Source organism: Arachis ipaensis, chromosome B4 (genome assembly GCF_059453495.1).
Source record: "Arachis ipaensis isolate K30076 ecotype BB chromosome B4, ASM5945349v1, whole genome shotgun sequence".
Lineage (NCBI taxonomy): Eukaryota > Viridiplantae > Streptophyta > Magnoliopsida > Fabales > Fabaceae > Arachis > Arachis ipaensis.
In genome coordinates, this window is record NC_142439.1 from 22,028,253 (window position 1) to 22,100,341 (window position 72,089).

The window sequence follows — 72,089 nt, forward strand, 5'->3', positions numbered from 1 at the left end:
TTTTAAAATGAACATCAACATGAGCATGAGCTTGTCATGGTGTCATCTTTTGTTATGAGTTGTTTATAGTTGTAGCTTTTTATTCCTTTGAAGTAATTAATAATAATTTTGAATAGTATAAATATTTATCACGAAAAATGAATTTTACTAATGATTTTTCCTTTTTGCATGGATTCAGATACCAGCTTATATAGAAAGAGAAAGGGAATATCGATTTTTGGCTGTGAGTAGCTCCTTTTTTTCTTCTTCTTACTTGATTCGGTGACAAAATCCAACTTGTCAACTGTTCAATTATAATTTGATATATTTTTCCTCTGTCTCAGGTTTTTCCTGAATCACTGGATGGGGAGCCTTTTACCAATCCAGCAGTATGTGACTCAAACCTTACATCTTTAGTAATCTTTTATTATCTTAAGTAACAGTGATAATGCAAACCATCTTTTTGAAAAAAAATCATACATATACATATTCATTTTAACTATTCAATCAAATTATTCTCTATAACTTATGCTTCATTCCCTCGCCATTATAGTAGTATGGTAAATTCAGATTAGCAGTATCTACTATATATCCCACTATCCTCAACAAACACCTCTCTTTTAACTACTATTCAAATTCTCCATGCTTTTTGCTTACTATGTGTCAAGTGTGAACAATAATTAACAATAAATTATACTGTACCACTAATTTTGGAATGTAGATCTTATTCTTTCATAATAAAAATTAATATATATCTATACATCATTTACCATCAGGATATTTTCTAGGTAAATTAATTGCACTGAAAACATATGGTTCCAGAGCTGAAAATATAACTGTTTTAGAATGTTTAAACTACAGTGATGTGCCTAATTGTTAGTGTCACACAATGATTGGCTATGCTATGCTTATAATTTAAGAGATGTATATTAACCACGGTAACCAACTCTGTGATGAACTATTTATTAGAGTTCTTTACATGAATTAATCAATACATCTGTGATGAAAATTCTGGCTTATTTATTTCTTCATCCTGTTGTTTGTATATGGAGATATCAAAGTGTCTACCATGCTTGTGGATTTAAACTTCTAGTTTAGTCTGATTGATAGTTTACAGCTGAGAAATTCCAAAAAGAGGACAATACTTATGCTAAATTTTGATTATTTAAGTTTTACAGCTAAGATATTTTTTCATATACAAACTTTTCAATCAAATGTCTCAGTTGGCAATGATTAGAGAAAGTGATCTAATTTTTCATGCCAGTTTTTGTGTATAGCTTTCACTTTTCAGTATCTGATTAGTGATTATAGCTGGTCTAGCTCAGATTTTATGCATTTCCGTATATTTAGTTCTGTAAATGCAATATTATTAGTATAACTTACAAGTTATATAGTTACAAAGTGATATCTCATTTGAGGCTCATGTCAACCAACCTATCCTCATTTGACACGTGGATGATAATTCCTGCTTACTTGGCATTCTGAGGTACGTTCTTGCATTGAATGGATTCTCAACTGTCAGCCTTATCTTTCATTGTGTATAGTCTCTGAAAATCAATGAAATTAAATCATTAACATGCACAATTAAATTCAATGCAGATCAAGACTTCCCTTCAGATATTGATATTACAACGTGAGACTGACAAGGTAACTATTAACTTGATCATAACTGTTAAAACAGACCACATACTACAGAATTGTGTAGTTACTTTAAAAACTAATTATAGTTCTATTCGAGTCACTGAGTTAGGGTTATGTCGCACTGTTTCTAAGGTTTTGAAATTAGTAGAATATTTAAATAGAAGTAAGCCTCTGCACTGCTGGTTGTAGGTCATGGCTCCTCGGGTCAAGGGTAAAGGTGTCAAGGGTCATAGAGGTTCTCGCACCACTGCCGCAGCCGCTATTTCAACCACCTCCACCTCTTCTGGGACTTCGGTTGTGCCAGATTTTCAGTCAGGACCACTTAGCCAGCAACCGTATTTGATGGTACCTAATCTAGGCTACACGGGTCTTCCTCCACCAAGTTGGCCTACTCCAGGATGTATGGGTCCCCCTCCTCCACCCCCTCCTCCAATTTCGATTCCTCCTCCGCTTCACAATTCCAGTCTATTAGTTGATTCAGAGACACCTGGAAGCTCTAGTACATCTCCTCCATCAGAGACTGCATCAGTTCCTAATAGTGTCACAAAAGAAAGATTGGTTCCTGATGAAAAAACAAGGTAAAATTTGGATCTCTCCATAACTAATTTAGTATATTATTTTTCTCTATAAATTTTATTATGCTATATGACATGCATATGCTTCATGTGTCTGCTTCTTCTTTAAGTCATTACCACCGTCTTCCTCCTCCTCCTCCTAACTAAATTAAATAAAGATGTCCCAAAAGACCGAAACAATTAGTTTCCTAACTTGTCAATTCTTTATGAAATTATCAGTTGGTTACCTTTTCCTCCTGGTTCTCAGAAGATTACAGAGATTATCAAGAAACGATATGATAAACCGTACAAAAAGTTTGGAGATGTCCCTCTTCCGACAAAGAAGCTTTGGTTTAAGGAGTGGAAGGTAAAAGTGTTGGATTATTTATAATGATTGAATAACTTGTTCTTTCTTTTTTAATCATAACTTGTCTTTAATCATAACTTGATTGAATATTGTCCATGTGATTTGAATCTTATAAGTAGCAACTTGATGAGTATGTGCAGAGCCACTTTCTTTATTGATGATGATGATGATGAGTTTTTCTGGAGGGCTTTCAAGTATAGGACAAGTAAGCGATTTAGCCAAATGATGTCTGATATCCGTGAGGGTGTGGATACAACCCACGAATGGCTAATTCCTGCTTACAAAAAGGTGTTGGAAAGGTACTGGGAAACAGATGAGAAATGGAAAAATATAAGGAAAAAAGCAAGGGAGAATCGAGCGTCACTCTTAGGTGGTTCTGTCTATTGCGGTGGTTCTATTCCATTAAGCTCAACTATAGAGAGGATGGTAATATAATTTAAGTGGATTTAGATCTTATTTAATAGACATCTATTTATGTAAAATTTTTCTTATTTTGTGTTTTATGTGGAACAGAAGAAGCAGTTGGGCCGTACACCAACCCACGAGGAGGTCTTCAAAGAAACCCACACACTTAAGAGTGACAAGTCTAAATGGGTGGACAAGCGCTCTCAAGACACTCATGTGAGATATAGCATAAATATCAAATTAATGACTCGCTGCCACTTGAATATTTATATGCCCTTTTGTTTTTCTGGTCATGTTTTCCACGGTTTATACTTCCCTCTCACAATTGCTTAATTTAATTAGGTCACAAAGGAGAAGCTAATTACCTGATTTATACTTACCTGGTCATGTTTTCCTTTCTTTTTATAGTGCCTTTATCTTCTTTCCTTTCTTGTTCCATTTTGCTCTTTCTGTTTATTTGATAATAAGTATGAATTATTAGTCATGTGTATATGGTAAGTACTAACAGTGTACTAGTTAATTAATTAGTAGTATATTGGGTAATAATCAAGAATATGACAGTGGTAGTGCATGGTTCAGTGAAACTGACAGGAAACTCACCAATCTCTTATGTTGGTTAGGCTTGATTTGTTGAATAATCAAGATTGTATTAAAGAAAAGGGTTAGTGCAGTTAGGACCTAATCTGTTATGTTGGTTAGGCTTGATTTGTTGACCAACTCACCAACTCTATTTTGATATCTCTCACACACACACAGATATATATATATATATATATATATATATATATATATATATATATATATATATATATATATATATATATATATTTGCTGCACTGTGATATGCATGGCTATTTGTCTTAATAATAATAATATAATTGATATAACCATTGTGCAACAGGAGAAGTTTATAAAAAAGTTAGCAGAAGTTCAGGCCCAACATGCCGAGGCTCAAGCACAAGGAATGGAGCTACAACCAATTGATGAAGATTTGATTTCGGAGGAAGTGTGTGGTGGGCAAAAGAAGAATCGAGTTTACGGAAAATGGCCATTCTTTTCTAACTCTATCAAGTCTGGAACCACTTCTGCCAATTCTGTATCTGGAAGAGCACCAAGAAATCAAAATTCTGTTCCTGATTTGCGAGAACAGATTCATAATCTCAATGAAGAGCTTTTTCAGCGTGTTACTCAACAAATAGATGAGTGTATTAGTAAGTTGTTAGATACACGCTTGGCTCCTTTGGAAAAGACTCAAAAGAAGTTAGAAAAGTTGGAACAGGCAATTGGAAAGGCCAAGAAGGAAAAGCTGAAACAAAAGAAATGGAATGAGGCTTATGTTAGCTATTATGAGAAGGTTAGAGCGTCAAATAGTTATAGTGCAGTTCCACTACCACTGCCACCACCGCCACCCTCAATGTCTTCGGATGAGGACTATGATGATGATGAGGATGAAGATGACACTGAAGACTATAGCTGATAGTTTTAGCATGGTTGAACAATATACTAGGAATTATAGTTGATGATCAATACATTTTGTTTATATTTTGAATTATATTGACTTGCTTGTTTATAGTACTTTTCTTTTAGTTTGATAATACGATGAATGCTTATTTTTTGAAATATTATAAATATTCGAATATAAATTAGATAAAAATTTGTATTAAATTTATATTTATTTTGTATGAAAATAAGTTTATTTTATAATTAGAAAAAGTAAAAAAAATTTTATTTTACCTTACAGACGGATTTACAGACGAATTTTCTGTCTGTAATCATGATTTTCCAAAGTTTAAATTACAGACGGAAAATCTGTCGAAAAATTCGTCTGTAATTACAGACGGAGAATCCATCTGAAAATCTGTCTGTAATTACAGACGGAAAATCCGTCTGAAAATCCGTTTGTAATTACAGACGAAAAATCCGTCTGTAAGTTTGTCGCCTTCAGGAAATAGAGGGAGAATTTACAGAGGGAATATCCGTCGGTAACTAGTAAAAATCCGTTGGTAATTTTCCGACGGAAAAAAATTCTTCGGTAAATAATTTCCGACGGGGCTTTTACAGAGGGACAAAATCCGTCAGTAATTTCGTCGGTAACCAAAAATCCGTCTGTAATAAAGACTAAATCTGTCTGTAAATCTGTCTGTATTTATCCATTTTCTAGTTGTGGGTTATTACCTTGTCTTTGTTGGGTGTCCACAAAATGCAAAGTATAATTAAGGCGGATTCTTCGATGTAGAATGAGAGACAATTTCACACCTGTAGAAATGCGCTGGAGAGATTGGATGTGCAACAAGTGTCCAAGGCGGGGACAACGTCTAACAGTCGAAAAAGGGACTTGTCTATAGTCTCTCATGTGATGGGGTATGTTAGTTTAGATTAGTTAGTTATTAATGTTTGGAAACTATAGCTAATTAGTGTGGGTTAATTAGTGGGCTTATACGTAGGCCTTATTCTAGTGCAGGTGAGGAGATTCTTTTTTTTGGAAGTAGTTAAGGAGTTTTTAAACAATCAGCTCAATTAATTTATTGTTTTGTTGGACGTTTGTATTCTTGATATATGATTGGGCACTAGGTCCAAGTGTTTTTGAAAATTATTTAATAGTGTCATGACCGTGTTTTTAAATAATGAAAAAAAGATTGGGCTAAAGCCTAATAACTTACCAAGAAAATATGACAACATAACTTTTATATAACTTTGTGAGAGCTTGATTAGATAAAATGAGTTGATTTTATCTGTAGAATTTGACATTTTTTTATTAAGTAGATACGTTGATTTATTTGTATTGTCAACAACTAATAATAATTTTAGAAAATAAAATGAAATAAAAATATAGAGATAAGACTTTGATTGATTTTTGTGCATATTGTTGAAACAATTATGTAAATTTTTGTATAAAATTGTGAATCTAACGTATAATGAATTTGTTCCGGTTTAAATGTATTTGAGGTGACTTTTGTCGATGATAAAATTCTGGTGTATTTTCTTTTGGGAGAAAATTATTGAATTGGATTATGAGATTTTATCCATTAAAAAAATACCGCTAATTTTTATGCACTTATATGTAGCTATGTTGAATATATTAATTTCGTAGTGTATAAATCATAATTAGTAGTCTAAGTTAAAAAATTAGCCGTTAAAAGAAAGGAAATGAAAGAAGTTGTAGTTGATAATGTATTTTTGAAGGTGATTAAGATGGAATTTTGAAAATTAGGATTTTGATATTAGGTTTCATATTTAGGGTTTAGAGTTTAAGATTTTGGACTATGGCAAAGGATTCCGGTTTAAGTGATTCAAAATGACGATGGATCATAAACTATATAGTATGATGCCCAAAAACAAAACCAACAGCCATAGACTAGTATGCATACCACTCGGTTATGAACTTAATTTAGAAAAGATATGTTTATAATTCTATATAAGAAGCAGTATTTAATGCATTACTAGACTTGTCAATTATTAATGTTTTCGTTCATTCTAATTATGTTAATTGTGAATCATTCCAAAGGTAAAACACTCGAATAAACCAAATACATGCCAAAATTAAGCGAATTATCCAAAGCCAAAAACGTTACGTTGATGGCCCGAAGCATGTACCTTGTTAATTCGAGTTAGACGAATTCGACTTTCACGTTAGTGGAGTAAATGGAATTGAGTTGAATCGATTTACATAGGAATGTTGTGTTAACCATAAATCGAATGGAGCGTAGGCGAATTAGGTAAACTCAGAATAAATCGTGTCAGACATATTCGATTTACACGAATCATAGTTGTAAAAATCGAACCGGACCGATGGGTTCGTCCAGAAAACCACCGAATCGGTTACTCGTTGGACAGTTTAAGGAAGAAAACCGGTGTGAACCGGTAAGAACCGGATCAAACTGGTCAAAACTGATGAGAACCGACGAAAATCGGTCTGCTTGAAAATTTTTTTAAAATGTCTCCACCAGGTCTTGAACCAAGAACCTTGGAGCAAAAACAACCTCCACTTGCCACTCAGCCATTGCACTTCCAAGTACAATATTTGACAAATACTAATTATATAGTATACATAAATATCTAATTTAATTTAATTTTTATTTTTTCTATTTTTCAAATTAATTATATTTGAATTATATACCATTATTAATATAAATATAAATTTTACTAAAAATTTATTAATTTACTTGATCTATTTTATTGCTAGTATTGTGATTAACGTTATTTGTTTTGATATTAATGTTAAAATCTACTGATATACTGATATTATAGTTAGATGATAGGCTTTGTGAATTAATTATTTTTTTATTGTGTCAAATTAAAATACTACTGTAGTATTACTGATAAATTTTATGGTTTTTTTTATATTAGTTATTTTTAGAAGTTGAGACTTGATTCTTCATAAAATGTTAGTGAAGATATGTATTTCAAATTTTAATTTTAAGTTTTAAACTATTTTATATTTTATATTTACGTGAGACCGGTTTTATCAGTGTAACGAGTGATTTATCGGTTGAACAAATAAATCAGTGAATTAGTAGTTTGATCGGTTCGATCACCGGTTTAATTCTGACAACTATGACACGAATGAACAATTAAATGAAATAAGCCAATTCGATTTATAAAGATGGTGGCTTTGGTAAATCGAATACAACATTGTCGACTTAATATGCACGTAGCCATAAATCTTGCAAAAAAAATGTATATTATAAGAAAATTATAATAACAAAATTATAACCCTTGTCGGAGAAGGTAAATAAGAAATTATAAGTAAAAATTTTATGTTACAACTCTTTCCATAATAACAAAATTGATAATAACTATATATATATATATATATATATATATTATCTTATGTGTTATTTATATTTTAATAAATATATATTAATTTTTATTATAAACAAGATATTTAAAAATTATCAAGTTTTATATATTTTTTTATAGATTAATAAATAGATATTAATTTTTATTATGAAAAGACTACCAACATATATAAATAGATTTATGTTTACTAAAAATTAAAATTAAAGTATTAAAAATGAAATATAATTATGTTATATTAGTAACTATTAAATATAGTTATGTTATATTAATAAATATAAATAATATATAATCATTATGTACTTAAGCAAGTAAATGAGTATATAGGAGTTATTTTGTAGTCTCAATGTTAATTTATATGTTTTGAATTTTCTTTTAATAATATGTATGCAGCAGGCATATTAGGTAGTCAAAGTGTTTAGAGGTGTGCAGTATCTCTCCATATTTCCAAGGTATTGGCATCATGAAGGCTTGCCTTTTTTCAAAAAGGCTTTTCTAGACTCGTTGGACTCCACACCGAGTTTTCACATCAACATTGAATACTTTTGTGTGAGATACTGAAGCTGGATTATATAGTCACTGGGGTGCCTAGATTTGCCGTTGAACAATCATCAAAGAATTCACATCACAGAGTGAGCAAGAATGGAAGGTGGCCGATATCAATACTACGCGGTGAGGAGGGGGCATGTTCCTGACATATATGGCACATGGTTAGAGTGCAAGCGTCAGGTAACCGGGTTTAAGAACAACGACTACAAGGGTTTCAAAGACTTGGATGAGGCTAAGGCGTGGCTTGGTGGCGTTGCAGAAGTAGCAGATTTTGGAGGGGAGCCTCAACAGATTGCTATCGAGGCAGGGGAGCAACATCAACAGGGAGACCTCGGGCAAGACCTTCCGAATCTGATTCAACTTCCGGTGTATGGAAGCCCGCCGTCCCATGAAACTGAAGACACCCGTGGGAGCTTGTCAAGTAGTCTGGACGTTCGCGGTGGCAGCTGCGACTCGTATGCCTTAGGAGGTCTGTGAATAATTGATTTAGAAAGCTTTTGTTAGCTTTTAGAGTATGATTGGTTTGAGGGATTAAGGAAATGAATTTGTTTTCTTATGCAGGTGGTGTCGAAGGCGTGTGATGAAGGAGGGACCTTTCTTGAACATGGAGGATATGGAGTTGTTGCTAATGCGTGCATGCTCATCCCTTAGCATCGGGGCTCCCATTTTCGTATGCCAAGAGCACAGGTCTAGTGAGGAGGCCGTTCGCTTTGCGTTCATCGTGGTTCTGCCTTATAACAGCAGGGGTCTGGAGCTCGTTGCACACGGACCCACTTCAGCAAATGTGCGAGTGGCTCGTCAGGAAGTATCATTTGCAATGTTGGAGAAAATGGTAGCAGCAATTGGATATAGCATATGCGACTACAACTACCGCACAGTTGCCCGCATGCAAGAACGCTGGAGAGAGATTCAGGATGCCAGTCTAGCTCCCATGGCACAACGGATTCGTCTTCTAGAAGAGGAAAATGCTGATCTTCAGCATCAGGTTGAGACGATAAATGAAATGCTGGAAGAGTAGTGGTACATTTTACAATTTAGGTTTGCGTCTGAGGTATGTGTACTTAGGATAGTGGCTATTGAAGGTTAAGGTTTTTACTCTAGTTGAATATGTTGTTACTTTAGGATAAATTAGGGTAAGTTCTGGTTGCTAACATTTCTAGCATTGGGGTGAGTATCTCTGGTGGAGTAGTATGCATTCATGTTGAAGTTGAATGTAACATGGATATGTATATTCTAGTTATGATGAATATGGTGGATGATTAAGAAAATGAAGGTTTGATTTCCATTTCTGAATCAGTATTTGAATATTGGTAGAAACACTAACAATGTGGTTTTGTTGTTAATTTTATGGTATTGGGGTCTTGATTTTTTGCTTCTTCCTGTTGACGTCCGGCAAGCGCCGAGTGGGTACGTTGTTATTTGGTAGGAACACAGGTGGAATAAGCTAAGTAGTTGTAAATAATGGTTAAATATTTAGTTGATAAGATTACTCAATATTTTGATTTAAAGTGAACCCAATTCTATTAATTAATGGTTAATTTGAAATCAAATTTGTGATTCTTTGACCATTTTAACAAAATAGGTGGTGATTAGTGTATTTTAGCTGTGAAGCCGTGGATAAAGGGGTCGGGGAAGAAGTTGCCAATGCCCTAAAAGAATATAAACTTGTAATTTGCTTTTGAAAAATAAATATTTAATATAAGTGTTCGCAGCCATCAACCATGTCGAATCAATCTATCAAGTAGCATGACAGATAGTAGTGGTAAGGATTAGGGTGAGTGGCTCGGTGACCACCTCGTGACTCGTAACAAATCTTGCAACAGAAGATTACCATCAAAAGAAGGGAGAAATTTTGTTGGTCCTCAATGGTTGGGCCTTCGGTTGCATTTCATTCCCTTTGTGCAAAGCAAGACATATCCTAGTGAAAGAAAGGAATTGACACCTGGGTTAATAAAGTCACTTGTCCCATTGTACTGGTAGTAGGAACACCCCAGTAATCGTCCTAAGTTCCATTTGGCGCGTAAAGTTGGATTCCTGAGGGATGAAAATGGGTGATCAAAAGAATGGCATTGGTGAAGCTCCAGGATCAACTGAAGTTCCTCCGAACTTTGCATCGGTGGAGGCATCCGTGTTAGATGAGATTGTGAGGTATGTCTTTGTTTTCCATGTCGACATATGCATAGCCATGTGAAGGGTTCATGTTTGAAGGTACTCAGTCATTTGTAGATGCCAAGTCCCTGAACATCTGCTCGTTCCCATTAGATGTAACATTCTTTTGTAGATGCCAAGCACATAGGCGATGGGTAGCACTAGGAAAAACTTCCGTAACTGTGGCAATAATGGCATCATCGCCGTCTGTGACTACAACAGATGGCAATTTATTACACATCACCTCAAGGAGATTTTCTAGCATCCACTTGTACGAAGAAATCGTCTCGTCCAACACTAACCCGAACCCGAAGATCGTCGTCTGTTTGTGGTTGTTTGCACCCGAGAATATTACAAGCGGTCTCCTGTACTTGTTCTTTTTGTACGTCGAATCGAATGCGAGGACATCACTAAAGTGTTGGTAATCAACTCTGCTCATTCCATCGGCCCAAAACAAGTTGGCCAACATACCCTCCTTAGTCAGGTTATACCTCGCCATTGCCATGGGGTCCACAGAAGCCTTTCCCTTCAAATAGACAATGGCAGAATTTGCGTCCCCATCTGCGATCTTAGCGCGCTTAGTCCGGTCAAGGTAGTTATAAGCATCCTTCTTTGTGAAACCCAATAGTGAATACCCCCGGCAATCCTTGCCATGTACCCAAGTATCTTTGACGTAGGTAGCCCATAACTTTACATACCATCTAGCTAATCCTTTGCCGCACCTGAAACCCGACGGAACTTTGGAATCAAGTGTACCATACACCTAGCTACTAACTCATGGTTGTGCTCGAGGATGACTTTCCGGACCTTCCAGTTTGAACTATCTTTGTCAAGATATATCGACAACTTAGCCTGGCAGTTCGTTCGTGTCTCAGGCTTATGACATCTTTTTCTATCTAATCTATTATAGTGCTTTTCATCCCTTAACCCAGCTCTGTTGCAAAAGAATCTCCTCCTAATTACATTTCCGTCATCATCCTTCCCATAGTCTCCCTTGCGTACTGCAAACCCATGGCACTTTCCAAACCTCATATAGAATTCATAAGCACGCTCCTCCGTTCTGAAAACCTTGTTCTCTATTTCAGCTGCGGTAAGACCAAATACATCTCCATAATCCGACACGTCATCCTGCCCACTTGGATCTAATTACTCAACATCAAATTCATCAGCATCTGAACTGACTACGTCACCAACACAATCGCTTTCATCCTCCATGTAGAATTTCTCGCTATGACCAGTGTATTCCATCTGATAAAAAAAATTAATCAGCAAATAACTCGTCATCTAATTTCCTCGTGCTCCCTAATGTATTACAAGTCCGATCCGTATGAAAAGAATATTGATACTACTTAATACTTCAATGACACACATTACAAATCCCTCTGGCGGTACTAGGCACATTCACACTGATAAGTATCACTCCACAAATACAACCACTCCTAACTTTGCATCCACCAGATACTTCATCGCAGATACCAAATTAAATAACAATTAGTCAAAATTCACATAACACTACCATGACTACATAAAACAAGTGGTGTAATAGATTTTTTAAGTTAAATTCCCAAAGCCTAATATCACCGATTTCAGTTTATCACAAGTCACAAATCATCTACTGAATACTTACATAAACTATCATGATGTTGTATTTCGTTTGGAACAAGTTGTTCTGATTTTCACTCTTATATATATTCTTTTCATTAAACGTCAACAACATTTCAATTTTGCTCTTATTTTTTACTTCATGATAACAAAGATAAGCTTATCATGTTAAATTACGTTGAACTAAATGAATTCCAACTATGAAATAAAAAATAATACAAACAAATAATTTTATACTATTTTATTCATTTTAATATTTCATAAAAAAAATATTTTTCAACTAAATTATAAAAACCATAAACAACATGTCTCACCAAAAATAAAAAAATGATAACTAGTTAACCCTTATCAATTTTCAACAATACTTTATATCTGTATTTCTTCACAAGCAGTCATATAGCTCTAAAATCAGAGGTATAAATAGCAACTAAGAATTCGTTCACACACTCATACCTTTAACACTGTCAATTTTACACCGATGGCACGCAGATCTCCCGTAAATCTAACGCGTTAACCAGCCAACCTCCCTAAACCCTATACCGACAACCATCAAAGAAAGGGCAACTCCACTGCACTTGATATAGTTACCTCTTCTCAAATAACTCTACTCCAAGGGGTCCGACACTCACAGTGGAAAAACCCTTATAGAAAAAAACCCCAATTGAATTTCTTTCTCCAATTCATCTTTTTCTTTACATATTTTTTGCCTTCTCCTATAAGATTTTATTCTAACTCCTGTAAATCACATAGCCCACCAAAACTTAGCCCTTCAATATTTTAAGAAACATTCAACATGTGCAAAAAAGGCCCATGTTCAACTAATACTAATTATCCTTACTTAGTCTAATTACACAATCTGATAATGTTTCCAGATCACGTGGAGGGAGTTGCATTTCCTGAATTGAGAGGACGCCTTTCTTGCAGCAGGTCACATCTGCTCCTTCACTCACACACTTGTCGCACGTTGCACCTGTCCACGCCATTTCTACACGTGTAGAAGCCACATCAATTTCTACACGAGAGATTTTGCCATTAATTAATTGTGTAATCTTCAATTTGAATTATTTCTATAGAATTACTTTCTTTCACAACGTGCACTATGTTATATAATTTTATAAATTTGCACATATTATTCATAGGATAAAATAAAGAAATTAATTATAAACATAACTATATCATTATTAAAAAAAATTCATAAGTTATTTTAAATTTTTTCTTCATATCTTTACTATTCCTAATAACTAACAGACAATTTTTTTTTAATGAACAAAATATTTATATTTTTTATCTAATAACAAAAGAAAATATACATAAAAATTTTTTCAATCACTTATGATTTATGTTTCACAAACATGACCATATATGATACCGACCTCAACCCAACTATCTGATGAAATTTGAATTGTGTTGGACTATTTTTAGCAAAAAAATGGTAACTTCTTATTCACAATGACATAAAAGTGGGAAAAAAATGAATATAAGTAGTGAGAAATTTTAAAAAAGATAGTGAGAAATTTTCATTGATGATGATCTGCTTAAGAATGCTTTGATTCCAAGCAAGCAGAGAAAAAATTAACAAAATGGGAAAAGGCTTTGACACCTATAATAAATATCCATCTCTTACGTCTCTTAATTTAAAAGCTTTAAACCAACGACTCCCCAACTCATCGTTTGGTACAAACTCATGCTCATGCATCCACAACTAGTGAGTGACTATGATGTTTCGCTCCCTCAAACCCACCATTTCTTATATACTCATTTTTCACCGTTCTCTCTTCCCAATCCTCCTCTCAAATTTTTTGGCTTTTAATTGCCATGGCTGGCTTCATTACTGGCTCCAATTCTCATCACTCCCCTCACTCTGATGAGGTATGTATCTTTTCATCTTGCATTGATCCCAATCACATGCTTTAATTCTTACTCTTCATTTCTTTTTTGAGTTTAATTTTGATATAAAGAGTTTTATACGATTATCCAATTATATTCATGTGTTTAGATGATTTTTTAGGTAGTGAATTTAAAAATGATTTACTTTTTATTATGGATTTAATTTTGATGCACTGTCAGTATAAAACGGTTTTACATATGTATCCAATCACATAACGTCATATTAGCAAAAATAATTACTTTTTATATTGACCGCGTAACTAGTCATCCAAGAGAATGGTTATGATTGCACAACTGTATAAAACTTTATTCTGTCACTACATCAAAATTAAACTCTTTTATTATTTGTTAATACATAATTGTAACCTTCAATGAAAATTAAATTTTCTCTTCAATCATATTTTATCTATATGGTTATCTACTTTTAACTTCACATAAAGTTAATTGCATGTGAGTCTTTGCCATAAAAAAAATATGCTGCATCATTCTGGCTCTGTAGTAATGTTAATATGATCTTGGTTGGTTTCTGAATTCTTGTGCATGTCTTTTTACGTATGATGTCTTGCAGCACAAGTCTCCAAGCAACGAGGCCGTACCGTCAAAAGCATGTCGAATTTGCGGCGATGAGATCGGACAGAAGGAAGATGGAGAGGTGTTCAGGGCATGCCAAGTTTGTGCATTCCCTGTATGCAAGCCCTGCTATGAATATGAGAGGAGTGAAGGGAACCAGTGCTGCCCTCAATGCAACACTCGCTATAAGCGCCAAAAAGGTTATTAGCCTTTAATTTGTGGTATCAATATCATCATCATAGATATAAAAACAAATAAAAGGACTTGGTTTTTGTTGATGAAAAAATATTAGGCTAAATGTTTTTTTTTTTTTTTTTTTGTTAATTCTGTGCAGGTTGTCCTAGAGTTATTGGAGATGAGGAGGAGAATTTTGATGCAGAGGATTTTGATGATGAGTTTCAGATTAAGAACCATTCTGATGATGCTGATGCAAAACTTGCTTCTAATCATGGAGTAAGACAACATCATCATCATTCATCACTGACAAATTAGCTTATGATTTGAGATTTTATTTATTTATTGTTCCCACAAATTAGTTTCTGAATTTTGGTTTGTTGGTTTTTCAAATTGATGAGTTTTTTAGTCTAAACCGATGACTCGACTTGAACCAAACCGAACCAATCCAATATTTGATCATATTAGTTTGGTTTAGATTTGTTGAGAAAAGATTTGTTTACTATGACACTATCAAAACTAACCTGATTACACCCCTATGATTTATTGAGTAATAAGTAATTGAAGTGAATATGAAACTGTTGTGAATGTTACAGGAAAATGGAGACTACAATCAACAGAAATTGAATCCAAATGGCCAAGCTTTCTTTTCAGCAGGAAGCGGTAAACAATTACAAAATTGTCCATGATTGATGATTTTTCTTAGTAGGATGTTCTCTTTTGTTTTATATATCTTTTCTGATTTGGTTTACTGTTTTATAGTTGCTGGCAAGGATATTGAAGGAGACAAAGAATTTTATAGCAATGAAGAATGGCAAGAAAGAGTAGAGAAATGGAAAGTAAGGCAAGAGAAGAAAGGTTTGCTAAACAAAGAGGAAGAAAAAGAACAAGCTGAAGATGATGATTACCTGTAAGTGATTTCTTAAGCTGCTTCTTCCTTTGAATTGGACAAAACAAGTCCCTGTAAGATTTGAATTCTACGTTCATTTGTGGCTAAAACATTTCTATCTTGTATCAAAACAGAACCAAAGTATTAATAGAATCTAGCATATGGTTAAGTCTTTGCAATGTAACAAATTTTGATACAAATGTTGCAGTTTGGCGGAAGCGAGGCAACCACTATGGCGCAAGGTTCCAATAGCTTCAAGCCTAATCAACCCATATCGCATAGTGATTGTGATGAGGCTGGTGATCCTAGCATTCTTTTTCAGATTTCGGATCTTAACTCCGGCCTATGATGCATATCCCTTGTGGCTTATCTCTGTGATATGTGAGATATGGTTTGCAATGTCATGGATCCTTGATCAGTTCCCAAAGTGGTTCCCCATCACGCGCGAGACTTACTTGGACCGGTTGTCCATAAGGTTCGAGCGTGAAGGGGAGCCAAACCAACTGTGCCCTGTTGATGTGTTTGTGAGTACTGTGGATCCTCTGAAGGAGCCACCAATCATAACAGCAAACACTGTTCTTTCAATCCTCTCTGTTGACTATCCTGTTGAGAAGGTGTGCTGCTATGTCTCGGACGATGGTGCTTCCATGCTCCTCTTTGATTCGTTGGCCGAAACTGCCGAGTTTGCAAGAAGATGGGTTCCATTCTGCAAAAAGTATAAGATCGAGCCAAGGGCTCCTGAGTTCTATTTCTCTGAGAAGATTGATTACTTGAAGGACAAGGTTCAGCCTACATTCGTTAAGGAGCGAAGAGCCATGAAGGTAACTCTTGAGTTTCATTACCTTGGATATGAAGAAAGGACACAAGATTTTGTATTTGATTTTTGCAGAGAGAATATGAAGAATTCAAAGTGAAAATCAATGCCTTGGTGGCAAAGGCTCAGAAGAAACCAGAAGATGGATGGGTGATGCAAGATGGAACTCCATGGCCGGGAAACAACACTCGCGATCATCCGGGAATGATTCAGGTATATATTTCTTCTTTTCTGTAGTTTTCATCATCTTATGATTAAGGAGCAAGCAAAAGATGAAAAGAAACACCTTCCATTTTGAGGAATGTGACATATCCATTGAGTTAGACCCTCTTGGTTCTTTGCAGGTATATTTGGGTACTGCTGGTGCACTAGACGTGGAAGGCAAGGAACTGCCGCGACTCGTGTATATTTCGCGTGAGAAACGGCCTGGCTATCCACACCACAAGAAAGCTGGTGCCATGAATGCTTTGGTATATGCATTGTTTATTAATACTTTCAATTCTTGCATGAAAACATATTTATAACCCTGCCATTGTTGGGTATCCTCTCAAGGTTCGAGTTTCTGCTGTTCTTACAAATGCACCTTTCATGCTGAATCTGGATTGTGATCACTACATCAATAACAGCAAGGCTTTAAGAGAGGCTATGTGCTTCTTGATGGACCCCCAGCTTGGGAAGAAGCTCTGTTATGTCCAATTTCCACAAAGATTCGACGGTATTGATCGCCATGATAGATATGCTAATCGAAACACTGTGTTCTTTGATGTAAGTCTCATTCTTTCTAACCATCATGCATACTATGTTTCAATAACTAACCTTTAATGTTGCTTTTCATCATAGATCAATATGAAAGGACTAGATGGGATTCAAGGTCCGGTTTATGTTGGTACTGGAACTGTGTTTAACAGGCAAGCATTGTACGGCTATGATCCACCGGTATCCGAGAAGAGGCCCAAGATGACTTGTGACTGTTGGCCATCATGGTGTTGCTTTTGCTGCGGCGGTTCCAGGAAATCCAAGTCAAAAAAGAAATCAGGAGCAGGAAGTGGTCTCTTAGGTGCATTATACACCAAGAAGAAGAAGAAAATGATGGGAAAAAATTATGTTAGAAAGGGTTCTGGCTCCATGTTTGATCTTGAAGAGATTGAAGAAGGTCTTGAAGGCTATGAGGAGCTAGAGAAGTCATCTCTCATGTCACAGAAAAACTTTGAGAAGCGATTCGGGCAATCGCCGGTTTTCATTGCTTCCACTTTGATGGAGAATGGAGGACTACCTGAAGGCACCAATTCTCAAGCATTGGTTAAGGAGGCCATTCATGTTATAAGCTGTGGCTATGAAGAGAAGACTGACTGGGGCAAAGAGGTAATGCCTTCAGTTACATTTATTTCCCATTCTGCTTTCTGCTTAATGAATTTCTCAAAAACATGAAAGATATCAAGAACCATTTGAACTTTTCTGTATAAAACAAAGAGTTTAATTTTGATGCTATAAAATATTTTTCACAATTATCCAATTACATATGTTCTTTTTTATGATTATTCATGAGGTCGATATAAAAAGTAGTCATTGTTGCTAATATGATATCATGTAATTTATCAAAATCAAAATAGAATTCTAAAAGAAAGAATACATAGATACTTTTTTTTTTATCTTCGTTTTCCAACAAATTTATTCTTCCAATATCTTTGTATTTCTGTTTTAAGACGGTTACCAAACTCAACCAAAGTTTTATGATTGCTAAATCTTTCAAGCCACGCCTTGACGAATTTGTTTTGTACTACAGATTGGATGGATTTATGGGTCAGTGACAGAAGATATTTTGACTGGATTCAAGATGCATTGTAGAGGATGGAAATCAGTGTATTGCATGCCAAAGAGGGCAGCTTTCAAGGGATCTGCACCAATAAATCTATCAGATAGGTTGCACCAAGTTCTGAGGTGGGCTCTTGGTTCGGTTGAGATTTGCCTAAGTCGCCATTGTCCATTATGGTATGGCTATGGAGGAAAGTTGAAGTACTTAGAGAGGTTGGCTTACACTAACACCATTGTTTATCCATTCACTTCCATTCCTTTGCTTGCATATTGCACAATACCAGCTGTTTGTCTCTTGACCGGGAAATTCATCATCCCCACTGTAAGTTGGTACTAATTAAGTGCTCAACATTTCAACGAGTCATCATTTGCTTTCGAAAAACAAACAAGATTGTTTTCACTTTTTACTGTTAACACAATCACGAAAGAATTTAATTTTAGTGCACTGTCAGTGTAAAGCAGTCGCATCCAATTGCTATCTTTTACATTGACTACATGAATGGTCATGAAAAAGAACAAATGTGATTGGATGATTATGTAAGATATTTTATACTGTTGATGCATCAATAGTGAAAATAGAAAACACTGGAATCAAAACAGAAGTTTGCTAATGCTGCTATGAGATTTGTGTCTCCTAAATGTTTTTTACTTAATGCAGCTGACCAACCTTGCTAGTGTATGGTTCATGGCCCTATTTATCTCCATCATCTTAACCGGTGTCCTCGAGCTCCGGTGGAGTGGCGTTACCATAGAAGACTGGTGGCGAAACGAGCAATTCTGGGTGATCGGAGGCGTATCGGCCCACCTTTTCGCCGTATTCCAAGGACTTCTGAAAGTCCTTGCCGGAGTAGACACCAACTTCACTGTCACAGCAAAAGCAGCAGACGATACAGAATTCGGAGAGCTGTATATGTTCAAATGGACAACACTTCTCATCCCACCAACCACTCTCATAATCTTGAACATTGTTGGAGTTGTAGCTGGTGTGTCTGATGCAATCAACAATGGATATGGATCATGGGGTCCCTTGTTTGGGAAGCTATTCTTTGCATTTTGGGTCATTGTTCACTTATATCCTTTCCTCAAAGGTCTCATGGGGAAACAAAACAGAACTCCTACTATTGTGGTTCTTTGGTCAATTCTTTTGGCTTCTATTTTCTCATTGATTTGGGTTAGGATTGATCCTTTCTTGCCAAAGCAAACAGGTCCAATACTCAAACAATGTGGTGTAGAATGCTAATAATAAGGCTGCATGTGTTTTCTTTTACTTGTGCTTCCAAAAGCCATTTGATGAGTAATGCATGGAACTTTTTGTAATAATAATGTTTCTATTTTGTTACTGATATTTTTTGTATTTGAAATTCTGGGAAGTGTTATCTGTGTATATACTACTGTATAGGGTTATGCATGGTTGGAATATGTACAATTGAATCTGTTGTTTCAGAGATTGTCACTGATATGGAAAAAACTGAAGATTTTTTGGGGTACTTAATAATTTCTATCTAATGGGACTTGATTTTATTTTTCACTAATACCAAATACGTATCTCTACAATAGTTAATTGATAGCTAATTTTTTTTTTTTTTATTTGTCTGGTATGGTTGATATTGATCAGGAGGTCGGATAACTATAGTCAATTGCTATCTACGATGGTTTGGCATTTTGTTAAGTGTTGATTTTATATGTATTCAATGAATTTTTTTTTTGGTGTCTACTATGTATTCAATGAATATTGTCAAATGAATAATAACAACAACAATAATAATATTGGTTTGACTAGAAGAAAATAATAACGCTTTTTAATTTACATATTGTACCGTAGCTGGTGTATGAGAAGGATATGGGGGTAGGAGGTGTGTAACCAAGTTGTGGTGTCAGGGGAAAGGGAGTCGGACCCTCCGAGTTCAAGCCACAAAACGCACGGTCCGACTCCAGTGCATGTGGCTCAGGTTGCTGAGGAACTCGGACCCTCCGAGTTGGATGAGCTTCACGTACCGTCCGATTTTCGGTGGACCAATCGCACGGTCCGAGTTGGTTCAACAATGGACACGCGTTGCTTCCCCGCTGTGTCCCTAAACGGTGCCCCTCATGAAGACAGAAAGAAAAATGACCTCTCTCACCATCCGAATCCACATTTCACTCCCACTAACCTTTCACCCTCACAGCCTTCTTCTTTCTTTCTCTGAGTTTTGCATGGTGGAAGAGCAACAACAATGCCAAAAAAATACAAAGTTAAAGATGTTGATCGATCTGAGTTTCATATTATTCATTATCTCAGTGATCCTGATTATGTAAGTATTTTTTTAATTTTTTAATTTTTTAAATTTTTTAATATTTATAATGATTAAAATATAAAATTTGAATATTATGATTGTTGTTAGACACAGTTGAAGAATATAAATAGAATGATTATGACTAATTTATGAATATTAGTTAGATTATTTTAAAATATTTTTAACAGATTAATAATTATATTTATCATGATAAAAAAAATTTTTATGATTATATTGTTGTTAGACATGCACTTGAAGAACATAAATGGAATGATTATGACTAATTTTGATTGTTTGTTAGATTTGTTTAAAATTATTTTACAGATTATTAGTTATATAAATCATGATTAGAAAATTTGTTATGATTATGTTGTTGTTAGACGTGTAGTTAAAGGATATAAATAGAATGGTTATGACTAATTTTTAAATATTTATTAGGTTTTATTTAAATTTTTTTACAGATTATTAATTATATATATATATATATCATGATAAGGAAATTTTTTATGATTATGTTGTTGTTGTTGTTTAGTTTTGTGTTTTTGGGTGTAGTAGTAAGTAGTAGATAATGTAAATTTTTAATAAATTTATTTATTTTTAGTATAATTATTATTTGTAAGCCAATGTTATTTAAATGTGTTTTTAATAAATTAAGTATAACTGTTATCAATTTTGGTTAAATGTTATTATTATTGTGATAAAGTGTTAATGCTGAGTTGATTAGAAAGGTTATTTTAATTAAGCCATGTTAGATATTTCTTTATGAGAATATTTAAATAATCTTAATTGTAGTAATTATTATTAGCAAGTTAATTGTTACCGTTGTTAGAATATGAATGATGGCATATAGAGATTATTAATATTTTGTATTGCAGGGGAAAAAATTTTTAACAAAAGAGTAATTAACGTTCGATATTATTGTGGATGTTGTAATATTGTTGAGATTTATGATTAGGAATATATGTATTTGTAATGAGTTTCATTAGCAGTTATGAATAATTTTGAGGATTAATTAAATAAATTTAGAAGTTACAAGAATTAGTTGTATAAGGATTCAGTCAAATGATTGATGATGGTAAGTTAGTAATTCTTAATAATTTGAGTAGTAATTTGTTATGTTTTTTTTGTAGAAATCAAGAATGTTGACATGTAACCATCCACTTCCTCCGGATCGGTATAACGAAAGGGTGGAGGATCATTTGCGAATTACCGGGTTCTATCATGCATCTCAAATTGGGATAGTGCAGTGTCAAAAAGTATTGGTAAATGCTCTAATTGAACGTTGGCACCCAGAGACACATACGTTTCACCTTCCCATTGGTGAATGTGCTGTGACACTTGAAGATGTAGCTCTGATTCTTGGTCTTCCCACAGATGGTCTTCCAGTCACAGGGATGACAATGAGCAGTTTTGAAGCGTTGGAGGCGGAGTGCTTGATTCAATTTGGAGTTGCACCACCTAAGTCGGATTGTAGAGGTAGTTGCATAAAACTTACCTGGCTGCGGAATCTAAAAGAAAATTTACAGTTGATTGATGATATCAGTATACAGAGGTATGTGAGGTGCCATATTATGTTGTTGATCGGGACGATCTTGTTTGGGGATAAGTCTGGGGCAGGAGTGCATTGGAAATATCTACCCTTGCTACGTGATTTTGTTAGTATTGGTCAGTATAGTTGGGGAGCGGCGTGCCTAGCACATCTCTACAGGGCATTATGCCGGGCATCCCGTTTTAACTGCAAGGAAATAGATGGTCCACTAATACTTCTACTCTGTTGGACTTGGATCAGGCTGCCATATCTATCGCCGCTACCTAGGGAACCTCGAAGTTTTCCGCTAACAAACAGGTAATAATTTGTTTCAATGTACCCGTATCTTGATATTTAAGATTCATTTAATGCTAGTTGAGTTAATTGAGTATATCATATTAGGTGGCGGAACTGGGAGCGTGGTGACCGGCGATATAGATATCTGAAGTTAGGTCACTTTAGGAAGGCATTTGACGAACTTCAGGAAGGGTAGGTATGTTTTAATTAAAGTAGTTTTAGTTTTCGGTTTAGGGTCTGAGACATAATTATACAGCATTGTTACTGTAATTGTCGTTATGGACTGTGATCATGAGGTTCCTTTATTTTTTCCAGTTTGTTTGGGTTGCTTATGCTGTGGATCGCGTGGATCCAAACATCATTCCTCCTGAAATCTACATGCAGTCGGTTGTTTGGAGCGCTACAGTTTCGTTGGTATCATTTGAATGTATCGAGTGGCATGCTACCGATAGGTTTAGGCGACAGTTTGATTTTGTTCAGGGACAACCTAGTCAGGAGCGGAATCTAGAGAAGGCGCATGGAGAAACCCTGAAGGGTCCCAAGAATCTTAATTGGGCCACGGAACTGAGTCATTCAAATTGGGTGATGCATTGGTCAAACAGGTATAACTACGTTCTATCTGAGCTTCCCATGCCTTCACATCATCTACTAGATAGTTACATGCATTGGTACCGATCAAAATATGGGGACCACTTGAACTTGTCAAATCTTGTGGGTCAAGATAATGATGAAGGTGATCAGGATATGGATGAAGGTGATCAGGATTTGGATGAGGATAATCAGGATACCGATGAGGGTAGTCAGGATATGGATCATGACAATGAAGGACAAGAGCCACATTCGCCGCATATATTACCTCCAAACCCGATTCCAGAAGAACAACCTCAGTCCTCAAGCCAGTATGTACCTCAGCCACATTTCCCCCCATCAGTTCCAATAACTCAACAATATTGGGGAACCTCACAGTTTGAAACATGAGAAGGAGGTTCTTTTAGCCAGTTGCTTGGGTTGATGTCTGTAGATCCTGGACTATCACAATATGGACATCAGCCTGAGTTCATGGCAGGTAGGTATTCATTGGATGCGAGGTATCCGGGCCATACCTCATCGGTTGCTTCTGGAGGGTTTGTGTCGGTTGACTCTAGTAGGAGTGACGGTGGACGCGGAGCTTTTTTTAGTTAGAACCCTAACCGTGTTTCGATGGGACTCATTGAGGAAAATGCTAACACACTCGGACAAGAGACAGGTGAGTATCTAGTAGATGACCCGGATGCCGAGGAGGAGCATGAGGATGATGAAATAGAGGAGTTCGAAGAGGATGAGGAATCTCGTAATGATGGTATTATGTTTTGTATTTTACTTTACATGTTCGATTGCTTATTTATTTTTTGTTCCTAACTGGCATCTCTGTTTGACTTTTAGTAAATGATATGTGGTATATGTCTTGCTTTGATTACCTTATGCACTACATTTAATTGTTTTTTATAAATTGTATACAGGTCAGGCACGCACTCCGGATGAAACCTCCAAAGGGTACAATCTGAGGATTGACCCACCACGTCGCAGCGCTAGTCGATACACTCCATCTGTGTTCAAGAAGGCGGCGAAGAAGTGCAAGAATTTTGTCAAGGATGTGAAGTGGGCCATGAGAAAGTAGTTGTGGTTTAAATTATTTATTTAAGTTGTAATCACCTGGACTGTGTTTATACTAATTTGTATCTATTGGACAATTTGAATTAATGAGAAGGACTTTGGTAACATTTATATTGTATGTTTATAGTATTTAATCACCACGGACCCTATTCAGGTATTATTGATCTTGACTACGTATTAAGCTACAGGTATTGTATATGTACTGAATGTCAAAATTGGTCCGGACTGGCAGGTTCTATTAGGAAACATTTGGATCGGACCGGCCGGTTCAACCAGGAGACTTGTGAAAAGGACCGGCCGGTTCAATCATGATAGATTTTAACCGAACCGGCCAGTTCAATTGAATAACCAGTGGATCCGGACCGGCCGGTTCAATTAGAAAACCTCTGACCCGGACCGGCTGCTTCAATTACAAGACCTGTGATGCGAAGAAGCCAGTTCAATCAAGAAAAATGTGACGCGGACCGGCAAGTGCAACCAGAATATCTTTGCACTGGACCGGCCGGTTCATTCAGAAAAAACTGAATGAACCGAACTGGCCGGTTCAACCAGAAAACCTAATAACCAGACCGGTTGGGTCAACCAGGAAAACTGTGACGCGAACCTGTCGGTTCAACAAGTACGCAGATTATAATATATTGTTGTGATACGTATCCGTTTTATGTTTTAACACATACATCTGGCATACATTAAAATAAGAACAACTGAAGAACGTTACAACATAAAAACCGTTTTGAAATAAAAACAAATTAAAAACGTTATACAATATTACACATGTCAGGTCAAGTTACCTCAAAAGGAGAACCCATGCCATACTAGTGACGTTCTACACCTACCACAATGTGAACCTACTGAGCATCTCCGTCGGCATTTGTACCAGCTGACCGACTGCATCTACTACGACTGTGTCCCTTGGCTCCACATAGCGTACATCGCCTAGGACGACGTAACATTCGCGTGTCCATCTCATTCAAGAAGCGCGTCATCCTCGGGCGCCCTTTCGAGACACGTCTCAGATACGGATTCGGTACGTAGCGAGGACCGTTGTATGCAGGCTATGTCGTCGGGTTACCTAGTGGCCTAAATCTTGCTCGGTACACCCGCCGAACTTGGTCCATCTTATACACATCATGCACATACAGTTTCCAATCCAGTCGCTGGTTGGCGCAACATGCGAACACATGTCTGCAGGGGATCCGGTCCACTGACAAACCCCAATTTGACGGTTTGTTTTGCCTTGGATTTAGAACATTTTGATAACCTTTTGTCACATTTAGCCTAAGAATTAGCATGGCTTTGTTATCTCTTCCATGATTGTGCTTAAGTGTAGAAACATGCTTTTTAAGCCTTATTTTGGTGAATTCTAATTTCTGTTTGATTCCATACAATGCCTTGATGTGTTTGCTAGTAATTTCAGGGTTGAAATAGGCTAGGCATGGATCAAAGGAAGCAAGGAAGGAAGCATACAAGTGGAGAGAAGCATAAAAAGTCAAAGAAGCAAAGTCAGCCATGCACGCGCACGCGCACAAGGCGCTCGCGCGCACATTGCAGAACCGACCAGGGACGCGCACGCGTACCATGCGCGCACGCGCCGATGCTGGCACATGACCTCATTAATGTAACACGTGCCTGGCGATTTGAGAGGGTTTCTGAACCCATTTTTGGCGCTAAATTGCCAAGGGAAAGGAATAAAAGGATGAAGGATTAAGGAGGAGGCATATATAAATCATTCATGACTTAGGATCATAGAGCAACTTAGGTGTTAGTAACCCATTAGTTTAGTTTAGCTTTGTAGTTAGTTTCTAGAGAGAGAAGCTCTCTCTTCTCTCTAGGATTAGGATTAAGTTAATCTCTCTTCTTAGATCTAGGTTTAACTCTTGCTTTGATTCACTTTTCATTTACCAATTCTTAATCTTCTCCTCTTCCTCTTTCTAGATGTGTGCTTTAATAATTGTAATTCTTCATTTTGTTTTGGATATATTGTTGTTCCTTGGTTTTCTTTCAATAATGCAATTTGAGGTAATTCATGATAATTGTGATTTCCTTGATTGTTGTTGATTCTTTACATTCAATTGTAGTTAGAATTCATTCTTGTTGTGATTGACTATACTTTTCTTTTGTGCCTTCCAAGTGTTTGATGAAATGCTTGGTTGGATTTTAGTGTAGATTTTGTTCCTCTTGGCCTAGGTAGAGTAATTAGTGACACTTGAGTTATCTAATTCCTTTGTTGATTGATAATTGGAGAGATTGCTAATTGGTTTGGAGTGCACTAAGGCTAGTCTTTCCTTGGGAGTTGGCTAGGACTTGTGGCTCAAGTCAATTCATCCACTTGACTTTCCTTTCTTTAGTAAGGGTTAACTAAGTGGTAGCAATGAACAATTCTCATCACAATTGAGAAGGATAACTAGGATAGGACTTCTAGTTCTCATATCTTGCCAAGAGCCTTCTATAGTTGTTAGTTTATTTTCATTGCCATTTACTTTTCATGCTTCTTATCCAAAACCCCAAAATAACCCATAACCGATAACAAGACACTTCATTGTACGTCCTAGGGAGAACGACCCGAGGTTTAAATACTTCGGTTTATAGATTTTAGGGGTTTGTACTTGTGACAAACAACTTTTTGTATGAAAGGATTAGTGATTGGTTTAGAAACTATACTTTACAACGAGATTTCATTAGTGAAATTCTAAACCGTCCAAAAAATCCGTTCATCAAAATGGCGCCGTTGCCGGGGACTTGCAATGGTGTTATGTTATTGGTTATTGTACATATGTGAAAAGTGTAAATAGTTTGTCTTTTGCTTGTTTACTAGATTTTGTTAGTTTTATTTTGTTTTTCCATAATGAATTCTCACCACTTTGGCTATGAGTTTGGCTCTAATTGTGTTGTAGGGAATGTGAACTTCAATGCTAACATGTACCAAGGATGGAACACCCCAAGATGGGAAGAGCCTCAAGGAATTGATCACTCCTATTGGCAACAACCTCCGGATACTTATAGGTATAATTTCCATCCTAATGCATGTCAATCCAATGGCTATGGTGACTCACCTTGTGATTTTCAACAACCACCATCATATGCCTATGAATCTCACCCTCAACATGAACCTCAACCATTCTCACAAGCCTTTCATCACCAAGCACCACCTTATGATCCATATCCATCATATAACCAATCATCCATACCATATTTTTATGGCCATTATGAGCAAGAACCTTTAGAACCACCACAACCATATCAAGATTACTCCCAAGAACCACCTCAATGCACACCGTTTCCACAATTTTACCAAGAGAAACCACCTTCTTACCATAAAAACTCTCTCCAAAATAATGAACCCTCCTTTTCACCCCAAGCCCCAATAGACGATCCTCTCACTTTGTTACTCCAAGGACAAGAAGCCATGAAGCGGGATACACTTGAGTTTGTCACCAATTTGACCAAGGTGGTGCACACTTTAGCCCACCAATGCTTGAATACTCAAGGTACTTCCGTGACCGCATGTGAAAAGTCAAAAGAAGAGCAAAGCGTGAAGGAGAAATTGGAAATTTCGGTGGAGAAAGAGAAGTCAAATTTTGTGTTGGAACGATTGGAGGAGCCTATGATCATTGAAGAAAAGGAAGAGGTGGTCGAAGATTTAGGAGATGTTGAAAGTCCAAGGGAATGTAGCATCATGGAGCACTCTTCCAAGAAGCTTGATATTGATGTTGAAGAGGGTGCGCAACCTCCAAGGCATATCATCGTTGGAGACTTGGAAGAGGCTTATCAAGAGATGGATTCAATCATGGATGAATTTCTCTCTACAATGGAATCCTCTCCCATTGGACATGGAGTTGAAAGTATAAAAGAGTGTGCACAATCTCCCATACCCTTGGTGAGCAATGAGAAAGAGAGCTACCAAGAGGAGAACGTTGGCATGGTGTATATTGAAATTGAAGAATATGAAGAGGTTGATCAAGAGATGACCTCGTTCATCAATGAATTTCTATCCAAAATTGAATCGCCTCTCATTAAACAAGATGAAGTTCTTGAAGATAACACCAAGCCACGTAACAAAGAGGATGCGGCTGAAAGTGAGAAGAATTGTGAAGAGATGGAAATACACAAAGAAGAGCAGAAGGAAGTAGACCTTGCATTGTCTAAGTGTGGGGAAGCCTCTCTCCCCAAATTACCATCCAACACAACCTTCAAGTGGGTAAAATTCTTATCCATACGCTTCACTTTCTCGCTTGAATATGGCTTGATTGAAACGGATGGACAACTTAGAGCTCTTTGTGGAATTAAAAGCAAGAATGAGTTGTGTAGTGGTTGCAAGTTAGGAATTAGGCTCATTGAGGTCAAAGCTTCAAGGTATAGGGCTGATGTTGGGACAAGAATCACTTTATATGGACCTAGGAGAAAGCATTGGTGGAGTAAAGAGAATTCTATGAGTCAATCCCCTCTATGTCAACCGCTCATCCGACAAAACCATGAAACTCAACTAACGGATGGGTGTGAAGACAAGATATGGGATCCCGGTTCGCTAATTGAAGACCAACTATGGGGACTCATATCTTGGGTAGAACTTTGCCCAAGCTTGATGCATATGGTTGGAAATTCTGTCAACCAATTGAGAAGCAAGGATCCTTGGAGATTCAAGGACGAGTACAAACATAAGCCACCATGACAATGAGCCCCTCAAAATGTCCAACTTAAGGACTTAAACTAAAAGTGCTAGGTGGGAGACACCCCACCATGGTAAACTCTTTCCATTCCCTTTTTAAATTTGCCTAATAAGTGATCTGAGTTACCATTGTAGGTAGATGTTTCACATAATTTGTTTGTACAATTTAATTGTTAGCTTAGTCACATGCATGTTGTGTTTAGTAGTAGATGAATAATATCAAAAATTGCATTTTTGTGAATTGTATGATGGTTGAGTGAATAAGAGTTGTGAACACTAAGGGGAGCAACCAGCAAGTTGTTCTTTCAAAAAAAAAAAAAAGAGAGATAGAGATGAAGAAATGGGCATGGACGCGCGCGCGCAACGTGCGCGTACGCGTCCTGCCGCGCATGCACCACGAGCCACATTCCAGAGAGTTGGGCCTCTCCTGGGCCAGCCTTGTGCCTCGAGCCCAATTCATTCCACGCTGACGCGCACCATACGCGTGCGCGCCTATGAAACTATAGGGAACGCACCACACGCGTACGCGCATCTGCCGCGTACGCGTCGATTCGCTGCTAGACTTTCTGGGCCACTTTCCAGAGAGTTGTGCTGGATCTGGGCCTCTTCTAAGCCCCCAGCTCAAAACCACTCACGCGTACGCACCCCGTGCGCGTGCGCGGCAATGCGTATTAACATCACCAGGGGCCACGGACCAGAGAGTTGGGCGTGCCGCAAGCCCATTCTAAGCCTAAGGCCCAATCTCATGTACGCGTGCGCGCACTGTACGCTCACGCGCAGTTCTCCATTCCCCTCAATGCACGCGGACGCGTACTTGCCGCGTGCGCGCAGGTCTAGTAACGCGACTCCCAGGCCAGTCTCCAGAGAGTTAGGCCTGGGTTGGGCCAACTCTAAGCCCCTAGCCCAACTCCATGCACGCGTGCGCGCACGGTACGCGCACGCGCCCTTCCCTATTTCGCTCCCCCTCGCCCAAGCGCGTTGTACGCGCACGCGTAAGACCCCATTTTTCCTCCATGGGCGCGGACGCGCAAGGTGCGCGCGCGCGCCAATTCAAAATTCGGGATAACCCTAGCTCGCGAGGCACACTGCGCAGTCGCGCACCCCAGCCTCCACCCCCATCTTCTTCTTCTCCTCGCCCCATCTATCATCGCAGCAGCAACACCAGCCGCCGCCGCGCCTCCCTCACCGCCGGCGACTTGCCCTCCCTCATCATCGCCTTCTCATCCCCCTCTCACCGCCACCCATTCTCTCTCTCACTCTTCTCTCCCTCCGCCCTTCAGTTTCCCGAACCCCCACCGCGCCACCACCGCGCCACCGCGCCGCCATCACTGCCTTCCTCTCTCTCTCCCTTCCCTTTTCTCATCCCCCTTTCACCACCGCCGACCCTCCGCCCTTCAGTTCCCGAACCCCCACCGCGCCACCGTTCACGGCGGTGACACTCTGTTTCTGCTGCCTTATCCCCCCCATTTCCATTTTCAGTTTTCCCGGCTCCCAGGTTCCTGCTCCATTTCTGCTATCTCTGTTTTTCTTTTCCCTTTTTCATTTTTTCTGTTAATTCCTAGAATTGCATGATTAGTAGCATTAGACTGTTGTATGTTAGGATTAGTTAGAAATACTTGCGGTTAGGTAGCTAGGACTGGATAGAGGATTCTAGGCCTGATAAGTGCTCCGTATGTGCTTACTTGCTGTTTATCTGTTTGAATGCTGTATGCTGGTTTTGGCTTGCTTTTTATGCACTTCTTGCTGCCTGATTGCTATACCACTGTTGCTGTGCTTACTCGATGCTGCTTTCTTACTGTTTGTGCTATTCTGTTATCCGGGAACGTCCAATTTTAAGCCGGAATGCTGCCCGATTTTCAAGGAAATTAGTTTTTTTTTAATCTTTATTTCAGTTTTGGGCATCTTTCCGTTTCCTTTTTGACTTCCCGGATTTGCACAATCATTGTGAACATGCACCACAATTTCTCGTTCAATTGAGCCTATATATCATCATATCCCTAATCCACTTTTCTAACCCACTAATTTCTTTCACCATTTTACTTACACTCACTTTTAACCCTCTTTAACAATTCTTTCATGACTATGATGATATTAGTGCCTTTTGCATATGAGGTGTTACCCTATGGTTTTGGCTCGGTCACTTATGCTTACTTGTTCACTTTTACATATTCAGTGCAACATCATGATTGCTCTTTGATAATGACATCCTGAACATGTCTTCTTTGTTACATGCTAAATGTTTCATATATTCTATCATATTCTTTTCAGGATGTCGGATAAAGGCAAAGCCGTAGCCACCACCTCCAAAAAGAGAAAACACTCTACCCCCTCCATTCCTTCCATCTACAAGAATTATGCTCGGAATCCATTGCAGGACGAGGATAAAGAGAATCAGCAGTTGCCTTCCACCAATCCGGGCAAATTCCCCAATCTCTACTGTGAGCTTCGGTTTTCCAGATATCGAACCACGAAGCTAAATATTGAGAAGAAGTTGCTCCTACCTAATGATGTGAGACGGCGCATTAACGGTCGGATCCTTGAGTTAGGTATTGATTTTGTGGACCGGGATTTGGGTGACATCAACATATCTTGGGTGAAGGAATTCTACTGCAATTTTTTCCGTCCGACCTTGGATTCGGTTCAGGTGCGGGGTAGAGAGATTCTGCTCACCGAGGCCGCCATTGGGGAGGCATTACATTGCCGTCACATTCCGCTTGACCAGTGTGCCCACCATCAGGCTGAGATAGCCATCCATACCATGACATTTGATTATGAGGCGCTTCGGCACGTGATTGGGATACCGGAGGCTTCATGGGTTATGGATGCGGGCAATACCAAGCCGAAGGGGATGTTATTCACTCATTTGACCAGGGAGGCCAAGACTTGGCAGATGATCTTCGCCCACTACGTCCTGCCTACCACCCACTTTTCTGAGGTCCCCATGGAGATGCTTTTGCTGATAGGGTGTGTTATGGAGGGGAAGGATGTCTCCTTCCCTAGGCTTATCCGGCAGTGCATGTGGCGGGCGCATATTCGTGGCCTGCTTCCATTTCCTACATTGGTCACGAGTATGGCGGCCTTAGCTGATGTCCCATGGTCAGATGATGATGTGCGACCACCACCCGCTGATGCAGATGACAGGGAGGTTACTATCCCCTGGGGTGTTTGGGTGCACGAGAAGCCACCTGCTAGCCGCCGCTCTCGGGCTAGGGCTGCCATAGGGACACCTTCACCACCAGCCCCTGCAGCTGGCCCTTCCTCCTCTACAGCCGCAGCTCCTCCACCATCTACAGACCCTCCAGCAGCACCTGAGCCTACCTATCTCCTGGTCCAGCGTCTCTTCTGGTTCTTAGAGCGTGAGCGACACCATGTCAGACGCCGCTTGGATCGGATGGACCAGGCACTTATCTCCCTCGGCGCTGAGCTACCTCCGCTTCCCGATTCTCCGGCCTCCGACGAGCAGGATCATCAGGAGGAGGACGCGGAGGCACCAGCTCAGCAGGATGCCCCTGCCGCTACAGAGCCAGCACACATGGAGGCTCCACCTCAGACACAGGAGACTCCACCGGTCCCACAGCCACCGACAGAGCCAGAGCCTATCGTTGTACCTCCCACTGATCCTCCGGTTTAGCATCGAGGACGATGCTTGATTTTAAGTGTGGGGAGGGCACCGGTAGCATTATTTGGGAACCGGTGAACTTTTCAGCCTAGTTATCTTATTTTGCACATTTTTGTATATATTTTGATGCATTTCTAGTTTGCTTTGGATACTTTTATTGCTTATTTTGGATTTTAGATATTTTGATGCTTTTGGATACTTTTAGATATTTTGGATGATAGATTCCATATTTTAGTTTGATTTTTCTTTATACATTTTCGCATATCTCTTTTTGTATATTCTCCTTTTAGTTTGTGGTTGTGATTAGAAATCATGTTTTGAGCGAAACTTAGTCACCCCCTTTTTGCATAAGAATTTGGTTTTGAGTGAAAAAAAAGGAAAGGGTGAACTAAGAAAATTTTTTGAATTTTTCAATCACAACAATGCTTAGTCAAACATTGAGGTTTTTCAAGAAAGTTTAAATATAGGGCATTAACCCAATTGATTGAAAGAAAATTTTTGAAACTTGCTTGAATTTCATACCTTGTGAAGCATGTATTGAGTTGAGAACACAAGCTTGTGAGACTTGAGCCTATTGATGTGGTTACATTTTATAACCAATTATTTTCCATTCTTGTGTGAAATTGTTCTCTTTCCATGATTGTGATCCTTAATTTGCTTGATTCTATATGTCCACTTATTTCTTGTGTTTGTGCATTTATATGATTGAGGCCATTATCTCATTTGCCACTTACCCAAATAGCCAACCTTTTACTCTCCATTGTTAGCCAATTTTGAGCCTATGCTTAACCAACTCATTCTTATTTTAGCTCATTACAAGCCCAAGGCGGAAAACCAATGAGAAGTCCTTGTTTGGATCTTTGAATAGCCTAGGCTAGTGAGAGTGTATATTCTTCAAGTTGGTGAGGCTTGGGAACATTGGATAGGGTAAAGGGGACAATACACTTTTCTGTTTAGGAATTGGGCACATATTCATGTATTAAATCAAATGTAGAGACCTTATGCATTGATGTTCTTGTATTTAGTTTGAAAGAAGAAAAAGAGAAAATATATATATATATATATATATATATATATATATAAAGAAAAAAGAAAAAAAAATGAAATGAAATGATGAAAAGAAAAATAAAATGAAAGAAAAAGGAAAAAATAAAATGAAAGAAAAAAAAAGAGGAAAAAAATAAAAAGGGACAAAATGCCCCAAAGTGAAGTCAATAAAAAGGAATCAATGCATAGGTGTTGTGAATCAAATACGAATGCATGAGTATGTAAGAAAAAGTGAAGAATGGGTAGTTAGAATAGCTTGCATTTGTATAGGTCATTAAATAGGTTAGGTGGGAAAGTCTATGCTAATCAAAGATTCAAATCCTAGTCCACTTGACCATAAATGACCCTACCTTGGCCCTAACCCCATTACAACCTAAATGAAAGACCTCATGATGAATGTATGCACGCATTGAATAAATGTTGATTGTTAGAAGAAAATCAAATCTTGGAAAACATGATTATAAGAGAATTGAGTGGATTAACCCTTAAACACTTGAGTGAATAGAGCGGATACACATCCGGTGAGGGTTCAAAAGTTCAATTACATGCATTTCACCTATATTATCTATATTCTTGCAAGTTTGAACTCCTTTTAACAATTCAATACAATTGTGGTTTGGACTTGGTCCTTATTACTTAGCTCTTGTACTTACACATGCTCTCTTGGGAATTGATTTGTTTGAACTAAGCATTTCCAATTGCTTTAGATAGTTGCATTTAGATAGGACTCATATAGTTTAGTTGCATTCAATAAATGCCACACCCCTTAGTTCCTTCTTATTTTAGCATGAGGACATGCTAAGGCTTAAGTGTGGGGAGGTTGACAAACCCCAATTTGACGGTTTGTTTTGCCTTGGATTTAGAACATTTTGATAACCTTTTGTCACATTTAGCCTAAGAATTAGCATGGCTTTGTTATCTCTTCCATGATTGTGCTTAAGTGTAGAAACATGCTTTTTAAGCCTTATTTTGGTGAATTCTAATTTCTGTTTGATTCCATACGATGCCTTGATGTGTTTGCTAGTAATTTCAGGGTTGAAATAGGCTAGGCATGGATCAAAGGAAGCAAGGAAGGAAGCATACAAGTGGAGAGAAGCATAAAAAGTCAAAGAAGCAAAGTCAGCCATGCACGCGCACGCGCACAAGGCGCTCGCGCGCACATTGCAGAACCGACCAGGGACGCGCACGCGTACCATGCGCGCACGCGCCGATGCTGGCACATGACCTCATTAATGCAACACGTGCCTGGCGATTTGAGAGGGTTTCTGAACTCATTTTTGGCGCTAAATTGCCAAGGGAAAGGAATAAAAGGATGAAGGATTAAGGAGGAGGCATATATAAATCATTCATGACTTAGGATCATAGAGCAACTTAGGTGTTAGTAACCCATTAGTTTAGTTTAGCTTTGTAGTTAGTTTCTAGAGAGAGAAGCTCTCTCTTCTCTCTAGGATTAGGATTAGGTTAATCTCTCTTCTTAGATCTAGGTTTAACTCATGCTTTGATTCACTTTTCATTTACCAATTCTTAATCTTCTCATCTTCCTCTTTCTAGATGTGTGCTTTAATAATTGTAATTCTTCATTTTGTTTTGGATATATTGTTGTTCCTTGGTTTTCTTTCAATAATTCAATTTGAGGTAATTCATGATAATTGTGATTTCCTTGATTGTTGTTGATTCTTTACATTCAATTGTAGTTAGAATTCATTCTTGTTGTGATTGACTATACTTTTCTTTTGTGCCTTCCAAGTGTTTGATGAAATGCTTGGTTGGATTTTAGTGTAGATTTTGTTCCTCTTGGCCTAGGTAGAGTAATTAGTGACACTTGAGTTATCTAATTCCTTTGTTGATTGATAATTGGAGAGATTGCTAATTGGTTTGGAGTGCACTAAGGCTAGTCTTTCCTTGGGAGTTGGCTAGGACTTGTGGCTCAAGTCAATTCATCCACTTGTCTTTCCTTTCTTTAGTAAGGGTTAACTAAGTGGTAGCAATGAACAATTCTCATCACAATTGAGAAGGATAACTAGGATAGGACTTCTAGTTCTCATATCTTGCCAAGAGCCTTCTATAGTTGTTAGTTTATTTTCATTGCCATTTACTTTTCATGCTTCTTATCCAAAACCCCAAAATAACCCATAACCGATAACAAGACACTTCATTGTACGTCCTAGGGAGAACGACCCGAGGTTTAAATACTTCGGTTTATAGATTTTAGGGGTTTGTACTTGTGACAAACAACTTTTTGTATGAAAGGATTAGTGATTGGTTTAGAAACTATACTTTACAACGAGATTTCATTAGTGAAATTCTAAACCGTCCAAAAAATCCGTTCATCATCCACCTGGAACTCTCCACAGTCACATCGAAGGCCACGTAGATCAACTGCAAACTCCAGTCCGCTTGGCATCTCACGCACCTCGAAGACCTCATTCTGCCGGTCAAAGCAACTGACCTGAATGTTTCCTGATGCAAGTTGGTTTGCATGCAACTTCGAGGTCACGACTTCGGAGAACACATGGCCAGCATTAATCCGCGCTTCTGCCTCCGTTCTTTTTCTGGTGAAAAGCTCGTTCAGCCTGTAGAATGTTGCCTTGACAAGAGCAGTAATGGGAAGATTGTGTGCACCCTTCAACACTGAATTGATGCATTCCACTAGATTCGTTGTCATGTGACCCCATCGGTATCCACCATCAAACGCCAATGCGTACTGTTCGCGAGGAATTCGGTTTAACCAATTAGTGTACGCTTTCCCCCGTTCCCGTAATCGCTGGTAACGCACTTCGTACTCCCGCACCGTCCTCGAATATCCTAGAGGATAGCAACAAAAAAAAAGATGAATTATAGATGTCAAAAACAAATATTAATGTTTATTTCTGTTATTAAGTTACTTAAATTTAGTAAATGGTTACCTATGTTGACGACCAATTTTTGGAGGTACGGTGCCTTGAATTTTCGTAGAAAATTCGACTCTATATGCCTGATGCAGAACATATGAAAAGCTCTAGGAGGTGACCAGGCTCCGTTACTCCGTTCCACAGCTGCATTGATGGATTCGTGTCGGTCGGATATTAGTCCCACACCATTCCGAGTGACAATATGTTGACGCAAGTTACTAAGGAAAAAGTGTCATGCATCAGAAGTCTCTCCCTCGACAATAGCAAACGCAATTGGGACGATATTGTTGTTGCCATCCTGTGAAACTGCGACTAGTAGATAATCCTTATACTTTCCGTACAAGTGAGTCCCGTCCACCTGGACAAGTGGCTTACAATGTCTGAATGCCCTGATGCAGGGGTAATAACTCCAGAATACTCTATGCAGTACCCGAATATGACCGACCAAGTCATCGCCTTGATATGCAGGCATAGTCTCAAAATGGACAACAGCTGATGGCTCCTTATGACACATGGCCTCAAACCATATAGGCAACGCTTCGTACGATGCCTCCCAACCTCCAAATATTTTTTCTACTGCCCTTTGCTTAGCCAACCAAGCTTTCCGATAACTAACGGTATAGTTAAACTTCGACTGCACTTCTGCTATAACCGATTTTACCTTTAAGGAGGGGTCAGCCTCAACCAATGGCTTTATTGCTTCTGCAATTGTGATGGAGTCCAGCTTCAAATGATCCTGTGAAATGGTGGCTCTGGTACAAGTGTGACTACCATTATACCTCCTTATAACCCAACAATACTTCCTACTGATCAGACTAACCCTGATAAGCCAATCACACCCTGACCCATACTGTGTACACTTGGCATAAAATGTCAACGGCTCAGACTCATACACCCGGTAGTCTACGCTTCGTCGTATAGAATACTCTTTTATTGCCTTAATAACAGCTTCCCGGGAACTAAACTCCATCCCAACAGCAAATTCACCATCTGCGACAATAGGAACTTCTGCCAGGACAACCAGCATGGGAAAAATTTCAATAAATACAAATATATTTCAAAACCCTAATAAATCAATATTCACTGCATCAAGTATGATATAAATCCAACCCTAACATCATGTTACTGTGTAACTTTTTCCACGAATACGGACATGAACGTCAGATGTAAAAAACCGGCCCACACCGACCGGTTCGACCGTCAACCCCGATGAACCAAATACTAACCGGTCCGGTTCTCTAAGTCATATCTACAAACACACGTTAACTTTCATTTTCATAATGTAGAGAATTTTATTATTATTTTTTACCCAATACCTATAGTATATAACATAAATAATAATAAAATAGTAACTTCTATGTTCTATATTAGTTTAAAATAACGTTATATGTTTTCCAATGTTAGTAAACACATATTTTGACTTCTATTTTTTTAACTTCTTACTATTTTTTAATTTTTTTTACATAAGATCGGGTAAACCGGTTCAATGTCTAACACATACATGACATCAACGCATGCTAAAATAATGGTTAATAAATACTAATTCATTCATAAATAATTCAATAACTAAATAAAAAAAACTATTATTTTTTATAATGTACCTGCAGTCATATATTCCGGATACTCCGGAACATGCATGGCTTCCAAGTCCAGAACTTGCATGAATGAAGGCTCCGCAAACGGCATATCGTTTGCGAGTGCATCTGCCACCTCTGTCACATCTGGATCCATAGTTCCGTCACCATGATCTTCAACTCCATCTGCACCAACACATTCGTAGTTGCTTTCGAACTCTTCTTCACTGTCACTATTATAATCTTCCCGTAGAATGTTTCGGTCAGTCTCAGATTGTTCAAACTCAACATACAACTCGATAAACGAGATCTGAGCCCGGTTTTCAATATCCATTGAAAACATCTCCTGCATGCTCGCTTCGTCCGTCACATATCTTGTTTGAAATTGGACGAACCCACCAAATATCGGTAACGGATATCTATATAGAACACATGATATTTTTTTTGCCCTCTCAGAATCAATCTTCTCACAGATCAAACCTTTAAGTTCTTCAAACGAAATAATAAAAGGAATAACAACATCTAGTGGATTATCACAAATAAATTTTACTCCTTCAGACGTTTGTAATAAAATCTGACCAAAATAATACACCTTTAGTAGTACTCTGTCACTCATTTTTCCTACTCACAAAAAAAAAAACCATAACATTAACTATTAACTTCTATGATTTAGAACAACTATGGAAGAGACCGAGAAAGACGAAACAGAGGAAGCGGCGCTGAAGAAGGTGAAGAAGACGGGTAACCTAACACTAACTCGTTGCACACTTTTATATAGACCCTTTACTCAACTCGGACCATTCGACTAGGTTAACTTCATTCAAAAATATATTAAACAACCAAATCGGACCATGCGTTTTCATAAACCGGTTCTGACATCCCTACCCAAACCGGACGGTCCGACTCCATTCATCTTCAGCTACATGCAACTCGGACCGTCCGAGTTGCTCTTCCAACTCAACCTTATCGGAGGGTCCGATTTGTCCGCACCAAAAGTTTTTTCCTCCCCACCCCAAATCGGACCATGCGTTTTCGGGTTTAGGAAATTCACAAACGAAGAACTCGGACGGTCCGAGTTCTTCTCCCAAAAGCTGCCAAAATTCTGCCCCACATACATGTCTAGCCCCCCTTGATCCCATATCGATGAAAAGCTCACATTCAGGCTCCATTTCCATAAAATTGAGCCAAATAATATTATATTATTAAAAAATATTAACAAATAATCTCTAATTATTTAGATAAATTTAATAGATAAAAATAAAAAAAGATACTAGATTCAAAATATTGTATAAAAAAAAATCAAGAATTATTTAAACGATATATAATATTCATATAAATATAAGAAAGAACTAATGTATTTTTCACGCTTTGTGGGTTGTCCCATAATCTTGCTTTTTTTTAGTTTGATACTCAATGTAATATACACATAAAAATTTATATATAAATAATAAATTTTATTTGTTTTTTAAGAGTTATTTTTAAATAACGTATATTTTACATATTATTTTTTTATTAGATTTTATTAAGTTATTAATTGTTATTTTTTTATATTTATGTAAAATTATTATATACAAAAAATTGTATATAAAAAATAGATTGATTAATATTTATTTATGAATTAAAATCTTTAATCTTTAACATAAAATCACTCATTTTCAAAGTTGAAGTTTTTAAAATTACCTAATCTTATCCTGTTAAATCAAATTTATTTTTTACATTTCAAAATATATTATATTTTTAAAAATTTTATCTAATATCATAAATTACAATTATGATAAATTTTCAAGATTTTAATTATAATCAATAAATTTAACGTAGGAACGAATCCATATATTAAATATTTTGGGTGTTATGTTGAACATAAACAATTATTAGTGTTGGTTGTTTTATCTATTTAATATTATAAGATTTAGTTTATTTTATCGGAAAAGTTTTACATCTATGTAAAAATTACATGGTTGATATTCAAGTACCTTTCACTCCACGCCCCCACACACTCGTTTGTTTTACACGCGCCTTATATAACGTACATAACGTAATTCTTATTTTGCATGATCAACCTTTCTCAACGTAAACCTTTCCATATAATGTAAACCTTTTTCGCGTTCTTCTTCTTCTTGTTCTTCTTCCTGTTCTCCTTCTAATTAAATTCGTTGTTCTCCCCTATTCGCATTTTTCTTCTTTGCATTATGGATCTGGATTGACTTCAACGCAATTAGCTTCGTCATTCATCATCTTCTTCATTTTCTTCTTCGATCTGCACTTTTGAATTGAAACAATGAATGAATCAACCTCAAATCAGTTGAATGAGTGCGATTTGGATAATTCTTCCAAAATGCATCAATTTGATGAGGTTTGATTATTGAATTTTGAATCGAATTCAATGGAATGAAATTGCTAATTTTATTTGAAGTGAATTGAATAGACTGAGGTGATCTATATCTGAATTGAATTGAATTGAATTGATAATATGTAACTGTGAGTAACTGTGAGTGTGACTAACTGTGAGTAACTGTGAGTAACTTTTCGGTTTGGTAAGTACTAAAGAGTTGATTCACCATGTGCATGTGTTCGGTTCGGTATGCAGAAATGAGTCTAAAAAAAATTAGACGAATATATTATGTTTTGTTCCCCAAGCACTATATAATTGTTTCACCATAATTAAGATTTCAGTTCACCATAATTAAGTTTTCGGTTCACCGTGCAAACCAGCTGTGTTGTGGATGAAAAATTTGTCCCAAAGGTGGGAATGATTTTCAAGACACTAGAAGAAACTGGAAAGTTCTACAAACATTATTCCAAACTTGCCAGTTTTTCTACCAAAATAAGAAACACGACTTGGAACGGAGACAAGATTAAGAATCAACTAATTGTATGCTCCAAAGATTGGGAGGTGGAAATCAAAGATATCTCCAACTTTGAAGATAAACCCTTCAGCTGGGTTAAATTGTCGGCCAGAATTTATGTACACGTAATGAAGGATGTTGGTCTTTGGACAATTTTCAAAGTTGTTTTGATTCATTCACATCTTTGTTGTCCAGACCAGGCTGAGATGCTCAAACAACACAGGGAACTTAGCATGTTCATGCGTCACATCTTTGAAACCCACAAGGAAGCTGAAATCAGACCAAGCAAAACTTACTAATCATTTGTGGCAGCAGCTGGCAGCCACCGTGAACTAGGTTTTATAGAAAAAGACGTCAGGAATTACACACAAGGGAAGTACGGAATATTTTCGAAGAAGACGATGCCAAAGAATTTGGGATGTACCTAGTAAGAATGAAAGAGAAGAACTAAAATTTCTTCTTTAAGCTCAACCTTGAAGGCGATCACTGCATTAAACATGCATTCTGGACTGATGCAAGAAGCAGGGCTGCATTTGATTATTTTGGAGATGTGGTTTCATTTGACACCACCTATAACACAAACAGGTATTCGGTTCTTTCAAACATATTTTTGATGTTCAGTGAGTGTATATATTTCGGTTTACCACCTTGTGCTTGTTATTTATGCAGGTACAATTTGATTTTAGGTTCTTTTGTTGGCGTGAATCACCACGGCCAGTCGACAATTCTTAGATGCGCGCTGATAAAAAATGAGGACATCCAATCATTCAAATGGCTATTTGAGTATTGGCTACGTTGCATGGGAGGGAAAGCACCAAAAGGTATTCTTACCGATCAATGCGCATCGATTCAAAGGGCAATTGAGTTGTGCATGCCAACAACAATTTACCGCTGGTGCATCTGGCACATTATGAAGAAGATTCCAAGCAAATTAAATGGCTACAAGGGACACAACAAAATTGAACAAAATATGAGCCATGTTTTTTGGAACTCATACACAAAAGAAGCATTTAACAGAAAATGGATCAATTTCTTTAGAAAGTACAGCCTCGGAGGCAACAAGTGGCTTTCAGGTAATTGAGATTTCAATTTGAATTATTTTTATGCTCATATCTTTTTTTCCTAAAGCATGCACTGTTTTCGGTTCACCAGACCTTATGGCTTTGGTTTGGTTTGCAGAGCTATACGAGAATCGCCATATATGGATTCCAGTTTACTTGGATCACCACTTTTGGGCCGGGATGAGAAGCACACAAAGGAGCGAAAGCATGCATTCATTTTTCAACAAGTTCATCACACGGAATAGCTCCTTGAGACAATTCGTGAAGCAATACGACAATTGCCTAGCAAACAGAGAGCAAGCAGAGAGAGAATTCGATGCTGCAGATTTTCACACCGTGATACCATGTGCAACAAAATCAGCAATAGAGATACAGTTTCAGCATGTATATACCCATGAGAAGTTCAGGGAAGTTCAAGCTCAATTCAGAGGTAAAGTGAACTGTATCACAAGATCAATACATTCCACCCTAGGTTTCACAACATATAAAGTAATAGAGCAGGTTTCTAACTCCACATTCAATAAGTTTGTCGTCACCTACGACGCAGTATCACGAGATGTAAAGTGCCATTTCTTGCTGTTTGAGTCTAGGGGCATATTGTGCCGCCATTCCCTAAGTGTCCTAAGTTTTGAGCGAGTGGATAACGTGGCACCGAAATATATATTGGAACGTTGGAGCAAGAACATAAAGAGGAGGCATACACACATCAAGAGCAGCCAAGATGAACCTCTACTAGAGCCAAGAAGTAAGAGATTTGACGAATTGGTGTTTTGGTCACACAATATATGTGAATTTGCATCCGAGTCTGAAGAGTTGACCGAAATTTTGCACCAAGCATTTGACAATGTCATGGCGGAGATGGAAGAATATTAAGGGAGAAGCAAAGGAAAAAGTTTGTTAACCCACGAAGAAGCAACATTAAGTAATGTGAATGACCTTCAAAGCCCACCACATGTCAAAACAAGAGGTCAGTCCAAGAACAGACTTAGATCAAACCTGGAAAAAAAGATCTCAAATGCCATGAAGAAAAAGAAAAAGACAGCTTCAAGCGAGATAAAATTGACTTGCTTTTGATTAGTTAAAAATTCAATTGTCATTTTGCTAATATACAATTATGTCTTTTGTAGTTGAACCTTTTAGACTCCAGATCATCGATTCAGTCAAGCTCCACTCTTTACAATGCACCAGATATGAATTATCCAAGAGAGGATTGTACAAGTTTTAGTTTTTATTAATGCAAATTTTTGTTCACCCATGAGCAAATTTCGGTTCACCATAGTTATAGCAGGTTTAATTTCTGAATGTTGATAGTCTTTAATGAATAGTCACTTTTTTGTGAAATTCTATATTGATATATGCAGTTTTTTTATTCGTCTAGTGTATTAATTTCTAAGTTGAATAATTAGAATTTGTTTTTTGGTTTAGGATTCAGAGTTCAGAGTTCAGGGTTTAGGGTTTAGGATTTAGGGTTTAGGGTTTAGGGTATAGAGTTTAGGGGTTTAGGGTTTAGGATTTAGGGTTTAGGGTTTAGGGTTATGGTTTTATAGTTTTAGGGATTTAGTGTTTATGGGTTCAGGGTTCAGTGTGTTTCAAACTTTTGGTTCGCCCAGTGTATTAATTTCGGTTCACTGTGTTCAGGGTTGAGGGTTTAAGGTTAGGGGTTTAGGGTTTAGGATTTAGGGTTCAGGTTTTAGGGTTTTAGGAGTCTAGGGTTTAGGGTTTAGGGTTCAGGATTCAGGGTTTAGGGTTCAGAGTTTAGGGGTTCAGTGTGTTTCCAACTTTTGGTTCTCCCAGTGTATTAATTTCGGTTCACTGTGTTCTTTTGGAGTTCGTAATGTATTGGTAAATACAGTAATTGCAATCACTGAGAACCTGAAATAAAATAGCAGCCAGACAGTTCCAACGGATATATAAATTAACATCTCAGATGAGTACTCCATCTTGAATCAAATATAAATATTAACATTTGATACATACATTGATATTAAGAATAGATATATACATTAACATTGACATATATACATTTGAAAGAAGCATTGTTTGCTTTTTTAACAAGTTAAACAAAATATATACAACTAGTATATGCATTGTTTGATACATACATTGACAAATATACATTTGAAGTAAGCATTTTTTGCTTTTTAAACAAGTTAAACAAAATATTGTTAATTACAACTAGTATATGCTATTTGCTATCTAAATCCCCATATGTGAATTTACAATAAGGGCTGGAGAGGACAGCAGGTGGCTTGGAGAGTCTTATTGCTTCAGATTCCCAAATCACTTGGTCTCTGATTTTGTTCATTTCATGCAACAGAAGATTTGGACCATATTGGTATCTGAAGTCATCAATCTCTTTCTACGTTTCAATTGAAATGAATTAGTTACATAAGAAATGAACCCAAATGAAATAAGAACAATATCATTCAAATCCCTAATCATACTGTAAAAATGTAATCACAATAACCCTAAACCCTGAACACATTAAATATCAAGTAAATCAAAATCACATTAAATAACAACAAATTTCATTCAAAGCCCTAGTTATTCTGTAAAAATGCAATCACAGTAACTCTAAACCCTGAACAAATTAAAAGGAGGCCACTGAACCGAAAAACATTCACTTGGTGAATCAAAATTATAAGAGCCACCGAACCAAAAATTGTTTATGTGGTGAATAAATGGTGATCAAATTTCAATCAATAAGAATAGTATTTCTACACGGAAAAGAACTATTGAACAGAGTAACAACTAACTTCAAAGCCCTAGTTACACTATCAACTGAACTGAATGAAATATGAAAAGAAAGAAATTTATTAATTTAGAAAGTACTTACTTGTGTCCAAGCTTTATATTTATATGTCTTCCCGCTTTTGATTTTTCGTGGATCTATTGTTTCGAGCCATTTCACCGAGTATATTCCACAATCATAACTAAGCAAGAATTGAGTATAATACGATCAATAGTATACAAAATAAAACACATTAAAAATAGCACTATAGAAGAGAAAGATTCTTACTTTGTACGTTGACCATTCAATTGGATACACTCTGCTTCCTCTCCCAGTCCATCCTCCATTAAGGGTTCCGCCCCAGCGTACACCCTCATCTGGAAAATTATTAAATCCTGAAAGACAAAAAAAAGTAAATAAAGAGAACCAACAACAGTGAACCAAACTCCTCTCATGTACAGAATAATTTGAATAATTTACAATAAAATAACTTACAACAAATTTGTTCAGTTTCTTCCTCGAATTAGGTATATGTTCTGGCAGCTTATTGATAAGGTCAATGACATAGAATTTCTTTTTGTTGACATCAGCAATCCATAACCACCAATGCCCTCCATTGTAAATTAGGACAAATAGCTGAAGTTTCGGAAAATTATAGAATATTTCAGTCGACACAATAGCAAACAAGAGAATTATCAAAGAATTTTCAGAAATTACGACTTACAAATGGATGCGATGCAAGTTTCCTTTTGTTAAGAAACTGGCGGTGGTGGGATACTGCTCAATATCAAACCTGTAAGCCTTGTTTGTCCTCTTATCAATGTAATCCATGCCATGTGTTCCCAACATAAAATTTTGCAAAATGAACATCAGTTAAATCACATTTTCACCAAACCGAACACAATTCATATGCTGAATAAAATGTGAAAAACATAACATTCAATCATCAACATAAAAGTTTTCTTCACGCAAAAGAACTCAATAGAACACATAAAAATCTGGTGAACTAATATTAACATTCTGACTGAACCGAACAGGAATCAGCACTGAATAAGAAATTTAGCTTACCACAATATCCAGCGGCACAATGTATATTTGTTCTTGATACCACCGAACTTTGATTTAGTTGAGAATCATGCTATGTATACTGACAACATACATGAAGAAAAGTTATGAGATATACTGTATAAGAGTGTTTAGAAAAATGATTATTGTTAACGCAATTGGGAAAGAATTTACCGAGGCATGCACTTGTTCTTTGGGCATTAGAGACATGAAATATTCTCTTAACCCCTCATAAAGCGCCTCATATTTCAAGACAAATATTGCTTCATATTCATTGCTACTGTCATTTGTCTTTTTCACATGTGTCATCCAATGATAACACTTTTCGATCAACTCCTTCGAGATTTTTATCTTTTTTTTTTTCCGGAGTTTTGAAAACTTCAGCAGCTGGTAAGGTTGGCTCGGAAGATGTTGCTTCAGCAAATTTTAATACTACTGTCACTCCAGCATCTACCACCGCCTCTGCCAGGATTTCAAGCTGTGAAACACTCTCTTGAGAGGGCTGAGTTGGTTGAGATGCTGGTGGACTTATCCCAAGGCTAAAGGAAGGCCTTTCATCTTCCCTTTGCCTAGGTTGAGCAGCACTGCAAGATGATAGATATTTAACAATGATATTAAACTAAAATGTTATTAATCATTATAGTGAACCGAAATCCAAACAAATAGTGAACCTAAATCCAAACTTACAATGAACCGAAATAATATTAAACAAAAATGATATTAAAGAAAAGCAAGCAACATACCTATCAAATGATGACAAGATTAGAGTTTCTTGTTCTGATTGGTGCCACTGGAGGTTCTTGGGATTGTTCTTCATCAGAAACTTCATAGACATTGCCATCTTTGAAAAACTCTTCAATAACAGAACTTGTAAGAGACACTGTAACACCCTGCTTTTTCGGTTTTGGAGGGCAACTATAAGAAACAGAAGAGAGTCCAAAGACAACAAAACATTGAATTCATTTCTGGTTTCAACTGAACCATAATTAAACCATGTATAAGAAGTAAACATTATCGGTATTTATATAAGCAGTAAAAATTACACATCAACAAGTGCTTCTTGTTCGGATTGCCTCGCTGTTGGTTCTTCACAAGGCTGTTGTTGCTGTTCCAGAGGTCTGCTGCATTAAACATTAAACATTTCTATAATTATCCTAAACTATTATCATATGTAACAATGATATTTAACAGAAATGACATTAATCATTATAGTGAACCGAAATTCAAACTAATAGTGAACCTAAATCCAAACTTATAGTGAACCAAAATTTTAACAAAAGTGATATTAAAGAATTTTATGCTTACACATTAACAGGTGCTTCTTGTTCTGATTGCTGTGCCACCGGAGTTTCTTTGGATTGTTGCTCTTGTTTTTTGGCAGGACTGTTGCATTAAGCAGAAAATAGTTCAATAACAACCCAGAATTATTATCCTATACCATTAAAATTAATAAAAAAAATTTATGTGAAACTTACTCTTCATCAGAAACTTGATAGACATAGTCATCTTTTATTAAGTCTTCAATTACAGAACTCGTAAGAGACACTGTAACACCCTGCTTTTTGGGTTCTTGAGGGCAGCTGTAATAAACAAAAGAGAGTCCAAAGACAAGAACACATTGAATTTGTTTATGGTTTCAACTGAACCATAATTAAACCATGTATAAGCAGTAAACATTGAACAAGATTCATGTGGTGAATAAATATTTATTAACTTACTCATTATTAGAAATTTGTTGTGTTTTATTTTGTGGAGGGACATAGATGAAGTCATCTCTGATCAACTCTTCCTGAACAGAACTTGGAAGAGACAATGCAAGAGGAGGTCTAAGGAATGTAAACAAGGATAAAGTTAATGTTGAATAATTAGAATTTGTTTTGAAAAATAGGAATTTGCACATTGAAAAACTCACACTTCCAAAGGTTGAGAATGAGTTTCTTGTCGGAACTCAATGATTTGTAGCTCAGAATCAGCTGTAGCTCTAGTGACATTTAAACACATTTTCTTTGTGATTAATTAAACAAGACTTATTATCTAAATCTAAAAGAGTAACATAAATACTTTTAACTTACACTGGTGGAGTTTTAGAAGTCTTTCTTGGGAAAATTTTCTTTTTTCTAAAATATTTTACCAGGCTTTCAGGCGTATTTTTCGTAAAAAAAAAGATAACAAATTAAAATTAGAAACCAAGATTCAAAGTAGAGGTCTAGAAACACATTAAATTCATTTTTGGGCAACCACTGAACCGAAAGTACAATATGCAGCAAATCAATTTACCTGGTATTGCTCGCGGCATTTACAGAAGGTGTAGAGCTTCCTTGAGTCTGTAACAGTTGCTCGCTATGCAGATTTATAGTCGGCACTCTAAGCAAGATAAATAAATATTAGTAATTCAATCTAGAGGAATTAGAAAAGGTTGTAGCAAAAGTAAGCAAAGAAAGAAAAAGAACTCGGGAATAATAAACTGAATCTTACATCTGAGAGAATTCATTTTGTGCCTCTGCTAAGTCAAAGTGATCTAGAGCAATGTTTGTTGACTGAGCTCCGTCATTTCTTTTCTTTGATCTTTTTTCCCTTATCATCTCCAATTCTCGTTTTCTTCTTTCGGCAGCATTGTCTTTTGCTTGTTCAGTTCTAAAAGTTCATAAAATAAGTATCAAGGAACCTAAAATGTAAGTATCAATAAAAGAAAATATGATTTGAGAAACTTACTCCTTGTCAGATTGGGCTTGTGTTTTTGACACCCTTTGCGGTTGTTTTCTTTTTATTACGGGTGTTTTCTCGATTTCATTTCTCTGGAATACAAATAAACACATCGAATTTATACCGGAGACAAGACACTAACAATGAAGTTAACCAAATTGATAGACACCACTGAACTGAACTAAATTAAAGTGCTAAAACGAAAATTAGAAGCTCACCGAATCGAAATTAATTCATTTGCTGAACAAAAATTGATACAAATGCAATCAAAAAAACGTCTCACAGAAATTACGCAATACTTACTGGCTTTCAGATTCGCTTGTGTTCTCTGAATCTATTGGCACAGGCTTTGTTTTTTTGGTTTATTTTTTAACCACCTTCGGTGGTTGTTTTCTTTTCTTTGTTTCAATTTTTTTTTATTTCTTCTTCTCTGCAATACATATGAACAGGCGCATAAGAACAAATTTAAGCAAATACAAGTTAAATGAAATCAATATCAAAATTAAACTTATTGGCTTTCGGATTCAGATTCAGAGAATCTTTCCTCTTCCGAAGAAGAATCTATCTCGACATTTTTTTTATTTTCTTTCCTTTTTCTTTCTTGTCCAAGTTACTTGTTTTTGTTTTTTCTTTCTTTTTTTTCTTTTTGTACAGAAGTCCTTACAACAAAAACAAGGACTAAATTATTTAATCATAAAGAAAACACATTAATAATCCGGTGAACCAAATGAAGCAATCCCACCGAAACGAAAAACATTCATATGGTGAATAGTACATGACAACTATTTAATCATCAAGAAAAATATTTCTTAATACAGAAATATTCAAATCAACAAACTAAGAATTGCAAGTAGGACAAATAAATTAACAATAACCTAAAACAGAAGTTTATTTAGTTAGTAGAGTATTTTAAAAGCATTTGAAAGCAAATTTTTTAGGGAATTTTAGTAGAGTATTTACTAATGGTTTTGTTGCTTCGGATGAAATCCGTTCAATCATCATTTCCCTTGTCCAATGGGCCACCCATGGTGCAGGAGGAGCATCAGGTGCAAATGGGCGGAGGAACTTCGTTTCGTGGAAGTATATCAATATTAATATAAAAACACAGCCATCAACAGACTATTTCTTTCCCTTTCTCTTGTTTTCAACTCCTTTCATCAAGAAGTTGAGGACATGCTTTGCCCAATCCCATTCCCGAATGTTGTCCACATGAAAGATCGGTGGCTTATGGATTGGGGAGGCCACACTTACCGTTGTGGAGAGCAAGAAGCACTTTTGTATGAAGACAACAAAAGTCCTCTCTAATTTTTTTCGGTTCTCTTCCCCTTCTACACTCATGTCCAGCACATTCCTTGTCTGCTAGATTCAGGTTGTTGTGATCAACCTTTTCAGAAAAATGATTCTCTATAATATTTTAATAGCAAAAATCAGTAAAAATGGTCAGTTTAATTTTCTGGACACCAATGAACTGAAAATAACTAGTAAGTGGAAAATGTATTACCTCCGTTGGTTATGCCGAGGGTAGCTGCTACTTTTCGAGGAGTTATGTATATTTTTTCCTGGAGAGTTTTCAGGCACCCTTTCTCTTTATCAAACTGATCAAGCAATTCTTTCAACAGTGTATTAGAGACATTCATTTCTGGGACATTTGCCAGGGCACCAAATCCCATTTCTTCCACAATATCTTTCTTTTCTTGACTCATTTCCCTGTACACTGTTGCTATTGCCTTTGTTTGGCATCCGCAATAGTGAGTTTTCTGTAAGTTTTGAAACAGAATGTGAGGATATATTTATAATACAAAATAGATATTATTCGAATGAAAGCAGATAAATATATTTAATCTGCTTACATTATAATGTGCCTTTTCCTTTATTGTTGCCATTTTCTTGTTGTGTTTTGCTGTAATGAAAAATTTTGGTCAATACTTCATTGAATACATCAACAAGCACAAGCATGTATATCTTAATCAAGTCAATTAAAATGCAACAACCCACCGAATCAAAACTTGTTCATGCACAGAACCAAAATCACAAAGGGTACCGAACCAAAAAACGTTCATGTGCTTAATAAATGATTATCAACTTTCAATCAACAAGAATACTATTCCTCCATGCAAAACAAGTACTAAAGATAGTAACAATCATTTTCAAAGCTCTAGTTAAACTATCCATACAAATAAGAACAAGCACATATATCTTAATCAAATCAACATCTTCCAAAAAAAAAGTTTTTCAAATTTCATGAATTAAGTGTTCTTTCAAAATGACATTTGCAAATTTGCTTCTTTAAAAACTCTTACTGAAACTTGATATCTTTCTTTAAGTATCAAGGTCAACTACCATTCGTGCTGAAATCTATCCAATATAATGAGACAATTTTACAATAGTATGGCTTATCAAAGTGAAAGAGTTGTCTCTAATGTCGATTGTCCTAAACAAAACTCATTCAATACATCAAAAAGTACAAGCATGTATATCTTAATCAAGTTAATTAAAATGCCACAACCCACTGAACTGAAAATCGTTCATGCACAGAACCAAAATCATAAAGGCCACCGAACCGAAAAATGTTCATGTGGTTAATAAATGATGATCAACTTTTAATCAACAAGAATAGTATTCTTCCATGGAAAAGAAATACTGAAGATAGTAACAAAGCTCTAGTTAAACTATCCATACCAATAAGAACAAGCACGTATATCTTAAAGCCCTAGTTACACTATCCACTGAATTGAACAAAAATAACAACAAATTTCATTCCAAAAGTCATCAATACACATCAATGACTAAGGAAAATTGTAATATATAAACTATAATTACGAATTTGGTAGATTTAATAATATTAGTTAAGTAAAAGTTTCTGCTATGATTAATTGAATTTTGATTAATCACTTTTTTATTAGAAATAAAAAAATTTATAATCAAAAGCACAAAAAAGGGGGTAAAGTTACAATTAAATAATTTTGTATTTATTTGAAGCAAACACTTGTCTTTATGATGTGTCTTAAATATTTACAGGTGTTAGTTGAAGAAGATCCACCCACCTTTTTATTAAAATCCACAAACTCTTTATAAGAAGCATTCCTTCATAATTAATTATCCTACCTACTACATCCATCCAGAGAAAAAAAAAGTATAGAAAGATGAATATAAAATATTCCTTCAAATTAAGCCTCCGCCTGTTTGGTTTATCCAACTACTAACTATTTCTTTCGAGTAAAATGCTGTTGGCTCAAAAGATGTTCAAAGAGTTCGAATTTGGGCATCGAAAGAGATAAACTAATGAAGTTGTGTAAATAATGTTTTGCGTAAAGACAATATTACTATCCTCTAGGCATTTGTATAGTTTATTCAAAGCATTAATCCCCTTTCTTTTAATTTCCTGAAGAAGTAGATGCATCGGAGCTTCTATTTTAATATGGGTTAGTTTTTCAGAAGTAGCTCAGGCTTGTATTATTTTGTTGTTATTAATTTATAATTTTATTTAATTTGTGCTTAATTTTTATTTTCTATTTTAGCTGATTATCTGTTGATTGTACTTTGTATTTGTTATATATATCTATTTTTTGAGAACTGATGATAATTTTGTATTTTGGTTTAATTTATGGTAAATTTAATTTGAAACGAATACCATTATTTGATCTATGCATGCAACTATAAAACGGATTCCCTTTAAATATTTATAGAGGAAGAAACAATTTATCTTTATGATAGTATGATGCTCAACATTAAATTGTGAGTATAAATAGATTGTACATGGATAACGTGAATATTTAGATAGTATGAATAACTTCAGGAATCTTTTAAAAGTAATATTAAATTACCGTAGAAAGTAAATATAGTTAATATAATTAGTGATTTCTATACCAAGTTGATTAATCTTATTCTGGTTCTGCTAATAAATGACTAATTAATGGTTTGGATTTAGCAGGTTTGTGAAGTTGCAGCTTTCTTTGAAGTTATATGAAGTTGCAGAAAAATAGAAACCTTTTCGAAGAAAGAAAACTGCAATTATATTTCATCTCCATAATGAGGTTCATTACTTTACTTTTAATATTTATTACTTGATCTGAATGGAAACTTTGATGCGGCTAAAGTTCTAAGATAAGAGTCTCTTAATGAAAGTTCTTAATGACTTGAAACATTAGTTTTTTGGCGGAATAACTGATGTACCTCAAGGTATGTTGTAAAAATACAAATATACATATACAATTATTGAGACTTATTTTTTCTTTGAATTTTAAGCTAAGAATATGGATGTTGTTTGGGGAGAAACAGTTGGTGTGGATGGCCAATTGTGGCTTTTGTGTCGTATATTTTTGAAATTGCAGGTTTCCGTTTTCTTTAGATTTACTTTTGAAGTTCATAGCGTTGATTATGAGCGATATATATATTTTGAACATCTTACTGTGGGAAAAAAGATGCTCTCTTTTTTCTTTGTTTTGTGTTTTCTGTCTGCATCAACTCTATTTTTGCGACGAAGATATTCTTTTAGGATTTATGAGTGAAGTTTGCAAATGGATGATTGGAATAATCTGTAAATTGTAATCTTACAACTGTTTGGGAATTTGATCGCTTATTTTTTTTTGTGTATCACTATTTGTAATTGTATCATCTTGTGATTTTGTATTATCATTATTAAAGGAGTTGTTTTAGCCTATGCTTGCCAAATTCCTGAATATTTTTGCGTGCATTAATCTATGCATGCTCCCAATATGTAAGCATCTCTATCTCAAGATTCCAAAATGAACACTCTATAATATGAATTTAAAAGAGTTTTTGTTGATGTTAGAATACTGAAGGCAGTGTGGCTATTGAAAGTTCAAAGGCTGCTGATGAAGCTGCTGAAATTGTTCTTAGTAAATTATTCTAGTATCAAAGGTTCACTGCATAGTATTCACTGAATGAATTGCACAGACTTGATATTGGCACTACCATGGAAGAGGCACCGATCATAGCTTCTCCTTGATATGCATGTATAATGAAATTGGAATGACTTCATTTTTCATAGGCTAATGATCTTTTTCTCTATGTATGTTCTTGGTTCTAAACATTTGTTTCCTTTGTTGTAACAATGTTTCCATAAAGGTTCTCTCATCAGCAGGGATGCGCTCAATAACATTTCATCCGGATGGAAGAATTGGACATGAAGATGCCTTAAAGGTAAAGGATTGTGAAAGATAATATAATGTAGCACTTGAATAAGGATAAAAAGAGTCATTTAAAAGTGTCAAAATGATATATTGTTGGTGTATTCATGGGAGACTGTTATCTGTTATGATTCTGTTGATGTGAGATGGACAACACTTGGTGATCTCTATATTAATGCGAAACATTTGGGATGCTCATACTACCAAAACTTTGTTGGAGTCGGGTAGCAAACATATCGGTAGGATTATCTTTTGTCAAGCTGTTATTTTTAGTGGCAATTTTGTGAGTTTTTAGGTACCAATTTTTTTTATTTTCAATAGAGATTTGAGAAATTATATATGTATTTATTAACTACCATATAAAATTAATAAACAATTTGATTTGAGTTTTGAAATGATATTTTTTAAAATAATATGACATGTAGAGAAGAAAGGATAAAAATATTTGAATGTTATATCATTTTATTTGACTAATTGGATCCAACACTAAAATATATTTGTGTTTTGAATATGCACCCATCATCACATTGTTAGCAATTCTTAATTGATCAGTTGGGTTTTGATTAATTGGATTTAACACTAAAATATATTTATGCTCTCCTCTTTATTATCAGACTTGAGATTAGTCACAACAGCTGAAACATCCATTGAATTGCTAATCCTATTCTCCTATACAAAGGCACACAATAATCCTTCTTAGATATTGTAGGCAGTTTCTGAGTTGAATGATTATTAGTTTATACAGCAATAGATATAGAAGATACATACAGTTAAGACGTCAGAAGGATTGCTAATGAATTTCATAGGGCAATTTTTTTCTACAATGTCTTCATCGTCACATATCTTCATGATATATCTTCATGATAGTGTAAACCTAGTCATGCTTGTTGATGTTGGCTATTTTGACATTAATTTTAAAGAGTAACTTCTTGTCCATCATATTATCAAGGGTTGGGGGGTAACCTTCCCCTTTCAAACACTGAAAATTCAATTTTAAAGAATGAACAAATCACAATTAGTGTATACGCACAAAAAATCCAAAAATTTGATATCTGAAAGGGATATATGCTGAACAAACATCTTCATCCTTGATTTGTTCAGCTTGCCTCCCTATAAGCTGTGTTGTTTCCCTATCCCACATTAGCATAGTTATACTTTCTGTTCCATCATAGGCCATAACTTCAACCTTGTACCTATTATAAAATATGCAATACCAATTGTCAAAAAGGATTTCCTCTTAATAAATTCCCCTGCCAAATAGTTCAATAGACCAATAAAATAGGATCAATTCTTTACAATTCATGCAAGTAAGTTAATGTTAATTAAACTGCATCTAAAATGTCACTTGAAAACATTATTCTTTGAAATCTATTAAAGGCATCCAAATTAAGTCTTGTCTCACACCTAAGGGATGCACTGCCATGTGTGTGACCACACTTGGAACATTCATATCGATTTTCAATCGGGTTTCTACTTTCTTTGGACACTTCCTACATGATTTGTAAAACCAATCGTTGTTGCCAGCATTGATAGAGACAATAGTTCTGCCAATCCATATAGGACCTTCCTGCACCAAGCCCAGGTGTAAGTATCAAACCATCATTGTTGAGTTTAGTGAATGCCTAATACACTTAGTTATTAGTAAAAGTGTTAGCTAATTGGACCTCTATTGAATCGAGTGCGTCCTCTATTGATTTCACTACGACACCTCCTCATTTCAGTTCTGCAGCACCAGATTGCACACCATGACCAGAGACATGACTAATCCTGACCGAATTAGACCTTACACTGCCAAGCAAGCTACACATTCATTCCATTAAACAACGTCGTTAATGGAAACACAACAGAGAAAAAGTGCTTCTCATTGACTGTTAGACAAACCTTTTCCGAAAATCATGTACTTCATTCATGTCAAGATTAACATGTATTAACATGTATTTTAGAGACATCAAAGTGGCTCTGAACCGATACCTTATCTAAAAACATAAACAATAAGAACCAGTTTTGCCTTTAGTAAACATGGCTTTATCACATACCAACTTTAGTAAACAAAATATTAATATACAGAATCCCTAACTGAGCATCTAAAAAGAAGAAGAAAAAAGAGCAAGCTAATGCCGCAATCCAAGAAACAAAGGATCATAATGAAAAAGCTCAACATACTATTTCAGATAAAAGAAAAGAAAATCATCCTTCCAATCCACATCTTATTGGTACCACTATGATAGAGTAACATATATACTGAAACTTTTTTAACAAAGATTTGTATTTCTCTATCAAGTAAATACAAATAAAAGAACAGTCTCGTCTGATAAATTATACAGAATTGATATAAGGATTGATATGCAATTCTAAATTACATTTCTATTCAGAAAATTCTAAATCCTAAACCTTTGCAAAAAAGCATTAAGAACATCAATAATTCCATCAAAACTACCAAGCTTGGAACCCACCAAAGAGATAAAATTACTAAACTAACCTCTTCTTTTAAAGGAATCATGGACAATTTCAATCAGAAAATATTGCTTTCAACCTGTTGTTTCTTAATTCAAACACATTAAAACACAAAGTAATTAGTCTTCATCTCGAGGCATTGTTCATACCAAAGCAGTTAACTAAATGACAATCCATTTGTTCATACAAACAATCAGTAAGAAAGAGAGCGCGAGAAAGAAAGAAGAGGAAGAGAGATAGAGAGAATCTAGGAAAGAATTGATTATGATAGTGTGCTAGTTAAAAAGTTTATTTGACTACTACATTATTGATTTAGCTACTTGATCTATTATACTTTATGCATACTCCTACAAAATCCAGAATTCAAATTAATTCACCAATTCATGTTCATGAAATACATCAAATAGACTAAACAGAAACATTAACAAAAATTAATTTCAATTCCTTACTTTATACTTTCTCACTATATACATGTCCATTACGAAGCCCACTGATTAAAAAATCTATCATTTTATATCTGCATGGATCACAATTCATAACATGTATGAACTTACAAAGTAGATTTAAAATACAAAATCACTGCCCCATAAAATATTTTGGATACAGTAAATAGACTTGTAAAATCATCAGCATGTTCAAATTATTTGTATAAAGTTATGTATGCATAAACTATGACCGTAGTCAAATTAAGTATACAAAAGCTAGTTCCTCGATGATTATAGAGCTGTTTCCGTCCTTTTCAAAATGTTCATAAGAACACCGTGCATGTTGCTCCAACCTATCAAGTGCTTTAAGTTGATGAACACTGAGTGTAGCTGCACAAAACTCATCAAAATCCATCCTTCTATATTGCCATGCATTAAGCTGCAACCTAAATTCATTTTAATCAGCGAGCACTATTGGTGCAAATGCTATTTATATAATGTATGGAAGCATTGGTACAGTTAAATCATAGAACTTACTGATCCAGAAAAGTCAAGAATGCGTGATTCCATAGCATTTGTTGCCTTTTTCATCGAGGCCTGACCATGTCAAATTTGTGAGATAGCAAATACCATCATCTTAACCAAGTATATAAAAAGAATTTGAAACAAAACTAACCGCTTTGATGTTTTCTAGGCTAATGGTTCCGTTTTTGTTTGGCTCCAAAAGTGTAAACTGCTCTTTTAAATAAAGCAGTTCGTCTACAGGTAATGTCTTAGAGACTTAGACAGTGCCTGTGTTGGTGCCCATCAAAATAATATTCTGCTTAGTTATTGAGAAGTTTAATATATAGTGAGATCATTTAAAAGTAGAAAGAACAATAAATAACAAAGAAAAAAGTACCTAAAAATGCAATGCTTCAGCCACCTTCAATATTGGCAGCCAGTGTCCTGTCTGGTGCATCTGGCAGTCATTTTTCATTACATTCAAGTTCAGAGTCAGTCATGAGCAGCATGAAAGAAAAAGGATACTGCGTAGCTGTTACACAATATCTTTAAGTGTGATTTCTTATTTTTTTCAATTTTGAAAGCTCAGCCTCATCCTTAGACAGAGCTGATTTAGCTTTTTCAATTTATTCTATCCAAAGCTTGACACCATCTCTGAAGAAGCGCAAACTGTGCAAGGTTAGGGGTAGGACTTTCTGCAGGTCCAAATTACACATTCTCTATCTTCTTTGTCAGTTACTGCTTCCATCACCAGTGAATTATTCCTACTTTTTCACTGGTGATATGTCTAAGTATTTTGAACCACAAATTGATTTGTTTATACTCCACATCTGCCTCAATCACAGGGAGAGAGAGAAAAAAAGAAAGATAAAAGAAATCAAGTAATGATCTAATTTTTAAAATATGCATTTAAACGTTACACAACTAACCTCAAATGGATCACTCTGTAGAATGCTGCTTGATAGGTAAATGGACACAGTTTTACGGATCCAACAGCGGCGGTGGCATCCATCACCGCGGTCGCCTCATTTCTCTTCTTTTCTCTGTGGATCTAGCATCCTTTTCTGTGACCGTCACTGTCGACGCCACCCTCTTCTCCTTCTTCCGTCGTTCTTTGTTTCTTCACTGTTGTTTTCTTCTTCTCTTCTCTGCGACATCGAAAGATGAAGTCTTTCCCTTGCTGGTGCCAGCTACTCCCCCTTTCAAAACTTGCAGTGCACTCTCTCTCATCTTCTCTTCTTGTTAATAATAAAAATGCAGCTGCAACAAAACCATTTTCAATTTGAATTTGAATCAAAATCCCGTCCAATTACTTTTTTATTTGAGAACTGCCAGGTGTCCAACTTTGAGAGCAAGTACTTGTCAATCACACACAGCTCCATGTGTCGGCAATAAAACGCTCTACTTGTTGCTCACAGACCACTCTACTATTCTCCTATTATATATTATATTAAATATTAAATATTAATATTATTAGAGTAAAGTATCGTTTTTGTCCCCAATGTTTGGGGTAAGTCCTATTTGTGTCCCTAACGTTTAAATCGTCTTATTTGTATCCTTAACGTTTATAAAAGTGATTCAATGTTATCCTACTATCAATTATACTAACAAATCAGATTATATTTTTCAATTATTCTCACTTTGATGTATTCATTCTCAATTAGGTCTCACTTGGATGTGTTCAATTTTAATATCATACCCACTATTTGTGTTTAGATTCAATTATGTCCCTAGAAAAGTGAATTATGTAAATGTTGTAGGAATTAGTTTCAATATTTGATGAGCTATTTTTCGGAGTAGAACATCGATTCAATCCCAGACATTTGTATTCTAACCTCAAGAAGAGATTTTTAAAACTCAAACTAAAGTGCTCATGATGTGTAATTGACAGCAGGATAACATTGAATCACTTTTACAAACGTTAGAGATACAAATAGGACGATTTAAACGTTAGGGACACAAATAGGATTTACCCAAAACGTTGGGGACAAAAACGACACTTTACTCATATTATTAATATTAATAATAAAATAGATAGATAGATAATAGATAGATAGATTAAGGCACAAGTGAGTCATGAAAAGGTTGAAGAGGTCAAAACAGGTCCAGTTACATCGTTGGGTATACAAAAAGAGCTCCACTAGTTGGTAGAAGCACTCGCTCTTTAGGGTTTTACTTTCAGTTTAAATAAGCTTCAAAGAGAAACACAATCTTGTTTAATTACTGCATCAATTCAGTTTTCAGTTTACATTTTCTGTTTTCAAAAAAGTTATCTTCTTATTCTTCAATTCATCAGTATTTCCATTTTCTTTTATGGTATCAAGATCCCTAGGTTCATGATTGATGGCATCTTCAATCAATGAGTCTCCATCCTCAGCAAACATGGTACCAAATTCGAATAACAGCAGCATCAACAATTTGACAACAACACAATTTCTTTCTCATAGACCATTCAATCCGATTCAAGACAAACTCGGAGAGAACAATCATAAAACATGGGAGCAATAAGCTCTTGCAGCCATTAGAGGTCAATGCTTACAAGATCATCTGCAAAAAGAGAAGATTCCACAACAGTTCGAAAATCAAGAAAAACCAAAGAGCATGTATTGAATCTGATCAATACACACAATGGATTCAGGATGATCAGAATCTCATATCATGGTTGCTAGCATCGATGGATTTTGTCTTTAAGCAAAAAATGGTGGGATGCATCTATAGCTATCAAATCTGGAAAAAGATACAAATTTATTTGCAAGAATCAACCAAATTCAGAATTAAACAATTGAAGACTCAGGTTAAAGGAATCAAGAAACAAGGTCTTTCAACAGCAGATTATATTTCCAAGATCAAGACCATTGCAGACTCACTAACAGTCCTTGGGGGAAACCTCTCAAAATGGAAAAACAGATACAAGCCATCTTAAAAAGACTTATGAAGACTATCAAATGCTTCTGCTAATAATTAACTCGAAACCAGATTCATTCACACTATGTGAGGTTGAAACTCTTCTGTTAACTCATGAGGATCTGCTGGAGAAGTTCAGAAAAACAGAACCTGCAATGGTTCAGGAAAATCTTGCTTAGTCTTCATATCCAACAATTCCAATTTTTAATAGAGGCAATGGAGGGCGTAGAAAAGGAAAAAATGGTGATAGATTTCAAAGAAGTGGAAGATCTTTCTACCAATCTCCAAGACCACAATGCCAAGTGTGTTGAAAATTTTGTCACATTGCTTGACGCTGTTTTTACATATTCAACCAAGAAATACCCCCATCTCCACAGCCTCACCAATCAAGATTTGATACCTTTGGTACAAATTCATCATCTGCTTTAGGTTCACAAGGTACTCCTACATCAACCATTCCACCACTGCCAACATCTTCCTTCCACAATCCATCTGCATATGTAGATGTACCTTCTTCTATTACAGACCCCTCATGATATCCAGATTCAGGTGCCTCACATCACATAATACCTAATCCTTCAAATTTGCTCTCAGGATCGGAATACACGGGTTCTGATTAGGTCCAAATTGGAAATGGAACAGGTATCCCTATTACACATATTGGTAATTCTGTTCTATACTCTATTGACTCTAAAAGATGGTTTTTACTACAAAAACTAATACACACACCTGAAATAACAAAGAATTTAATTAGTGTTAGCAAATTTGCAGAAGATAATACGGTCTATTTTCAATTTCATGCCACTTATTGTGTTGTAAAATGTGAATTTACTCACAAAATTTTATTACAAGGATTTAGAAATGGAGGACTATACAAATTTGTGAATATCTGTGTTCCTCAACCATCATCTAATCAAACGTCTCCTTCTGTGTATTCATTGCATTGTTCTTTATTAGATTTGTGGCATAAGCGACTAGGGCACTTAGCCTTTAAAACTGTACAATTAGTACTAAAACAATGTAATATTTGCTTTACTGATATTAATAAAACAGATGTGGACTTTACAGCTCAAGTTTGTGAAAACTGTGCAAAAGCAAAGATGCATAAACTACCATTTGTTGGTTCAATTACTGAGTTTACTTACCATTTACAACTCATTTTCTTTGATGTGTGGGGTCCTGCACCACTAATTTCACACTTGGGCTACAGGTATGTGTTACATTTATAGATGCTTATAGTAAGTACATCTGTACATTCTTGTTAGTGAATAAATCCCAGGTGTTTCATGCTTTTATTCAGTATAAAACCTATATTAAATATCTAACAAACTGTAAAATTAAAGAATTTCAAACAGATGATGGGAATGAATATACCTCAAAATGTTTCATAGAATTTTTGCGTCAAGAAGATATACATCACAGATTCTCATGCCCATATACTCCTGAGCAAAGTGGCTTGGCTGAGAGAAAACATAGACATATAATAGAAACAAGCTTAGCTATGCTTTCTACAGTTTCCATACCTCTTACATATTGGGATGAAGTTGTGATCTCTGCTACCCTTCCTCGTTAATAGACTTCCATCATTGAATCAGTCAAATAAATCCCTTTATGAACTTTTTTCAAATAAACCAGATTATCATATGCTAAGAGTCTTTGGTTATGCATGCTATTCTTGGATTAGACCTTACAATAAAAATAAACTAGAAGTCAGGTCTCATAAATGTATTTTTATTGGTACTCTTCAGATTTTAAAGGATATAAATGCCTATCACCTACTGGTAAGATCTATATTTCAAGACATGTACAATTTGATGAAAATAAGTTTTCTTATCAAACCATATTTGCATCAAAATAGATTCCTACATGTACCGTGTCTGATACTGTGATACATGATTATGCACCTTTGTTTGATCATCATAGTTTACATAACCATACTATTCATTCTAGTAATTCTTTTGTTACTTCTGCTACAGGGACTCATGTGCCTAATGCTGTGCAAGGAACTAAAAATAATCAGCATACTCTTAGAGCCACTATACCAGATATTTCTCATTCTCTTCCTCTAACACACACTCAATCCACTACTGACACAAACACTCATTTACCCTCTATTGACCAATCTTTCTCACTAACACCAATCAATTCTCAAAATCAGAAAATCTACACCCAATGATAACTAGGTCCAAAATTAATTCTGCAAAATCAAAAGTCTTGACTTCCACTGTCACTGACTTAGACGATAAGGAATAGCTACCAAAAATACCTAAAGTAGCCCTTAGCATACCTCATTGGTACACAGCAATGCAAGAAGAATATCAAGTCCTCATTCGAACCAATACATGGTGTATTGTTCCTAAACCGCAAAATGCCAAGGTTATTGGGTGTAAATGGATATATGTAGTTAAAAGAAAGGCACCCTGATGGCATTGTCTAGAAGTATAAATCCAGGTTAGTGGCCCAAGGTTTTCATCAACAAGAGGGTTTTGACTTTGAACAAGTCTTTAACCCTGTGATTAGGACAACTACAATCAGATTGGTCTTAAGTGTTGTATTATCTAGGAATTGGACACTTAAACAGTTTAACTTTAACAATGCATTCCTCAATGGAAAATTGCATCAAATCATTTACATGACACAATCGTATGGGTTTGAACAAGGTTTTGCTGATCATGTGTGCAAGCTTAATAAAGCTTTATATGGCCTAAAACAGGCACCTAGAGAGTTTATCAAACTTAGCATAACACTATATTCATTTGGGTTTAAAAACACTTTATCAGATACGTACACTTTTTTTGTTTGTGAAAAAAAATTTCCATTCTGGGGTGTTTATGGATCGGATTCGATCCGTATATCCGCGATATTTATCCAAATCCGATCCGAAAATTACGGATATGGATCCGATCCACAAGGCTATCGGATCGGATCGGATCTGATCTACACACTAATAGGATCAGATTGCGAATTTTGTATAGGTATTTGCATATCCGATCCGCATATCCGCGTATCTGCAAAAATAAAGAAAAACAAGTAAATATTCTTTTTATGTTTTATTTCAACTAATAATTATCATATATGTTGTATTACTTTAATTTACTATTTAAGAAAAATATGTTTAATATTATCTTAACAGTAAACATATTTAAAAGATTAGAAAAAATGAATTTTATTAATATTTTTTAATAAAAATGAGCTTTTAAAAATATTTTTGTGTTTTGCGGATATATCCGATATCTGATCCGATTCGATTCGCAAATATGCAGATCGGATCGGATCCAATCTTAAAAACTGCGGATATTAGATCCGATCCGATCCGATGATTTTAGTGCGGATCGGATCGAAATTTTGGCCATATCCGATCCGATTCATGTTCATCCCTACATTTTGTAACATATATATTGTGTTATGTGGATGACATAATCATAACAGGTAGTGATGCTACAGCCATACAAGTAATGATACAAAGCTTAAATAAGATATTTTTTTTAAGATCTTGGAGAACTTAATTATTTGTTGGGCGTCACAAAACAAAAACAGGAAATCTTTACTTGTCACAAACAAAATATGTGACTGATCTTTTGTCCAAAGTTGGCAGGGCTGGTGCTGTTGGGTTTTTCTCTCCTTTGTGAGACTCAAGCCCAACATTTTGGGGGTATATTCTTGCACCCTAGTGTCACAACCCTAATTCAGATTTTGGAGGTCATTTGAGAGAAAGAGAGTAGCCACCAAAAAGAGAAAGAGAAGGGGAAAAACAGAATTTCCGTTTTCGCCCAAAGCAGTAAATTTCAATTGGCAGTTTCTCACCTGTTCACCGTTGGATCGGCTTAAAATTTAAACTGCGTGTTTCTATCATCTTGTTCTTCATTCTGGTCGGTGAAGATGTTGATTGGAGATTTGCAATGAGAGAAATTGGCTTTGCAAGAGAGAAATTAGGTTTCTCGTTTTTACACAGAGCAGCAATCTTAGAGCGGCAGTTTCTTATTCTTTCACCGTTGGATCGACGTGAAATTTGGACTATAGATTTTTCACATCTTATTCTTCATTCTGAACGGTGGAGATTTTAATTGGAGGTCTACAGAGGGAGAAATTGGCTTCGACAGCAGCTCTATTTTTTTGGGTATATTTCATCTTCTCGCTTCTAAGTTGTAAGCTTTGGTGCTTTGATATTTTGGCTGGTTATATGCACGTTTTGTGCTTTGTTTGAGACTCTTTTGTACCTCATTTGATTATAGTGGAGCTATTTTATTGGTCTGGATGACCCGTGGTTTTTACCTCTCACATTGAGGGGGTTTTCCACGTTAAAATCTCGGTGTGTTCTTGTTATTGCTTTACTTGCTATATTTGCTTGTTATAGTTGCTACCATATTGTGTTGTGAGTGCTTCCATATTGTTCTTGTGTTGGACATTTGTGTCGTTTCCGCTGCTAGGCTCTTTCATACTAGCATCAGAACTTGTTGGTATTTTTCTGGGCTTGTGATTTTGTGAACAATGGAAGCTAATACTAATACTAGTAGGATGATCACTCTTAATGGTCCTAATTATGATTTGTGGAAGTCAAAAATGGAAGATTTGCTTTATGTCAAGAATTTTTATCAACCAGTTTTTGGTACAGAGAAGCCTAATGATAAATCTGATGATGATTGGACTTTGTTGCATAGACAAGTCTGTGGATATATTAGGCAGTGGGTTGACGATAATGTGTTGAACCATATTATTGGAGAGACACATGCTCGGACTCTTTGGATTAAGCTTGAACAGTTGTATGCTCGAAAAACTGGGAATAACAAGATGTTTTTGATCAAGCAGTTGTTGGCTTCGAAGTATACAGATGGGACATCAATGACAGATCACTTGAATAATTTCCAAGGAATTATGAATCAGTTATCTTCCATGGGTATCAAGTTTGATGAAGAGGTTCAAGGATTGTTACTTCTTGGCTCCTTACCAAACTCATGAAAAATTCTCAGAATGTCATTGTCCAATTCTGCTCCTGATGGTGTAATCTCTATGGATCTTGCCAAGAGCAGTATTTTGAATGAAGAGATGAGAAGAAAGTCACAAGGTATATCGACTACACATTCAGATGTTCTTGTTTCTGAGTCTAGGGGGAGAAGCAAAAGTCGAGGTCCTAAAGGTAGAGATCAAAGCAAAAGCAAGTCTCGAGAAAAGTATAAGAATATTGAGTGTCATCATAGTGGTCAAAAGGGACATGTGAAGAAATTTTGTTGGCAGCTAAAGAAGGAGAAAGCCAAGGCAAGTAAAGACAAGAGCACAAATAAAGATGATGGTAGCAAGGAAGACAAGGTTAATGTAACTCATGATGATTTTCTTGTTGTTGAGGAGTTTGAATCTGTTAACCTTGTTGATAATAGCACTAGTTAAGTGATTGATAGCGGTGCTTCTATTCATGTTACATCTAGGAGGGATTTGTTTATGTCCTATACTCCTGGTGATTTTGGTGATGTGAAAATGGCTCATCAAGGTATTGCAAAATGTGCCGGTGTTGGACAGGTTTGCTTAGAAACCTCCAATGGTACCAAGTTGACTTTGAAGCGTGTGAAGTATGTTCCAGATATTCGGTTGAACTTACTTTCTGTTGGTAAGTTGTGTGATGAAGACTTGGATAGCTCATTTTCTCGTGATAGCTGGAAGCTCACCAAGGGTTTCATGGTTGTTGCTAGAGGTACTCGACACTCTACTCTTTATTTAACTCAAGCAAAGATTGTGAAAGATGTTGTTAATGCTGCTGAGTTTGTTGATGAAACTGATTTATGGCATAAGAGATTATGTCATATGAGTGAGAAAGGCATGAATATGTTATCCAAGAGGAATCTTTTATCTGGTTGCAAGGTTGCTTTGCAAAAGTGCAACCATTGCTTTGCTGGAAAACAAAACAGGATTTCTTTCAAGAGCCATCCACCTTCAAGGAAGCCGGAGATACTTGACTTGGTGTATTCTGATGTATGTGGGCCGATGAAGACAAGAATTGGAGGATCTATCTATTTTGTAACCTTTATTGATGATCATTCTAGAAAATTATGGGTTTACACTTTGAAGACTAAAGATCAAGTTTTGAATGTGTTCAAGCAATTTCAAGCTTTTGTTGAAAGAGAAACTGGGAAGAAGTTGAAATGCATTCGTACTGACAATAGTGGTGAGTACTCAGGTCCATTTGATGCTTATTGTAAAGAGCATGGTATAAGACATCAGAAGACTCCTCCGAAGACTCCTCAGTTGAATGGCTTGGCTGAAAGGATGAACAGAACATTGGTTGAAAGAGTTAGGTGCTTATTGTCACAGTCTGGATTGGCAAAATCCTTTTGGGGTGAAGCTTTGAGCACTGTTGTTCATGTCTTGAACCGGACACCATGTGTTCCCTTACAATTTGAAGTGCCAGAGAAGGTATGGTCAGGTAAAGATGTTTCTTATGATCATTTAAAAGTCTTTGGATGTAAAGCTTTTGTTCATATTCCTAAAGATGAGAGATCTAAGCTTGATGTAAAGACTAGGCAATGTATTTTTATTGGCTATGGCATGGATGAGTTTGGTTACAGGTTTTATGATCCTGTTAACAAAAAGGTGATTTGGAGTAGAGATGTTGTCTTTGTTGAAGACCAAACATTGAAGGATGTTGATAATGTGGAGAAGTCAATGGTTTAGCCTAGTGATGATTTTTCTGACTTGGATATTACTCCCTCTATGCCTATGGTAGAAGATGGTAGAGTTGAAGTTCAAAATAATGAGCATGATACAAGTGCAGGTGAAGATGGAACAATTGATCCGATACTTGATGAAGTTGGTGATGATGATCAAGATGAACAACCAGCTTTAGAAATTCCTGCAAATGCACTCAAAAGGTCTACAAGAGAGAGGAAGCTTTCGTCAAGGTATTCTCTACATGAGTTTATTTTGTTGACTGATGGGGGAGAACCTGAATTCTTTGGAGAGGCTGTTGAAGATGAAAGCAAAGCTCAATGGCTTAAAGCTATGCAAGAAGAAATGAAGTCCTTGCTTGAGAATGATACCTATGAGTTGGTGAAGCTACCGAAGGGTATACGAGTTTTGAAGAACAAATGGGTATTCAGAATCAAGAATGAAGAACACAATTCTAAGTCTCGGTATAAGGCTAGATTGGTTGTTAGAGGCTTTAGCCAGAGAAAAGGTGTTGATTATGAAGAGATCTTTTCTCCTGTTGTGAGGATGTCATCCATTCGTGCTGTGCTTGGATTAGCAGCGTCTCTTGATTTGGAGATTGAGCAAATGGATGTGAAGATAGCTTTTCTTCATGGTGATTTAGATAAGGAGATCTACATGGAGCAATCAGAGGACTTTGTTGTTAAAGGAAAGGAAGATTTTGTGTGCAAGCTTAAGAAGAGTCTTTATGGGTTGAAGCAAGATCCAAGACAGTGGTACAAGAAGTTTGAATCTGTTATGGGAAAGTATGGTTACCGTAAGACAACTTCAGATCATTGTGTATTTGTGTAAAAAAATTTTGATGATGATTTTATCATTCTTTTGCTTTGTGTGGATGATATTTTGATTGTGGATAAGAATGCTTTGAGGATTAATGAGTTGAAGAAACAATTGAGCAAGTTCTTTGCTATGAAGGACTTGGGTCCTGGAAAACAAATTTTGGGCATGACTATTACTCGTTATAGAGATTCCAAGAAGCTTTATTTGTCACAGGAGAAGTACATAAAGAAGGTGCTTCAAAGGTTTGGCATGAATGATGCAAAATGTGTTGCTAGTTCTTTTGCTCCTCATTTTAAGTTGAGCACCAAGCAGTGTCTAATCACTGATGAGGAGAAACAAGCAATGGATGAAACTCCTTATGCCTCAGCTGTTGGAAGCTTGATGTATGCTATAGTGTGTACTAGACCAGACATTGCTCATGCGGTTGGTACTGTGAGTCATTTTCTCTCTAATCCAGGTAAAGAATATTGGAATGCTGTTAAATGGATTATGAGATATCTCAAAGGTACAACTAACTTGAGTTTGAGTTTTGGTGGTGAGAAACCTTTGCTAGTTGGCTTTACTGATGCAGACATGACAGGAGATATTGATTCTCGAAAATCTACTTCAGGTTATTTGGTCAAGTTTGCAGGGGGAGCTATTTCATGGCAGTCAAGGCTACAAAAGTGTGTTGCACTTTCTACCACAGAGGCAGAGTTTATTGCAGCAACTGAAGCATGTAAAGAGTTGTTGTGGATGAAGAAGTTTTTTATAGCACTTGGTTTCAAGCAAGACCGTTATGTGTTGTTGTGTGATAGCCAAAGTGCTATTCATCTTGCCAAGAATTCTACTTTTCATCCAAGATCTAAACATATTGATGTTAGGTATCACTGGATACGGGATGTGTTAGATTTCAAGTTGTTGGAACTTGAGAAAGTTCACACTGATGAAAAAAGCATTGTCAAGAGAAAAGTTTGAAACATGTTGTTTGATCGCCGGAATGGCGAGAGCCTCCACCTAGTCGAGAAGGGAGAGATTGATTGTTAGTGTTGCAAGTGTGAGGAGTGTTGAAGTTAGTCCCAAATCAAAGAAAGTGAGGAAGAGTGAAGAGTTTATAAGATGAGAGACCCATTAACTTGACACCTTAAGGTTTTGAATTGAATGTGGTGTCTTCTCATCTTATGTTCTCTCACTTGATTCCTCCCCGAAATCTCCCCAGTTGTCGAGAGCTCCCCACAGTTGGCCCCAACAAGTGGTATCAGAGCCGATGGTTTAATCGGTTTGGTTTTAAGGAGTATTCAAGGTAAAGCATCGAAAGTCTTCTCGGCAAAGGTGGTCCGGGCGGCGTGTCCCGCGGTGTTTTGCGGCGGTGTGATGGACGAATACTCGTGGTGGTAAAGGAGCTAGAGGGGAGTTGATGCTTGATGTGGAGGCTCACACTTGAGGGGGAGATTGTTAGTGTTGCAAGTGTGAGGAGTGTTGAAGTTAGTCCCAAATCAAAGAAAGCAAGGAATAGTGAGGAGTTTATAAGATGAGAGACCCATTAACTTGACACCTTAAAGTTTTGAGTTGGATGTGGTGTCTTCTCATCTTATGTTCTCTCACTTGATTCCTCCTCGAAATCTTCCCAGTTATCGAGAGCTCCCCACGGTTGGCCCCAACACTAGCCCCATAGCTACACCCATGATATCATCTCTTTAACTATTTTCGACAGGTTCAGAGAAGTTTGAAGACCCCAAACTGTATAGGACAGTAGTGGGATCACTACAATATTTAACAATAACCAAACCTGACTTGTTTTACGCAGTGAACAAGATCAGTCAATTCATGCATTCTCCTCTCCTATCTCATTGGAAAAAAGCAAAGAGAATTCTGATATACATACAGGGCACTAAAGAACATGGTCTCCTGCTACAAAAATGCATAGATTATAGGTTTTATGGCTTCTCTGATTCTGACTGGGCAGTTGATCTTGAAGATCGCATGTCAGTTTTGGATTTCTGTGTCTATTTAGGCGCTAATCTTGTCTCCTAGTGTTGTAGGAAACAGGGGACCATTAGCAGATCTTCGTGTGAAGCATATTTCAGAAGTCTAGCTGCTTGTGAAGCTGAGCTTGTTTGGACAAGGAACCTGCTACATGAGTTGGATATCGAATTGCACACAGCTCCTATTATTACTCTGATAACATGAGCACAATGCTGTTGATAGCCACATCTATCTTGCATGATCAAACGAAGCACTTCCAGCTGGATGTCCAAATCATCCGGGACAAGTTGCAGCAGAAAACTACATATTATGCATATTCCAAGTGCAGACCAGGTTGTAGATATTTTGACAAAACCACTGACAACAGCTTTGTTTGAGCGACTCAGAGACAAACTTTGGGTGTGTCCTAGACCCTACTCGAGTTTGAGGGGGTATTAAGGCACAAGTGAGTCATGAAAAGGTTGAAGACGTTAAAACAGGTCCAGTTAGATAGTTGGGTATATAAAAAGAGCTCCACTAGTTGGTAGAAGCACTCGCTCTTTGGGGTTTTACTTTCAGTTTAGATAAGTTTCAAAGAGAAACAAAATCTTGTTCAATTACTGCATTAATTCAATTTACATTTTCTGTTTTCAAAAGAGTTACCTTCTTGTTCTTCAATTCATCAGTATTTCTATTTCCCTTTAAAGAATTAAGATAATTACTAAAAATATATTATATAAAATATTATAATTATTGATAAATTAAATATCACCATAATTAATCATTAAATGTTAATAAATTTAATTATTTAATACATAATATTTTTTAAAAATAGCATCAACATGTAGACTGACACAAGAACACAACACATTAGCATACTTGACTCTAAAATTTACGCTCATAAATGGTAAAGTGAAATACTATATATAACATTCACAGAAATATAAAAGAAAATCGTGATCAATTTTAAAAGAATATTAAATAAAATATTAGAATTATTAATCTACGAAAATATAAAAAAAATTCATGATAATTGTTTAGTTAAGATTGATATTGATAAATAAATTATGATGACAAATATTTATTAGGTTAAAAGTCCAATTGTAGTTTAATGTGTGTTTTAGTGATGTAGGCCCATTATTCTTTTCTTAACCCAACAATGTTGCTTAAGTATTTCTTTAATGCTTCAATTCAATGCACAAGTCCAAAGTCTTTAAACAAGCACCGATCGGTAAAAAGGTGCAAAGGAAGAAGGCTCTGCATTTGCAAAGTGATAAAAGGGCATTTATTTTCATCATGGAAAAAGGAAGACAACTGAAACAAAAGGGGATTAACGAAGCAACAAGACACAAGGACATTTGGTACTATTATGGGACAGTTGTGCCTCTAGAAAGGCAACAAAAACACAAAGAAAATATCACTACTCCAAGGACAACTCAGAATAAAAATTCAGAAGATCATTAGCAAGTTTGGAAGATCAAAACAAAAATACAGAGTTATGGACAGCAATTGAAATGGCTCAAAAATGGAAGTGTTATGCATGTCAAAGAAGACAGCAGATCCAAGTACAACAGAATTGGTGGAGCAGCTCCTCCAACAAGTAGTATTAGTGGAGCAGAATGGAAAAAGGACAACATGCCATTAGACACAACTCCAACGGGTTGATGGTATAAGAAATTGGAAGAGACAAATTGGAGAGCAAGCTAAAGATATAAAATAGACCTCACTTCAACATTTGAAATCAAGAAAAATAGAGTGATACAAGAGCATCATCTCAAAACACTTGAGATGAAATTATTCTCCTTCAATTTGTGCTTCATTTCAGATTTTCTTTGCTATAACTATCTAATGTCATCTTTCTGTATTTGAGAAAATGGTTTGAGAATGTGAGTTGAAAAAGCCATGAAAGAAGAGGCAAGAGAAATGCATGAAAAAGCCAAATGAATTCTTTCTGTGTAATTTGGTTTCTGTGAACTAATGTTTAGTTCTCCTTGCCAAGTTGGGATAGCACTTGGTGGTAAATTGAATCTGCGGATTCTCCTTGCCAAGTTGGGATAGCACTTGGTGTTTCTGAATCTGGCTAGGTTTCCCTTCTAAGTTGGGACAGCACTTGGGTTGCTAGGTTTTGGGGTAAAAAGCTTAGTGAAAGATACTAGATAAATTGGGTTGTAATTCATTAGTATTGGTATTTGTAATTTGTTTGATTATAGCGAAAATTTCACCATGGTTGTAGTGGAGACTGGATGTAGGTTTTATGGCACTTAGAAACCGAATCAGGATACATGCTGACCTCTATCTCTCCTGTCCTTTTCTGTTTTATTTCTGAATATGAGACAAAACGAAAAAATCTCCTGCAAAAGTTAATTTTGAGCCAACTTAATTTAACCTCATTCTCAAATTCAAGCAATTCCATCAATAATTATTAAAAAGATATGAAATAAAATATTAGAATTGTTAATAAATTTCACCATAATTAATTATTAAATATTAATTTACATATGATTGATTACATAATACTTTTTTAAAAAATAATTGAAAAGAGATATATCCAAACTGATACTAATGCAGTATACTTGGCATCAGAATGTAATCTTTTCTAGAATTAGAATGATTGAGTTATTGATTATTGATGATTAATTCACTGAAATATAAAAATAAATTATCATAATAATAATAATTATTAAAAAATTATAAAATATAATATTAAAATTATTGATAAATCTCAATATAAATAATTTTTAAATGTTAACTTTGTATGATTAATTGTATAATAATTTTTTAAAAAATAATTAAAAAAAAATATATATATAAACTAGTACCAAAAATGCTACGTTAGTATATTTGGTGCCAAAATATAAAGTATGGTAGAATAATATAATGATATTATTCTCAACATTTCTCATAATAAAAAGGGTTGGTACCTTGTAATAATTTCATTTATTAGTCAGTTTATACTTTATACTTTATAGTTGGTAAGTAGTAATTAGCTTTCGGCATGTGTGTCTTTTTAAAGGCTCATGGGGAACATGCAGAGAGCAACCAATTCATTGGCCTAAAAAGGACGAAGCATCTTAAATAAGATAACAACCAACA

General features: G+C 36.1%; 6 protein-coding genes and 1 long non-coding RNA gene across 7 annotated transcripts in view; 6 read left to right on the top strand and 1 right to left on the bottom strand.

Moving 5' to 3' along the window:
- LOC107637669 (uncharacterized) overlaps positions 1-353 on the top strand; it is a 555-nt gene extending 202 nt beyond the window's left edge. Inside the window, exons 2-3 of the long non-coding RNA XR_001619453.3 lie at positions 179-223; positions 324-353. This is a non-coding gene — a long non-coding RNA (uncharacterized LOC107637669). The remainder of the gene's footprint in view (positions 1-178; positions 224-323) is intronic.
- Positions 354-1,812: 1,459 nt separating this feature from the next.
- LOC148566892 (uncharacterized) lies at positions 1,813-2,565 on the top strand. The gene is made up of 2 exons (XM_088483540.1): positions 1,813-2,198; positions 2,415-2,565. Exons 1-2 carry the CDS (start codon positions 1,813-1,815, stop codon positions 2,563-2,565), a joined length of 537 nt encoding a protein of 178 aa, XP_088339666.1.
- A 198-nt stretch (positions 2,566-2,763) lies between these two features.
- LOC148566893 (uncharacterized) lies at positions 2,764-4,423 on the top strand. Its single transcript, XM_088485743.1, has 3 exons — positions 2,764-2,967; positions 3,055-3,162; positions 3,848-4,423. Exons 1-3 carry the CDS (start codon positions 2,764-2,766, stop codon positions 4,421-4,423), a joined length of 888 nt encoding a protein of 295 aa, XP_088341869.1.
- Positions 4,424-10,504: 6,081 nt separating this feature from the next.
- LOC107636226 (protein FAR1-RELATED SEQUENCE 5) lies at positions 10,505-11,688 on the bottom strand. The gene is given in 2 exon segments (XM_088483541.1): positions 10,505-11,079; positions 11,082-11,688. Coding segments are annotated over 2 exon segments (1,182 nt in total).
- Positions 11,689-13,715: 2,027 nt separating this feature from the next.
- On the top strand, positions 13,716-19,675 carry LOC107639107 (cellulose synthase A catalytic subunit 4 [UDP-forming]). The gene is made up of 12 exons (XM_088483583.1): positions 13,716-13,911; positions 14,498-14,699; positions 14,834-14,952; positions 15,270-15,336; positions 15,436-15,583; positions 15,771-16,383; positions 16,452-16,589; positions 16,721-16,846; positions 16,929-17,141; positions 17,217-17,738; positions 18,160-18,510; positions 18,847-19,675. The coding sequence occupies exons 1-12, from the start codon at positions 13,858-13,860 to the stop codon at positions 19,426-19,428; spliced, it is 3,135 nt and encodes a 1,044-aa protein (XP_088339709.1). The 5' UTR covers positions 13,716-13,857; the 3' UTR covers positions 19,429-19,675.
- Positions 19,676-41,850: 22,175 nt separating this feature from the next.
- On the top strand, positions 41,851-42,516 carry FRS1 (FAR1-related sequence 1). Its single transcript, XM_088484476.1, has one exon. It carries the CDS (start codon positions 41,851-41,853, stop codon positions 42,514-42,516), a length of 666 nt encoding a protein of 221 aa, XP_088340602.1.
- Positions 42,517-71,797: 29,281 nt separating this feature from the next.
- Positions 71,798-72,089, top strand: part of LOC107636227 (Pectin lyase-like superfamily protein) — a 2,373-nt gene continuing 2,081 nt past the window's right edge. The window contains exon 1 of the mRNA XM_016339752.3: positions 71,798-72,089. This exon is cut by the window's right edge and continues 296 nt beyond it. The gene's annotated coding sequence lies outside the window, so the exon portion shown is untranslated.

Coding starts and splice junctions, on each gene's coding strand:
- LOC148566893 (XM_088485743.1), top strand. CDS start 2,764: ATGATGTCTGATATCCGTGAGGGTGTGGATACAACCCACGAATGGCTA. Junction 2,968..3,054: donor GCTCAACTATAGAGAGGATG/GTAATATAATTT, acceptor TATGTGGAACAG/AAGAAGCAGTTGGGCCGTAC. Junction 3,163..3,847: donor AGCGCTCTCAAGACACTCAT/GTGAGATATAGC, acceptor ATTGTGCAACAG/GAGAAGTTTATAAAAAAGTT.
- FRS1 (XM_088484476.1), top strand. CDS start 41,851: ATGCATTCATTTTTCAACAAGTTCATCACACGGAATAGCTCCTTGAGA.
- LOC148566892 (XM_088483540.1), top strand. CDS start 1,813: ATGGCTCCTCGGGTCAAGGGTAAAGGTGTCAAGGGTCATAGAGGTTCT. Junction 2,199..2,414: donor GTTCCTGATGAAAAAACAAG/GTAAAATTTGGA, acceptor TGAAATTATCAG/TTGGTTACCTTTTCCTCCTG.
- LOC107639107 (XM_088483583.1), top strand. CDS start 13,858: ATGGCTGGCTTCATTACTGGCTCCAATTCTCATCACTCCCCTCACTCT. Junction 16,384..16,451: donor AGGAGCGAAGAGCCATGAAG/GTAACTCTTGAG, acceptor TGATTTTTGCAG/AGAGAATATGAAGAATTCAA. Junction 16,590..16,720: donor ATCATCCGGGAATGATTCAG/GTATATATTTCT, acceptor GGTTCTTTGCAG/GTATATTTGGGTACTGCTGG.